Source organism: Bombina bombina, chromosome 1 (genome assembly GCF_027579735.1).
Source record: "Bombina bombina isolate aBomBom1 chromosome 1, aBomBom1.pri, whole genome shotgun sequence".
Lineage (NCBI taxonomy): Eukaryota > Metazoa > Chordata > Amphibia > Anura > Bombinatoridae > Bombina > Bombina bombina.
Window position 1 is genome coordinate 1,443,286,873 of NC_069499.1, and position 72,089 is coordinate 1,443,358,961.

Sequence of the window (72,089 nt, forward strand, 5' to 3'; positions counted from 1 at the left end):
ATTGTGTCACAGTCTTTGAGACATATATGAAAGGTGTGTTGAAGTAGTATAGAGTCCCAACCCGATTGGCAGCGATGTACCCGTCCTCCACCAGAGAGTGCTGGAGACAGTGTAATTGTGAGGGCTCCAACCTTCATGTGTGGTGGAGCTGTCCGAAGGTTGCCCCCCCTATGGAGAGAGGTTGAATCCATGGACCTGGATGTCCACTTGACACCTGTGATGGCTTTGCTCCACATTCTTCCGAGATCTTTCTCCCTGAGCATCAAGAAGTTCTTAATTTATGTCCTGGCAGCGACTAAACTGTGCATAGCTCGGGCATGGAAACAGACAGAGCCCCCAAATCTAAATGAGATCTGTGATGTGATAAATCACTTCGCTACCATGGAGAGATATGTCGCCTGAACTCTTACTGGGAGACGTGGTCTGACTGATTTGAACTCTGATAAATGAGACCTACCAGCAGTGCGATCTACTCCTGAAACGCGAGGAGAGAGTTCATGTAGTCCCTTCCCCACTCCACCTCCTCCCCTCACTTCCCCCTCCCCCCCCCCTTTTTTTTCTCTCTCTCTCTTTTCCTCCTCTTCCCCTCTTTTCTCTTTATCTCCTTCTTTACCCTCTATATGAGGGAGATGTGTATAACCCCTATTTATCAAGCCGTCTGGAAAATTAGTATGTGGGCCCTGTTGGCTCACATTCTATTCGCTCCCTTCCTAGGAACAAATAATGCCCGGTATCTGATTTTTCTTTTTCTTTCTACATTAGCTATTATGTGAATATACACTGTTAACACACAAGTTCTAATGTTTCTGATTATTTCAGCAAGTGAAATGTATATTTCGGTTAACCATACATATTGCTATCATTTTATTTTAGATATGCTTTGCTGTAATTTTACTTTAATATTACTGTACGGTGAATTTCTATTTAATAAAGAAAAATATTTAGAAAAAAAAAAAAAAAAAAGAGTTTTACACTACAACGCATAAAACTCATAACTAAAGTGCTAAAAAGTACACTAACACCCATAAACTACCTATTAACCCCTAAACCGAGGAACTCCCGCATCGCAAACACTATAAAAAAATTGGTAACCCCTAATCTGCCGCTCCCGACATCGCCGCCACTATAATAAACATATTAACCCCTAAACCACCGCACTCCCGCCTCGCAAACACTAGTTAAATATTATTAACCCCTAATCTGATGCCCCTAACATCGCCGTCACCTACATTATACTTATTAACCCCTAATCTTCCGCTCCGGACATCGCCGCAACCAACATTATATTTATTAACCCCTAATCTGCTACCCCAACATCGCCACCACCTACCTACATTTATTAACCCCTAATCTGCCTTCCCCAACGTCACCACCACTATTCTAAATTTATTAACCCCTAAACCTAAGTCTAACCCTAACACCCCCTAACTTAAATATAATTTAAATAATTCTAAATACAATTCCTATCATTAACTAAATTATTCCTATTTAAAACCAAATACTTACTTATAAAATAAACCCTAAGCTAGCTACAATATAACTAATAGTTACATTGTAGCTAGCTTAGGGTTTATTTCTATTTTACAGGCAAGTTTGTATTTATTTTAACTAGGTAGAATAGTTATTAAATAGTTATTAACTATTTAATAACTACCTAGCTAAAATAAATACAAATTGACCTGTAAAATAAAACCTAACCTAAGTTACACTAACACCTAACCTTACACTAAAATGAAATAAATTACCTACATTAAATACAATTAAATAAATTGAAATAAATTAGCTAAATCACAAAAACAAACACTAAATTATAGAAAATAAAAAACAAATTACAGATCTTTAAACTAATTACACCTAATCTAAGAGCCCTATCAAAATAAAAAAGCCCCCCCTCCCAAATAAAAAAAAACTAGCCTATACTAAACTACCAATAGCCCTTAAAAGGGCCTTTTACAGGGTATTGTCCCAAAGAAATCAGCTCTTTTACCTGTAAAAGGGTGTATTGGGTGGGTTTATTTTTTAGGTTAGGGCTTTGGGCAGCAATAGAGCTAAATGCCCTTTTAAGGGCAATGCCCATCCAAATACCCTTTTCAGGGCAATGGGGAGCTTAGGTTTTTTAGTTAGGGTTTTATTTGGGGGGTTGGTTGTGTGGGTGGGGGGTTTACTGTTGGGGGATTGTTTGTATTTTTTACAGGTAAAAGAGCTGATTTATTTGGGGCAATGCCCTGCAAAAGGCCCCTTTAAGGGCTATTGGTATTTTGGTTTAGGCTAGAGGGGGGTTTATTTATTTTTTTGGGGGGGGGCTTTTTTTCATTTGATAAGGCTCTTAGATTAGGTGTAATTAAATTAAAGATCTGTATTTTTTTATTTTCTGTAATTTATTGTTTGTTTGTTTTTTTGTGATTTAGCTAATTTAATATAATTTATTTAATTGTATTTAATGTAGGTAATTTATTTCATTGTAGTGTAGTGTTAGGTGTTAGTGTAACTTAGGTTAGGTTTTATTTTACAGGTCAATTTGTATTTATGTTAGCTAGGTAGTTATTAAATAGTTAATAACTATTTAGCAACTATTCTACCTAGCTAAAATAAATACAAACTTGCTTGTAAAATAGAAATAAACCCTAAGCTAGCTACAATGTAACTATTAGTTATATTGTAGCTATCTTATGGTTTATTTTATATGTAAGTATTTAGTTTTAAATAGGAATAAATTAGTTAATGATAGGAACTTTATTTAGATTTATTTCAATTATATTTAAGTTAGGGAGTTAGGGTTAGACTTATATTTAATACATTTAATATAGTGGCGGCGACGTTGGGGCGGCAGATTATGGGTTAATAAATGTAGGTAGGTTGCAGCGACATTGGGAGAGGGATGTTTCTACATGGAAACATGTAAGTATTTAGTTTTAAATAGGAATAAATTAGTTAATGATAGGAACTTTATTTAGATTTATTTCAATTATATTTAAGTTAGGGAGTTAGGGTTAGACTTATATTTAATACATTTAATATAGTGGCGGCGACGTTGGGGCGGCAGATTATGGGTTAATAAATGTAGGTAGGTTGCAGCGACATTGGGAGAGGGAGATTAGGGGTTAATAAATATAATGTAGGTAGGTGTCGGCGATGGGGGCAGCAGATTAGGGGTTAATAAGTATAATATAGGTGTCGGCGATGTCCAGAGCGGCAGATTAGGGGTTAATAAATATAATATAGGTGTCTGCGATGTCGTGGGCAGCAGATTAAGGGTTAATAACTGTAAGATTAGGGGTGTTTAGACTCAGGGTTCATGTTAGGGTGTTAGGTGTAAACATAAAATTTGTTTCCCCATAGGAATTAATGGGGCTGCGTTAAAGAGCTTTATGCTGCTTTATTGCAAGTTTTAGACTTTTTCTCAGCCGTCTCTCCCCACTGATGTCTATGGGAAAATCGTGAACGAGCACATACGACCAGCTCACCGCTGACTTAAGCAGAGCTGATATTGGAGTGCGGTACGGAGCACAACTTTGCTCTACACTCACTTCTTGCCTGTTAACGCCGGGTTTGTAAAAACTCGTAATACCAACGCTGCAGGTAAGTGAGCGCTGAGAAAAAACTGCTTGTTAGCACCGCACAGCTCATAACGAAAAACTTGTAATCTGGCCGTATGTTTCCTGTAATTATTTGTAATGTTACGTTGATTTTCCGACCATCTAATGCTAAATCCTCTTGATAAAGGCCTCTCTTGTGGGCCGAAACGCGTTGACAGAGCTATGGTGAGCTATTTATTCCTTGATTGTTGAATTATAATACAGTATTACACTATTGTTATTATCTTTTATTTTCAGGGTTTGAAGATTCCCTAGGATTATTTTTATTTATATTTTTTTTATTTATATTTTTGTATTTTTGCTTATTTTTATTTTTATTATTACTTTTTATACAGCAAATAATTTTTCTACATGGAAACATAACCCCTCCACATAAGCCCCCTTTTTGGGATCACTCTCACTAGTTTGTGCACATACTAATCATTTATTTTTTGTTTTTTATCTTTTGGATATTTTACATCTTTTTTGGACTTATCTTTATCACTATTTTGGATTGACTTCACGGATTATTCTTTGTCACCATATTTCGATAGAACTTTTTTTCATCTACCTTCATTTTGATGTTTTTTAAATGTTTCTTTGAAATGTTTTTTGCAAAGCTTTTTTAATAGAACTTTTGAATCTGCTGGATTTGCACTATTCATTTATACCACGTTTTTGGACAACACTTAAATTTGGACAGTTTATTTTTTGGATACACATGTGAAAATCTATTTATATCTCTTAACTTTGAGAAGGGATTTTTGGACACTACTTACCCTTTTTTTATATATCTCTTAACTTTGAGAAGGGATTATTGGACATTATTTACTTTTCATTGTTTTTTATTATTTTTTATTGTTTATCATTTTCTGATTTATGCCAACACAACTATATATGAGACGAACTTTATGAGACATTATACATACAGCTAACAAGCAAAACACGCATGTTTTTATAGATATTTATGTGTTTATGTGTTTTTACACATTATTTCTTGCCGTTCTGCTAAAATATATTTTAAACGACACCCTTGTTTTATATGTTTAATATGTATTAAATGCTTTTATGTATCAACTGTGCCACTCTTAGATCTTATATCTAGATATCAAAACCTACACATCTATACAGCACAACTACCATAATTGTAGCTGAGCTATAGCGCTATACATTTTTTCAGACAGAATACCATATTTTCACACCTATACCGCACCAGACCTCGCCAAGATTTGGCGCTCCTTTCTAAACCACGTTTAAAGACATCACAAAGGTTTCTGATTTGTATCACTCGGGTACTCTTACAATGGCCTTACAATTAGCAGGACCTGGAGGGGAAAACCCGTTATGGTTCCGCTTCGAGAGCTTCAGAGTGCTCAGTATTGTCAAGGCAAGGAGATTCCCCACGACATCCCTCAGAGGGAAAACAGGATGGGAATCTAGGTGGTGTATAGGGTGACTGAGATCCCGTCCCATTTCGTTCCACTATACCACGCTTCTTAATGACTGTACACCGGGTGTGCCGTGGCAGATACGAGCCTGGTGTCGTGAGCTCAACATTTCCATTTCTGAGGGCGACCTTGCTTATGCAATTACTCTCACTAAAAAGACGCTTCATTGTGTCACAGTCTTTGAGACATATATGAAAGGTGTGTTGAAGTAGTATAGAGTCCCAACCCGATTGGCAGCGATGTACCCGTCCTCCACCAGAGAGTGCTGGAGACAGTGTAATTGTGAGGGCTCCAACCTTCATGTGTGGTGGAGCTGTCCGAAGGTTGCCCCCCCTATGGAGAGAGGTTGAATCCATGGACCTGGATGTCCACTTGACACCTGTGATGGCTTTGCTCCACATTCTTCCGAGATCTTTCTCCCTGAGCATCAAGAAGTTCTTAATTTATGTCCTGGCAGCGACTAAACTGTGCATAGCTCGGGCATGGAAACAGACAGAGCCCCCAAATCTAAATGAGATCTGTGATGTGATAAATCACTTCGCTACCATGGAGAGATATGTCGCCTGAACTCTTACTGGGAGACGTGGTCTGACTGATTTGAACTCTGATAAATGAGACCTACCAGCAGTGCGATCTACTCCTGAAACGCGAGGAGAGAGTTCATGTAGTCCCTTCCCCACTCCACCTCCTCCCCTCACTTCCCCCTCCCCCCCCTTTTTTTTCTCTCTCTCTCTTTTCCTCCTCTTCCCCTCTTTTCTCTTTATCTCCTTCTTTACCCTCTATATGAGGGAGATGTGTATAACCCCTATTTATCAAGCCGTCTGGAAAATTAGTATGTGGGCCCTGTTGGCTCACATTCTATTCGCTCCCTTCCTAGGAACAAATAATGCCCGGTATCTGATTTTTCTTTTTCTTTCTACATTAGCTATTATGTGAATATACACTGTTAACACACAAGTTCTAATGTTTCTGATTATTTCAGCAAGTGAAATGTATATTTCGGTTAACCATACATATTGCTATCATTTTATTTTAGATATGCTTTGCTGTAATTTTACTTTAATATTACTGTACGGTGAATTTCTATTTAATAAAGAAAAATATTTAGAAAAAAAAAAAAAAAAAAGAGTTTTACACTACAACGCATAAAACTCATAACTAAAGTGCTAAAAAGTACACTAACACCCATAAACTACCTATTAACCCCTAAACCGAGGAACTCCCGCATCGCAAACACTATAAAAAAATTGGTAACCCCTAATCTGCCGCTCCCGACATCGCCGCCACTATAATAAACATATTAACCCCTAAACCACCGCACTCCCGCCTCGCAAACACTAGTTAAATATTATTAACCCCTAATCTGATGCCCCTAACATCGCCGTCACCTACATTATACTTATTAACCCCTAATCTTCCGCTCCGGACATCGCCGCAACCAACATTATATTTATTAACCCCTAATCTGCTACCCCAACATCGCCACCACCTACCTACATTTATTAACCCCTAATCTGCCTTCCCCAACGTCACCACCACTATTCTAAATTTATTAACCCCTAAACCTAAGTCTAACCCTAACACCCCCTAACTTAAATATAATTTAAATAATTCTAAATACAATTCCTATCATTAACTAAATTATTCCTATTTAAAACCAAATACTTACTTATAAAATAAACCCTAAGCTAGCTACAATATAACTAATAGTTACATTGTAGCTAGCTTAGGGTTTATTTCTATTTTACAGGCAAGTTTGTATTTATTTTAACTAGGTAGAATAGTTATTAAATAGTTATTAACTATTTAATAACTACCTAGCTAAAATAAATACAAATTGACCTGTAAAATAAAACCTAACCTAAGTTACACTAACACCTAACCTTACACTAAAATGAAATAAATTACCTACATTAAATACAATTAAATAAATTGAAATAAATTAGCTAAATCACAAAAACAAACACTAAATTATAGAAAATAAAAAACAAATTACAGATCTTTAAACTAATTACACCTAATCTAAGAGCCCTATCAAAATAAAAAAGCCCCCCCTCCCAAATAAAAAAAAACTAGCCTATACTAAACTACCAATAGCCCTTAAAAGGGCCTTTTACAGGGTATTGTCCCAAAGAAATCAGCTCTTTTACCTGTAAAAGGGTGTATTGGGTGGGTTTATTTTTTAGGTTAGGGCTTTGGGCAGCAATAGAGCTAAATGCCCTTTTAAGGGCAATGCCCATCCAAATACCCTTTTCAGGGCAATGGGGAGCTTAGGTTTTTTAGTTAGGGTTTTATTTGGGGGGTTGGTTGTGTGGGTGGGGGGTTTACTGTTGGGGGATTGTTTGTATTTTTTACAGGTAAAAGAGCTGATTTATTTGGGGCAATGCCCTGCAAAAGGCCCCTTTAAGGGCTATTGGTATTTTGGTTTAGGCTAGAGGGGGGTTTATTTTTTTTTTTTGGGGGGGGCTTTTTTTCATTTGATAAGGCTCTTAGATTAGGTGTAATTAAATTAAAGATCTGTATTTTTTTATTTTCTGTAATTTATTGTTTGTTTGTTTTTTTGTGATTTAGCTAATTTAATATAATTTATTTAATTGTATTTAATGTAGGTAATTTATTTCATTGTAGTGTAGTGTTAGGTGTTAGTGTAACTTAGGTTAGGTTTTATTTTACAGGTCAATTTGTATTTATGTTAGCTAGGTAGTTATTAAATAGTTAATAACTATTTAGCAACTATTCTACCTAGCTAAAATAAATACAAACTTGCTTGTAAAATAGAAATAAACCCTAAGCTAGCTACAATGTAACTATTAGTTATATTGTAGCTATCTTATGGTTTATTTTATATGTAAGTATTTAGTTTTAAATAGGAATAAATTAGTTAATGATAGGAACTTTATTTAGATTTATTTCAATTATATTTAAGTTAGGGAGTTAGGGTTAGACTTATATTTAATACATTTAATATAGTGGCGGCGACGTTGGGGCGGCAGATTATGGGTTAATAAATGTAGGTAGGTTGCAGCGACATTGGGAGAGGGAGATTAGGGGTTAATAAATATAATGTAGGTAGGTGTCGGCGATGGGGGCAGCAGATTAGGGGTTAATAAGTATAATATAGGTGTCGGCGATGTCCAGAGCGGCAGATTAGGGGTTAATAAATATAATATAGGTGTCTGCGATGTCGTGGGCAGCAGATTAAGGGTTAATAACTGTAAGATTAGGGGTGTTTAGACTCAGGGTTCATGTTAGGGTGTTAGGTGTAAACATAAAATTTGTTTCCCCATAGGAATTAATGGGGCTGCGTTAAAGAGCTTTATGCTGCTTTATTGCAAGTTTTAGACTTTTTCTCAGCCGTCTCTCCCCACTGATGTCTATGGGAAAATCGTGAACGAGCACATACGACCAGCTCACCGCTGACTTAAGCAGCGCTGATATTGGAGTGCGGTACGGAGCACAACTTTGCTCTACACTCACTTCTTGCCTGTTAACGCCGGGTTTGTAAAAACCCGTAATACCAACGCTGCAGGTAAGTGAGCGCTGAGAAAAAACTGCTTGTTAGCACCGCACAGCTCATAACGAAAAACTTGTAATCTGGCCGTATGTTTCCTGTAATTATTTGTAATGTTACGTTGATTTTCCGACCATCTAATGCTAAATCTTCTGCAGGTGCGCGCAACGTATTGTAGCCCACATATGCAAGATAGAAGATACTACATACTGGGAAGCACATGAAACATGACCTATTATAGAATAAATATGGCCGGTCACATTAGATTTGAAAGTCTTATTCTTATGTGTGATATAATCACACAACTTACATATCTTGCTCTACATTTAAAAGAGCCATGAGATTGTGATCTTAGCCTATTATCTGTAGGGACACTTATCTTTTGTTGTTTAATGACTTTACTAGGTGCCAGGATAGTTCTCAGGTTAGGGGCCTTTTTATAGACAATCTTAAGTTTAGATCCAATCATTCCACCCAAAATAGGATCCTTTTTAAGAATACTCCAATATTTGGTAATAATATTTCTTATTTGATGATTGTTACAATTGTATTGAGTAATGAAGAGCGGGCACTTATCGGTCATATTTGACTTTATTTTTCCTTTTTTAGATGAATTCTGAAAATAACCCTCCCTATTATCCAATCTTGCTCTCATGTAACCACTATTAATAATGTGTGTAGGGTATTTCTTTCCAATAAACCTCTCCTTAAGGATTTGACTTTGAGTTCAATAATCAGCAAGTGTGCTGAAATTGCGGCGCACCCGCTTGAATTGACCATACGGGACATTCCCCTTCAATGGGAGGGAATGGTTGCTAGTAAAATCAAGGTAACTATTACAGTCCACTGTCTTAAAGTGAGTAGTACTAGCAACCCTACCATTAACAAACTCAAGCTTCAGATCAAGAAAGACCACGGTTTTGGGGTCTATTGTGCTTGTAAAAATGAGGCCTCTATCATTCATGTTTAGGTGTTCAACAAAAAGGTTGTCAGAAATAATGTCATGCCTCAAAACAAAAATCAGATCATCAATATAACGGCCATACAGCATCAGGTTCACCCCATACATAGGGTCATAAACAAAATATTGTTCAAATGACCCCATATATAAATTGGCATAACTGGGGGTGAACCTGGTGCCCATGGCCATCCCCCTGGTCTGCAAATAAAATCTTGAAATAAAAAATAATTGTATCTCAAAATAAAAGAAATTAGTGAAAACAGAAAGTCACGTTGATTGATAGGTAGATATTGGTCCGGTTCAAGGTAATATGAGATAGCTCGAAGGCCCAAATGATGAGGTATATTTGAATAAAGGGCCTGTACAAGTGATCCATAATATGTCCGAAGTGATGTCCAGACCCTCTAATTTCTTTTTTTTATATTTTATTTTTTTATTTGAAATATTGACAAACATATAGCAAAACATCAGTGTCTGTTCCAATTCATAACAACTTCACAAGAGAAGAAAGGTTGTATAGTACAATAATCTGAATGTACAACATATAAGGATAACTTCAATCAACAATTTTTTTTCAAGATTCTCTTATATAGAAGAATACAAGTCTGATTCCTACTGACCATGTGAGCGAATGTCCAGCAAAGTTCTAAGAATGCAGACCAGAAGAATATATTGGTTGTCGGCAGACACTTGTTAAGTAACAATAAAATGCTAAATTTACCATATTGTCAGAAAATTAAACAATAAAACAGTTCCAAACCTGAGACAAATATCTAACCAAAAACCCCAAGGTGTGCCCACTGCCTTGAATCTATACAAAATCTGACATACTATATACAAATATTATTTGTGGTATAATCTCCAAATTACAAAAAGTATACCAAACATCTTTACGTTATGCCTAATTGACTCAGATGTAAACCTCATCTTTACCCATTCCCTGCATACTTATATTGTTCCCACAGAAACACTATATCATAATAGAAATGTAATCGCCCCTTAGATAGGTAAAAATATCTTTCCATAGCAATGACACGAGCAACCTGTTGTCTCCACCTACTCATGGTGGGAACCAATACTGATTTCCAGAATGTGGGGACCAACTTCTTTGCTGCATTAAACATAATCTGAGTAATACAGCGCCTTATCTTACATGGAATGCTAGATAAATCATTAAACAGGGGGAGTGTTGGGGAAAATTTCAAATCCAGCCCTGTAGCAAGTCTAACTGTGTCAAATATATCCCTCCAAAAAGGGGTGAGTTGTGGACACTCCCACCATATATGAGTTAATGTCCCTACCTGCCCACATCCCCTCCAGCATTTATTGCTTGCATTCTGGAATATAAATTTTAATTTATGGGGTGTGAGATACCACCTTGTAAGTACCTTCATATTCGTCTCGAAATAAAGAGACGAACATGCGGATCTGGCTGTATACATAGCCCACTTTTTCCATTGTTGGGGAGTGATCTGTACATTCAACTCCTCCTCTCACTTCTGTACATAACCTGGTTTACCCGGTAGGTATAACATCAAAAGTTGCTTGTATATAGAGAAAATGCTGCTCCTTTTTGCTGTTTCACCCTTTAAACATAAGTTTTTAAAAACTGTAAGGTTACATAAAAATTACCCCTGTGTCTATGGGTTGAAATATAACTTGGTGATGAGCAAACCAATTGGAAAAGCCATCATACCCCTGTTCTAACATTTTCTGTCTATCACTAATCTTTCCACCTTCCACCAAGGCACAAATAGGGATCAATTCATGAAACTCACTAATTTTTCCAGATATGGGTCTAGCATGAAGCCAGTTTGCACCAATCTCTTTGTTATCTGTCAATGTAGTCAGTGGCGAGTAAGCAGTAGACAGTTTAGGAAACTTGTCCCTGAGAGACTTCAAAGTATTCCAGGTTTCACTAAATATACTATAGGGTAGACTTGTGCAGCTTCGAAAAATTTGTTTTGGTTCGGATCGATTCGGATCGATTCGAATTTCAGTTCGGTTCTATTCGAATTCTGAAAAATTTGAATGAATTTGTTTCGGATTCATTCGGATTCGGAAAAAATTTGGTTCGGTTTGATTCGGTTTGATTCGATTCGAATCGATTCGGAAATTCGGAATTTTGGTAAGTGTTAGGTGGGATGTGCTGTGTATTACACTAGTAATATGTACTGTATATTAGGTTTAACCCATAGCAGAGTGATAAAACCTAATATACTGTACAATACTAGTGTAATACACGGCCATCCAAATCTACTGAATACATCTGAATCGATTTGGATGTATTCAAATCGATTCGGATGTATTCGATTCGATTCGGATGTATTCGATTCGATTTAGATGTATTCTGTAGGTTCGGCAGTATTTTAATTTGTAAATTCGAATCGATCCGAATCTCCGAATTTTCTGAATTTCCGAATCGATCCGAAACGAATTGCACATGTCTAGTATAGGGTTTGCCTTCTCTAATTTTAACCAACTCTGTGGGCGTCCAACACAAACCCCTCATATGTACAACCTTTAAAAGTTGTGATTCCAAAAATGGTACTTTTTTGAATGCATGCTTACCCTCACCACACCAATCTAATACTCTACCCAGGAAGATGGCCGATTTGTACCAATTCAAATTAGTAACTCCCAAACCCTCGCCTTCTCTAGGAGTATATATAGTATACTGTGACATTCTGGATTTTCTCTCTTGCCAAATGTACAAATTTAGCACGTTTTGTAATCTTTGAATATATTTGGATACTCCAGATATTGGAAGGGCCTGCATTATATAAAGTGCCTTAGGTAAGAGAGTAATTTTTGCTGCTGCAATCCTCCCTAGCCATGATATATTCTGTTTAGGCATCCATCTGGATGCTAAAAGTTAAAACTTATCTAATAGTTTCCCGTAATTTAAGCTACGCAATTGTTCATCATCTGAGGTCAAATATACCCCAAGGTATTTCAAGGCTTTAAGGTTAATTTTAAAGGGACACTGCTCCTTTATCACATCTAGTGTATCAGTGGCAATGTTTATTGGATATAGTTCTGATTTAGAAGGGTTAACTAAAAAATTTGATACTTCACCATAAGCTCAAAGTTCTTTCTGGACATAATGTAGGGATTCTACGGGGGACGATAATGTTAATAATACGTCGTCCGCGAACATAGCCAATTTATATGAGTGATCTAGGACTTCTATCCCTTTTATATTGGGGTTACATCGCAGCCTAGCTGCTAGAGGTTCCAGGGACAAAATAAACAATAGGGGCGACAATGGGCAGCCCTGCCTTGAACCATTGCAAATCTCAAAACCCTTCAGATAAATGTCCATTCACTCTAATCTGAGCTGAGGGACCAGAATAAAGGGCAAAAACCTGAGAAATAAATTTGGAAGGTAGGCCGAATGTGGTCAAAGTGGAATGTAGAAAGGTCCAATCTAATCTGTTGAATGCTTTCTCGGCATCCATCAACAGAAAGACTAACGGCACCCCTACAGATTTAATATAGTCTATGAGAGTAATAACTTTACTTATAATGTCTCTGGCTTCTTGATTTTGTACAAAACCCACCTGATCTCCATCCAGTAGACTAGGTAATAACATATTCACTCTACCAGCTAGAATTTTAGCATACATTTTGATATCTACATTTAGTAGAGATATTGGCCTAAAATTCGCCGGCATAGAGGCTGGCTTTCCAGGTTTCGGAAATATCGTTATATGTGCCTGAAGCATAGTATCAGGAAATACATGACCACTAGCTATGTGAGAAAATAGAGCCGCTAGGTTTGGGCTTAACAGGGATTTAACGGTTTTGTAGTACAGAGTTGTAAAGCCATCTGGGGCAGGTACTTTGTTTGGTTTAATGTCTACTATAGCTGCCATAACTTCTTCTACATGTATAGGTGATTCTAATAAGGTCACTTCCTCATCTGAAATGTGATGGAGGTCTATGTTTTGCAAGTAATTGTCACATGCAGCTTTATGCGAATTAGATGGTCTATCATGGTAGATATTATAGAGTCTGTGATAAAAGTCGTGAAAAAACTTAGATATACCCACCGTATCTTCCACCCGTTTACCTGAAGGGGATTCTAGTGAGTGTATATAGGACTTCAACTGTTGTTTCTTCAAGGTTTTCGCTAAAAATGTCCCCGTCTTGTTACCCTCCCCATAAAACCTCTGTTTTAAAAACAATTGCTTTCTTTGGGTTTCAATGTGTAGTAGCTCATTTAATTTACTTCTTTTTTCAGAAAGCAATTGCTGTTGGTGGCTGTTCTCCGGGTTCAATTTTACCAAATAGTCTAATTGTGAGATTTCTTTAGCCAAAGTCGAGTAAGCTTATCTACTTTCCCTTTGTCTAACCGCCCTAGTTTTTATAAATTCTCCTCTTATGCACGCCTTATGCGCTTCCCATAGCATATCTGGATTAGTGTCCTTTGTATTATATATTTTAAAATATGTATTTAAGTGTTCAGTATAATTCTCTAGATTTTTGGGGTCTAATAATAAAGTGTCTTCCAATCTCCAGCAGAATGGTCTAACAGGCATAGATGGCAACCTCAATAGGCATTCCAACATAGAATGGTCAGACCAAGTAGTATGTTTTATATGACACTGTGTAATATAAAAGAGGGCACTATGGTCTACCAATATGTAATCTAACCTAGAATAGGTATTATGCGGATCAGAAAAAAAAGAAAAGTTCTTTTTATCTGGATGGAGATATCTCCACGTATCATGCAAGGCTAATGACTTAAAATACCTCCACAACGATTGGAGGGCTTTCTGTGGAATAAAAGTTTTAGCGCTTGAGCAATGTACTCTAGGGTCAAGTGGGGTGTTTAAACCCCCCCTACTATTAGAGGGCCCTTCAGGATTTCTAAATTGTTTGTAGTTACGTTGTTAACAAAGACACCTTGGTGTCTATTAGGTGCATAAAGTTTATAATAGTAACAGGTTTACCATATAACAAACCCATATAACAAACCCATTATCCCCAAATATCTAATCTCTTTGTCCTCTTTGTCCTTATTGCTTTAAAGGGAATGGACTTGTGTATAAGAATATTCACACCATTATTTTTTTTGAGAGTTAGTGCTATGAAAATATTGTGTATATTGCGAAGATAAATACTTTGGGATTCTATCTGCTTTGAAATGGGTTTCCTGCAAAAGGATAATCTGCCCTCCTCTCCTGTATATATCCCCTAATGCCATCGATATTTTATTCGGGCAGTTAAAACCTTGAACATTCTGAGTGACTATACGTAATTGCTGAACACTACTATAATTCGGCATCAGATGGCATATGTTAACTTACCCTCTCGGTATAATAGGTATAACATGTCTGAAAGGCTTTTGTGGACACACCCTAGGCAAAATAAAAACGAAAAACACATAACAATAACATTACAACAGCATAGAAGCATAAAGCTTCGAATTGTTGGGGGTGAACATAATTTAGGAGCTATATATATTAATAAAACTTAAACTGAATTACATCCCATTGTATTTTCCTACGGCAGAAAAATACATAGTCACAAACCTCTTACCCACATTGAATATTGAGAGCGGTGTCTCTCCATCTAATCAACTTGAAATGAGATAGGGAGTCACCTTCCCCAGTTATATCAAGGTAGAGATGTGGCCCTCTATAGCACACTCACATGGCCACAACTTTAAAAATACCAGAGAAAAAGGGAGAAACAGAAATTACACTCAAGTCCATTTCAAGTAGCTTCTCTTGTGGCTGTCTCTCTCACAAAAGGCTTAGAAGGATTATCGGTATTTTTTGATGAAACTCTTTGCCATTCTGGCCTTTGAGGTAGAGGTCCTATTGCAGGGGTCTGTTCATTCATGGCCTGATGGTATCTGACAATGAAGGTGGTTCTAAGTGAAGCTCCTTACACACTGATTGGATGTCATCTGGATTATCACATAGAATACGTCTGCCATTCCACTGTATCTGTAAGTTAAAAGGATGGCCCCATCTGTAGGGAATATTCTGTTGGTGCAGCATATTTGTTAGAGGTCTCATATTCCTTCTTTTTTGAAGTGTTCTTGTAGACAGATCTTCAAAAAGTTGCAGCTCCGTTCCTTTAAACTTTATTGGGTGTTTTAATCTAGCCTTTTTCATCAGTGTTTCCTTAATTGGATAGCTTGTAACTTTTACAATTACGTCCCGTGGAGGTTGGTTCTCTGAGGGCCTTGTTCTCAATGACCTATGTACTCTGTCCAGGGCATAAGAGGAATCATCGCCCTCATCTGATAAGAAGGCAAATAGGCTGCTGTAAACTCCTCCAATTTGACTACCCTTTCCCCCACCCCAGTGAGGTCTTTCTTAATATCTGCAATTTTTTGAGGGCAGCGAATCCAAAAGTGCTTTGGGGACTGTCACAGCTTGATTTATGCTTTCAGGCTCTGAATCTAATTTCTTAATCAGATCAGAAGAGTCACAAATATATGATTCGAGCCCTAACACGTATTTTTGCAAAAAACTATTGACATAAGAGGACACATTGTCAGTGAGACTACCTATGCCGGCTATAATTGGGCAACCCGGAGGACAAAAAGCGTTCTTATGAACCTTTGGAAAATTATAATAAAATGCCAAATTAGGTTTATCTGGGATCAAAAATTATTTTTCTTTTTTAAGGATAATTCCTTCATCAAAGGCATCAGCCACAAGACTTTTTAAAATAGCCTTATATTGGGTGGTAGGATCGTGCCCCAAATTAATGTAATAGGATGTATCATGAAGTATTTTTTTTGCTTCTATTAGATAATCCTCTAAATTCTGAATCACTATCTCACTGCCCTTATCGGCTTGTCTGATGACAATGGACTTATCTCCTCTGAGACTCTTTAAGGCTCTCTTCTCATTGGGATATAATTTATCTCTAACAAGCCTGTTATTTTTAGGAATCCGATCAAACTCCTCGCCAAATAACTGTTTAAAAATTTCAATATGTGCATTGTTAGTTAGCCTAGGTACAAAGTTGGATTTATTTCTAAAGTTAATATGGATATAACCCTCACAAAGCTGTTCGGCAAGAGAATCGGGTTAAAAAACGGGAACCTCATTTTGATTTAATCTAATATCCATACTGTCAGTCAAAATTGGAAATGTGGTTTTATCCTTTGGTTGTTTTTCCACAAAATGCTTTTGCATTGATACTTTTTGAGAGAAACGTTTCAGATCTACAAATAAGGAAAACATACTATGGTTATTAGTGGGGCTGAAAGAAAGTCCTTTGCCCAAAATCCTTACCTCATCATCTGTTAAAATGTGTGAGAATAAATTGATAATCCCCTTATTTAGTGTCTGTAGTCTATCCTTTTTGATGACTGTTCGCCATCCTCTACACCCTTGTGGCCGTAAGGCCTTTTTCCTTTTTGAGGGGTTGTCAGAGAGACTACAGGCTCCAGATAATTGGATATAGTTATCTGTTTCCACAATTGTTGGCATGGACCTAGCTCTAAAAAAGGATGTGCATGAATCCCATTGGAATTTGATGGCCCCAAACCAGGATTAGATGGTATATTATTTTCAGAATACCGTTCGCCACTAATAGTTGCTGGTGCCGGCCTATTAAAGGTCTTGTGGTTAGTATTGAAGTCATGATTTGATTCATGTGCTACAGGTATTTTATTAGGATACAAAGAGAGAAGCGCTCTACCAGGAACGAACAACAGCTCAGTGACTTGTTCTATGGCGATTTACCACCCGTAAGCAGACTCTTTTAGACCAGTGTGTTTTTCACAGAAGAAAACTTTCCTGAAGTATATCAGTCTGATCCTGCCAAGTAAGGTCAGTCCAGCCCCGAAATACCAGGCAATTCTCCTCTGAACAAGGAACATGACAACCCCAGACGATCGTTTCGGCCTCCTAAGGGCCTCGTCAGTGAGGTGCAGCCACATTCCTCTAAGCACACTGGGCAAGGAGTCCACATCTGGTTTCCCCCATCACCCATAGGGAGACTTCCCCAGGGTCATAATAATTTGCATACAAAGAGAGAAGCGCTCTACCAGGAACGAACAACAGCTCAGTGACTTGTTCTATGGCGATTTACCACCCGGAAGCAGCCTCTTTTAGACCAGTGTGCTTTTCACAGAAGAAAACTTTCCTGAAGTATATCAGTCTGATCCTGCCAAGTAAGGTCAGTCCAGCCCCGAAATACCAGGCAATTCTCCTCTGAACAAGGAACATGACAACCCCAGACAATCGTTTCGGCCTCTTAAGGGCCTCGTCAGTGAGGTGCAGCCACATTCCTCTAAGCACACTGGGCAAGGAGTCCACGTCTGGTTTCCCCCATCACCCATAGGGAGACTTCCCCAGGGTCATAATAATTTGCATACAAAGAGAGAAGCGCTCTACCAGGAACGAACAACAGCTCAGTGACTTGTTCTATGGCGATTTACCACCCGGAAGCAGCCTCTTTTAGACCAGTGTGCTTTTCACAGAATAAAAACTTTCCTGAAGTATATCAGTCTGATCCTGCCAAGTAAGGTCAGTCCAGCCCCGAAATACCAGGCAATTCTCCTCTGAACAAGGAACATGACAACCCCAGACGATCGTTTCGGCCTCCTATAGGCCTCGTCAGTGAGGTGCAGCCACATTCCTCTAAGCACACTGGGCAAGGAGTCCATGTCTGGTTTCCCCCATCACCCATAGGGAGACTTCCCCTGGGTCATAATAATTTGCATACAAAGAGAGAAGCGTTCTACCAGGAACGAACAACAGCTCAGTGACTTTTTCTATGGCGATTTACCACCCGGAAGCAGCCTATTTTAGACCAGTGTGCTTTTCACAGAAGAAAACTTTCCTGAAGTATATCAGTCTGATCCTGCCAAGTAAGGTCAGTCCAGCCCCGAAATACCAGGCAATTCTCCTCTGAACAAGGAACATGAAAACCCCAGACGATCGTTTCGGCCTCCTATGGGCCTCGTCAGTGAGGTGCAGCCACATTCCTCTAAGCACACTGGGCAAGGAGTCCATGTCTGGTTTCCCCCATCACCCATAGAGAGACTTCCCCTGGGTCATAATAATTTGCATACAAAGAGAGAAGCGTTCTACCAGGAACGAACAACAGCTCAGTGACTTTTTCTATGGCGATTTACCACCCGGAAGCAGCCTATTTTAGACCAGTGTGCTTTTCACAGAAGAAAACTTTCCTGAAGTATATCAGTCTGATCCTGCCAAGTAAGGTCAGTCCAGCCCCGAAATACCAGGCAATTCTCCTCTGAACAAGGAACATGACAACCCCAGACAATCGTTTCGGCCTCCTAAGGGCCTCGTCAGTGAGGTGCAGCCACATTCCTCTAAGCACACTGGGCAAGGAGTCCACGTCTGGTTTCCCCCATCACCCATAGGGAGACTTCCCCAGGGTCATAATAATTTGCATACAAAGAGAGAAGCGCTCTACCAGGAACGAACAACAGCTCAGTGACTTGTTCTATGGCGATTTACCACCCGGAAGCAGCCTCTTTTAGACCAGTGTCCTTTTCACAGAAGAAAACTTTCCTGAAGTATATCAGTCTGATCCTGCCAAGTAAGGTCAGTCCAGCCCCGAAATACCAGGCAATTCTCCTCTGAACAAGGAACATGAAAACCCCAGACGATCGTTTCGGCCTCCTATGGGCCTCGTCAGTGAGGTGCAGCCACATTCCTCTAAGCACACTGGGCAAGGAGTCCATGTCTGGTTTCCCCCATCACCCATAGAGAGACTTCCCCTGGGTCATAATAATTTGCATACAAAGAGAGAAGCGTTCTACCAGGAACGAACAACAGCTCAGTTACTTTTTATATGGCGATTTACCACCCGGAAGCAGCCTATTTTAGACCAGTGTGCTTTTCACAGAAGAAAACTTTCCTGAAGTATATCAGTCTGATCCTGCCAAGTAAGGTCAGTCCAGCCCCGAAATACCAGGCAATTCTCCTCTGAACAAGGAACATGAAAACCCCAGACGATCGTTTCGGCCTCCTATGGGCCTCGTCAGTGAGGTGCAGCCACATTCCTCTAAGCACACTGGGCAAGGAGTCCATGTCTGGTTTCCCCCATCACCCATAGAGAGACTTCCCCTGGGTCATAATAATTTGCATACAAAGAGAGAAGCGTTCTACCAGGAACGAACAACAGCTCAGTGACTTTTTCTATGGCGATTTACCACCCGGAAGCAGCCTATTTTAGACCAGTGTGCTTTTCACAGAAGAAAACTTTCCTGAAGTATATCAGTCTGATCCTGCCAAGTAAGGTCAGTCCAGCCCCGAAATACCAGGCAATTCTCCTCTGAACAAGGAACATGAAAACCCCAGACGATCGTTTCGGCCTCCTATGGGCCTCGTCAGTGAGGTGCAGCCACATTCCTCTAAGCACACTGGGCAAGGAGTCCTCGTCTGGTTTCCCCCATCACCCATAGGGAGACTTCCCCAGGATCATAATTATTTGCATACAAAGAGAGAAGCGCTCTACCAGGAACGAACAACAGCTCAGTGACTTGTTCTATGGCGATTTACCACCCGGAAGCAGCCTCTTTTAGACCAGTGTGCTTTTCACAGAAGAAAACTTTCCTGAAGTATATCAGTCTGATCCTGCCAAGTAAGGTCAGTCCAGCCCCGAAATACCAGGCAATTCTCCTCTGAACAAGGAACATGAAAACCCCAGACGATCGTTTCGGCCTCCTATGGGCCTCGTCAGTGAGGTGCAGCCACATTCCTCTAAGCACACTGGGCAAGGAGTCCTCGTCTGGTTTCCCCCATCACCCATAGGGAGACTTCCCCAGGGTCATAATAATTTGCATACAAAGAGAGAAGCGCTCTACCAGGGTTATGTGGGCCTCTAGGTTGGAAATAATCACCTGAAGTTCTATCTCTGTATCCTGTCCCATAATTAATCCTATTAAATGAGTGGTATTGTTTGTTCCTATGGGCAGGATTAAATTGTCTAGGGGTATTATTTCTCTGGTGATAGTAATAACCTGCCTCCGACTCACGTCTTGATGGATAATTTTGACCTACATCAGACTTGCATCTTTCAAATTGGGGAGGGAATTATAAGGATATTCCTAATACCTATCATTAGTGCCCTCATACTGCTTAGGGTAAGGCTGGTATTTCCTTTCTTGATATAAAGGATTGTGATTAGTAATATAGGAGTTTTTATGGTTTTTCCTAAAAAAAATATTTTTATTTTTATTTCTATGATGGTTAACTACGATCCATTCATTATTCATCGGACCCTCTATGGTGGGAGTAAATCAACTATTATGATTGATATTTTCCTGTGCCACCGGACATATAAGCTGGGTAGTTTTCTTTTTATTAAATGTGTAAACCTCTCCTTTCACATAATCCTCCTCATCCCTGGCAATTTTATAGTTTTTAATCTCCATCGGTTCACCCTGATAAGAGTCTGTCTTTTGAAGGACCATTTTATTCAAATCGTCATAAAGTTGTAAAGTTCTAAATTTGTCTAAACTAGTTTGGATTAAATCAATCTCCTTAGCTGTGATCGGTCATTAAGTGCATTTTCCCATTAAGAAATGAGATTCAAATCATCCTTAAAGTAACAGCTCTTAAAGATCCTCAGGTGTCGTAGAACCTGTTTTCTATCTATATATCTTTGTAAAATTTCTGGCAAATAAAGCATGGATGGAGAGATTCTCAATAGAATATTCCTCATTAGGTGTTACAGTTATAGGTGTAATATAGGAGACCAATAATAGTCATTTATTGTTTCTTTCATTCATAGATAACATGTTAAAAAAAAAAAAAAAAAGAATTAAAGTATGATGACAACCAGTGTTAATTAAAATAATATTATTATGATGATCATGATAAGATTAGTCTCGTAATTAGACTAAATATTTATAATATGTAATCAAAACGTAATATATCTACCCTAAGGTATGCTAATTAGTGAGAATGGGTGGTACAGTATTAAAATAAATTGCAATTATACCTAAAAGGTCGAGGCCAGACCTGGGTAATGAAGATACCAACGTGGAAAAAAACAACGTGAAAATACTAGGTTTCTAAAAAATGTAAAAGTGTATAACTACAAAAGTTGTTAAAGAACAAACAGATCATGTTGATATTGTTACTTCATATTAATGTTGATATTGATATTATTACTTCATATTAATAGTGCAACATAATAAAAAATAGACACTAATTGATTGTGCTAATAATATAGACATGCATAAAAAGGCTGACAATGAAAATAGAATTAACCAATAATAGATAAATGCATCAGACCATTACCAGAGTCCCATTACAGTATATGCCATACATTTGTTGGAGTGTGTAGATGCCAGATCGAATAGGAGTCAACAAAGCAGCAATCCTCAAGGCCAAAACAACAGCAAGAAAATCAAATGAAATTAGAACCTGTCGATTCTTAGGAGGTGCGCTAGTGTGTAGAAGGAGAAGAAGAGGAACAAGATCCGGCAGCACTCTTAGAAGTAAACGTGGAGAATGGATCCTGTAGGAACAAGGAAATAGAAGTGGCGCCACATAGGGTGATAATGTAGGAGACAATAATGCCTGTAGCAAGTAGCCCCCTCCAGATGGCTACTCACATACGCAGCGGCACAGTCGGAGTGCCTCACAGAACGGTACGGGACCAAAGAGTCGCCCGAAAGACTAAGGCGGAACGCCCACATGCCAACGTCAGAGTACGTGGATAGGAGCACCAGCCGCCACAGCGGGGCTCCCTCGGGTCTTTACAGATAAAACTCTAAATCTAGGCGATAGATTGCTGACACTGTGTCCTGCTGCCATAAAGTGTCTTGCTACAGGCTGGTCACTCTTCTTTTTCTTGATTGCAGCCCTAATGGATGATCTATGGTTTGCCAGATGTGCTCGTGCATTGTCTTTTTTTTTTTTAATTTTTATTTATAACCAGTAATGAATAACAAAATATTATACATATCTTTTGCCATGCAGGGCCACGGTGGAAATGTTCTGAAACAACACAATTTTACAGTGTGGTATAAACCTACAATGTTAACCTAAATATGTACAGTTGACATAGCATATATATTCCAAGACCGCAATTTAAGATACACCATAAGATAGATACATCATTTTATATATCCTATGTATTCACATTATTGTTTTTTTTTTGTTTAAAACATAACATAAAAAAGGAAAGAAAAGAGAAAAAAAAGGAGAAGGTGAGAAAGCTCTTTTTTTCCCTTCTCTTCTCCCTCTTTTCTCTTTCTTTTCTTTTTTCACCGGTCGACTTCACTCTCTTCTGTCCAATATTGGCAGGGTGCCAGGAATCAGACTGAGACGAAAAGTGCAAAAATAATCACACCTTTATTAATAGCAAAAAATAATAAAAAGTCCACAAGTCAAATAACAAGTCAGGAGTCAAAACCAGAGATGGTAGTCAGACGAGCCAAGTCAGGAGCCAAAGCAAATAGTCAGACGAGCCAGAATCAGGAACAAGGAAAACAGCAGAGTCAGTAACAAGCCAGGGATCAGGGACCAGGAAGGATGTCAGGCAGCCAGGAAATACTCATGAGCTTTCACAAACAGGTCTGAGACAATGCAAAGCATACTGAAAAGAGGCCCTTTAAATAATAAGTGATGACATCACAATTCTGAGACTGCATCCTGTCTCACATGGATGATGCACACCAGTCTGGCCATAAAAGGAAGTGCAGGAAATGAGCAGCATCCCCCACAGTGCACCATAGTCAGGAAGAGAGGTAAGTAAAATGGCTGCCAGCAGCACATGGCAAACACAACAGGGAAAAAACCCTCACAAATATTTGGGGAAGTGGACAGCATATATATTTGTTTGTACAAATACAGAATTGAGTAACGGTTTAATCAATTTTTTTGGGGATGATTTTGGTAGAGACAGAATAAAAGATTCCCATTTCCTGAAAAAGGAGACTAGATGCTCTTCATAAGGTTATGGTAAGTTGAATTACTCTGCCGTATATTGTGTAATCAGAGCATATTTGAAATGAGAAAATTTCAGGTTACGTCCAATCAATATAATTCCACTAGATTTAGAGTTTTGCGGCCAAAGGGGTGCGTTAGCTATGCATGTTTTTTCCCCCCGCACCTTTTAAACAACGCTGGTATTTAGAGTTCTCTGAAGGGCTGCGTTAGGCTCGAAAAAGGGAGCATAGAGCATAATTTACCGCCACTTCAACTCTAAATACCAGCATTGCTACGGACGTGGCCAGCTTCAAAAACGTGCTTGTGCACGATTCCCCCATAGGAAACAATGGGGCAGTTTGAGCTGAAAAAAAACACCTGCAAAAAAAGCAGCGTTCAGCTCCTAACGCAACCCCATTGTTTCCTATGGGGCAACACTTCCTAAGTCTGAACCTAAAACCCTAACATGTACCCCAAGTCTAAACACCCCTAACCTTACACTTATTAACCCCTAATCTGCCGCCCCCTCTATCGCTGACCCCTGCATTCTATTATTAACCCCTAATCTGCCGCTCCGTATACCGCCGCAAACTACATTATAGGTATGTACCCTTAATCTGCTGCCCCTAACATCGCCGACACCTATATTATATTTATTAATCCCTAATCTGCCGCCCCCAATGTCGCTGCTACCTACCTACACTTATTAACCCCTAATCTGCCGAACGGACCTCGCCGCCACTATAATAAATGTATTAACCCCTAAACCGCCTCACTCCCGCCTCAAAAACCCTATAATAAATAGTATTAACATCTAATCTGCTCTCCCTAACATCGTCGACACCTAACTTCAAGTATTAACCCCTAATCTGCTGACCGGAACTCGCCGCTACTCTAATAAATGTATTAACCCCTAAAGCTAAGTCTAACCCTAACCCTAACACCCCCCTAAGTTAAATATAATTTAAATCTAATGAAATAAAATATATCTTATTAAATAAATTAATCCTATTTAAAGCTAAATACTTACCTGTAAAATAAACCCTATTATATAGCTACAATATAGCGAATAATTATATTGTAGCTATTTTAGGATTTATATTTATTTTACAGGCAACTTTGTTTTTATTTAAACTAGGTACAATAGCTATTAAATAGTTATTTACTATTTAATAGCTACCTAGTTAAAATAATTACAAAATTTCCTGTAAAATAAATCATAACCTAAGTTACAATTAAACCTAACACTACACTATCAATAAATTAATAAACTAAACTACCTACAATTATCTACAATTAAATCAACTAAACTAAATTACAAAAAAACAAACACTAAATAAAAAATAAATAAAAAAGATTACAAGAATTTTAAGCTAATTATACCTACTCTAAGCCCCCTAAGAAAATAACATAGCCCCCCAAAATAAAAAAATGCCCTACCCTATTCTAAAATAAAAAGTTACCAGCTCTTTTACCTTACCAGCTGTTAAATGGGCCTTTTGCGGGGCATGCCCCAAAGTCATCAGCTCTTTTGCATTTAAAAAAAACATACAATCCCCCCCAACATTACAACCCACCACCCACATACCCCTAATCTAACCTAAACCCCCCTTAAAAAAAACTAACACTAAGCCCCTGAAGATCTCCCTACCTTATCTTCACCACGCCGGGTATCACTGATCCATCCAAAAATGGGTCCGAAGTCTTCATCCTATCTGGCAAGAAGAGGACATCCGGACCGGTAGACATGTTCATCCAGGTGGCGTCTTCTATCGTCATCCATCCGGCGTGGAGCGGGACCATCTTGAAGCAGCCGACGCGGATCCATCCTCTTCTTCCGGTGACTCCCGATGAATGAAGGTTCCTTTAAGTGATGTCATCCAAGATGGCGTCCCTCGAATTCCGATTGGCTGATAGGATTCTATCAGCCAATCGGAATTAAGGTAGGAAAAATCTGATTGGCTGATTGAATCAGCCAATCAGATTCAAGTTCAATCCGATTGGCTGATCCAATCAGCCAATCAGATTGAGCTTGCATTCTATTGGCTGATTGGAACAGCATAAAATAAGTTAAAATTAAGCATAAAATTTACGTGGTGAAAGATCAAATTTGTTAGCTAATTCTGCATAGGTGATTGGATATCCATCTATTCCCAGTATTTGACTCATCCCTTTTAGTCCTCTTAAATCCTAATCTTTAAAGATCCTATTTGAAAACCCAGGACTGAAATTAGGATTGCCACAAATAGGCAAAAATTGTGAGATATACGGGAAACATTCTAACTCAACACAAAGTTTCTGCCATGCTACTATAACATTTTTAAACATACTTAAATAGAAAGTATTTGAGGGAAGAGAAGTTAATGGGCAATGTAATAAAGCCTTCAGATGGAAAGGTGCCACCAGTTTGGATTCCCAAATAAATGTGGTAATTTGTTCTTTCTCGGTTATCCAATCTAGGGCAATTCTTGCCAAGGCAACAAAATTATAATCTTGAATGTTAGGAAGCGCTAGACCAGCTGCCATTTTAGAGTTCATGAGCCGATAGGTGGCAATCCGTGGTTTGGCCTCTTTCCATAGAAATCTGGAACAAGCTATATTGTACTTAAGAATATCCAACTTGTGGATAGGAATCAGAATATTTTGAAAAATATATAATAGTTTGGGGAAAAGAATTGTTTTGATCAAAACAATGCGGGCTGTTAGAGAGATAGGCAGAGAGGTCCAATTCTCTAGCTTTTTTATGCAGTGCTCCAGGCAGTGTACATAGTTTAAATGGTACCATTCATCGGGATTTTTAGATAGTCTAAGACCCAAATATGTAATTTGGAATACTTCAGAGAATGGATGCTTAATTCTAGTTGTAGGATTCTTGTGCAGCCATAAGAGTTCTGTTTTGTTGTGTTAATCTTATAGCCTGAAATTGCTCCAAACTGAAGAATGATATTCTGTAGTATTGGGAGAGTATTCTTAAGATTAGTTAGGAATAATAAGAGGTCATCTGCATATAGTAGCATGACCAAATTGTCGCCTGCCAGTGGAATACCTTCCAATTCCTGCCGAAGGAGTATGGCTAGAGGTTCTAAACAAATATTAAATAATAAAGGAGAAAGCAGGCAACCCTGTCTAGTCCCTCTATGCAGAACAAACCGTTGGGAGATCATGTTGTTAATAATGATCGCTGATGAATGGGTACTATAAATTAATCGGATATAGTTGTTAAAATATCCTATCAGCCCAAATTGTTCCAGAGAGAAAAACAAATGATCCCAGCTAATCTGGTCAAAGGCCTTCTCTGCATTGACCGTTAAGATGGCCTTATCCGAAGACCCAAGAGATCTAGAAGCCCTATATTTATTCCAAAAAAAATCTAAAAGCACTAAGACCTTCCTCGTATTTCTTACAAGATTCCGCCCTGGCATAAACCCCGATTGATTTTCATGTATTAAGTCCCCAATATGGGGCTTAAGTCGATTCACTAGAATAGCGGCTAAAAGCTTATAATTGGCATTAAGAACTGAAATAGACCTGTATGAACTAGGTAGCTTGGGGTCTTTGCCCTTCTTTAAAATTAAAGAAATGTTGGCAGCGACGAAATATGATGAGCATTCCGTATTTTCAGAAAAATAAAAATTAAATAACAAAGTGGGGGTAATGTGGGTTTGTAAAATTCTATAGCATTCTATGTGGAGAGCATCCGGCCCAGGAGCTTTGTTTAATTTGGCCTTCTTAATAGCGAGTAAAATATCATCTTCTGAAATAGGAGTATTAATACACATCAAATACTCTACCGATAATTTGGGTACTTTGATCTTATCCCAAAATTATTTTTTAGTAGCTATACTATGGGATTCTGCTTTATACAAGACATTAAACAGTCAAAAAACACTCTTTCAATATCTGAATGATTAGTAAATCTATTCAGACCCTTTTTAATGGCAGGAATAGTATTCCTAGAGCTAGATTTAGTGATTCTAGCTAGGAACTTAGCAGATCTTCCACTATATCCACCGTATAAAGCTTTTAATCTTAGTTCTTCTAGGGCACTATTCTGCTTAAGGTAAATATCTCGAGCTGCTTTTGCTCTCACATATATATCCCAGTGGAGTTTAATAGGGTTATATATATAGGTTCTATAAGCGTTTTTTAACTTGATTGGCTAACTGCATTTCAATACGACTGAATTTTTTCTTCTGGTGAGACATAAAGCATTTGATCTCACCACGCAAAACAGCTTTGGCCGTCTCCCAGAACACTTCTATTTTCCCGAGATAATTTGCATTATAATTGTAGAATTCTAAGCACTTTTACTCAACCAACTTTGGAAGCTAATATTATTACTTAAATGTTTAGGGAAATAGATGTGATTATTAACTGAACCTTTCCTATCAGAATTACAATTTAACGCTATGGTAGCATGATTCGAGATTATGATATCCTCAATTTTGGCCACCCACCTCCACTTAAGTAAAGAGTCTGAAATAAAAAAATAGTCAATTCTGGATAATGATTGATGTACTTTGGACATGCATGTATATGCACGCACATCTGGGTTCTGAACACACCATACATCAATGAGATCCAATTGCGAACAACATTTTTGAAGAATCTGTACTTTCCAATCCCTGGAGTTTACAGATTTTTTTGAGCTATCTAAAGTTGAATCAGCTAATAAATTAAAGGCCCCGGCTATTATTAGATTTTGTCCTATATATCTATGTAATTTCACTGTTAGATTAGTCCAAAAATCACGATCAATCTGATTAGGGCCATAGATGTTACACAATATAAATTTGATCTTATTAATAATTATTTCCACAATTAAAAACCGGCCATCGGGGTCAACTTCTGTATCTACAATATGGTATTCTAGTTTTTCATTCAAGAGTATAGCTACCCCCTTTTCCTAGAGTCGTGTTTGGCGGCTCGTGCATTGTCTAAGGTTTTTCCAACATAAAATCTTCCACAACTACAGCTTAGTAGATATATTACATATTTTGTTGTACACATTTATAAATTGCCTGATGGTGTATCTCTTATTTTTATGTGGATGACTGAATGTAGGTCCAGGTATCATAGAGCTCCAGGTAGTGCATCATGTACACCAAAATGAGCCAGTTTTCTTAATTTGATGTAGCCTAGTATCTTTTTTGTAATAGTCTGTAGGATATGTAAGCAGAATAGTGTGTAGGATCTGTAAGCAGATATATAGACAGACAGATAGATACAATACTGCATATATGATTATGATATATGATATGAAGTCAGTGTTGCATGTCATCCAATGGATACCAATGTCTCCCACAATTGTGATGGGAGCTAATTGGTCTCTATATTTGTAAATCATAAGCAATAATTAATAAATAGGAAACTTTAGAACAGATGTTTTACACAAAAAGCTCCCTTTAGCATAAACATTCAACACCTTAGAATCCAAAACGTATTTAGTTCAAATAAACAGTATTAATAAAGAGATTGAGGCCCCTTGTTTCTGGCGAGCCTGTTGCCATTTATCGATGTGCGGCGGACTTGAAACGCTACATTGTATTATGTCCACTCGTACTTACATAAATATACCCCAATGTATATTCATATTTAACATGCTGGCCAATGCTTAAAAAATATTGGATACAATGCATGTGGAATCTCATACAAGCTGCAATTACTGTAATTTATTACATTATACACTCATTTTTTCTTTGCATACATGTTTTGAAGATGATCTCTTTATATAGCCTATAAAGGTTGTTTTTTTTTTTTTTTTTAAATGTATAGTTTTGCTTATTTTTAAATAACATTGCTCTGATTTTTAGACTCCTAAACAAGCCCCACAATTTTAGGAGAATACTGATGTATACCTACTCCAGCTTGCTCCTGTTTGTCTAAAGGGTCTTTTCATATGCAAATTAAGGGGGAGGTGGGAGTGTCTTATTTCCCACTTGCAGTGGGCTTTCCAGTTACCTTTTCAACAGAACTAAACTGAGAGCTTCTAAGTACGTTTTTAAACAGTTTTATACTGGATTTTTATATCAGTATCTGTGCATCTTATGTTTTTTTTGTTTGTTTGTTTTTTATTAAATATCTTTATTAAACATCCATTTTCATTTACAGAAAAAAGGGGTAGCAGGACCAAAAATAAAAATCATATCATTCATGTATACAAAGCCTACAACTATTACCAAACAACAAGTTGTATAACATAAATTTTGATCATATTATGTGATCAGTCAAATTCCACAACCTTAGCAAACGAATAATGGATACTTTTCTGGCTAATAAATAAAAATAGAAGAGAGAAAAGAACGGGGAGAAAAAAAAGGGGGGAAAACAACTTACTCTCCAACCTCTAACCCGCCTCTCTAAAGTTCGCAACCCACATAGTAGGAAATTCATTTAATAGTACCAAATCAGCAAAACATTTAGAACTGAGGAAGGGGGTAAGGATCACAGAAAGATGATAGGATTTAATTACTAGCAGCCAGCTGTATATATATTTAGAGATTTTTTTTTCTGTAGCTAAACGTTTATAAAAAGATTCAAATATTATAGGTAGTTGAATAGGGACCTATCAGTTAAAATAGCAATCTTAAGAGAGTATTGGTATTGCGGTGCTATAGCACTGGCTGTCTTTAAAAATATTATCTGGTCTGGCGAAAATTGTAAAGATACTTTAAACACTTGACTAAACCAATACTGAATTTTCTGCCAGAACTGAAATACTTTAGGACATAACCAGAAGAATATTTTAGCAATACGATATCGACATTGATTACAAACAAAAAGCTGCTTAGGAAAAAAGTGCGACATCTTAAGCGGTGACAAGTAATAATTATTAATAAGTTTAAAATGTGATTCTTTCCAGCTTGTGGGAATAAAACATTTATCTAAGGAAGCAAAACATTGCTTAATGGTGTCCGCCTCAATCCCCAAGAACATACTGGTCCAAACATTACATAGATTATCAAGGAGTGGCAAGCTTTGTTTAGCTACCATAAGATCATACACTAGGGAGATTGAAGTGTTGCCTCTCATATATCTATTAATACAAATATTAATCTCTGCCCAAATACTAAGAGCCGTCTATGCTTTATAATAGTGTCTATTGCATGCAGTTATTTTAAAATTGGTGTGTACTGTCCGTTTAAAACCCAAGAAGGCAATACAATTTGAGAAGTTAAACTTAATTGGTATTCCATTATGCATCAGACTCAGAGAAGGATAATGCAAATAATACTAATAGAGAATATCACAGGGTATTTCTTTGCATAGCTACATTTCCTTTATGGATTTTGCTAAAAAAAAATAAAAAAAAAATACTCTCTTGACAAAGAAAGACACAAATGAATTATTTTTTTCTTGTGGCACAATAACAACTCACTCCTATTTCATTGAAATGTCTCTCTCAACCATACCTCCCAATATTTTTTGCTGGAGATCTGGGAGTCTGGAGATTGAGGAGGCCTGTCACTGTTTTGTGGGCGGGTTAGGAGAGGGTCACAGATGGATAGTGGGTGGGACCATGGGTGTGTCTTGATAACTGGGGGCGCATGTCTTAGAGGTTTATAGGTGTTTCTGGGCTGTCTATGGGTGGAGTTAAGGGAATTTCAGCAAATTGAGACATATGGTATCTCAGCAGGAGCTCATAATCTGGGAATCTTGCTCACAAATAGTGACATTTGGAAAATCTGGTCAAGTAACAATTGTTTCCTTCTTCTACGTCTGTGAATCTAAGTGCGCACATAGACAAATAAATATTTACAGAAGATGATATATCTGCATTAATTTCTAATATAATTGATTATCCGATAATTATGTCTATCAAGAAATGACTGAGATTACAGTAACATTGAAGGATAAACTGATTTTATTAAAAGTGGGAATCTTGATCATTTTTTTATATGGGGATATTGGGGTCGAATTATCAAGCTCCATAACTTGTCCGCTTCTGAGGCTGCGGACATCAATCCACCCGATCCTATCAGATCAGGCTGATTGACACCCCCTGCTAGTAGCCGATTGGTTGCAAATCTGCAGGGGGTGGCATTGCACAAGTAGTTCACAAGAACTGCTTGTGCAATTATAAATTTGAACAGCATATGCTTTTGGTATTTCTCAATGTGCCGGGGACATGATAAGCTACATCTTCTCATGTCCGCTCGCACTTTCATAAATCAACCCCATTGACTGGTTTATATATTATATATCAGGGTTGTTAAATCCCATTCCTCATGACCCACTATCAGTCTTAATATTAAGGATCACCTTGGATCAGTACTGGTAAATTAAGCACAGTTAGTGAGCAAATGATTATTGTAACTGAGTGCAAATATAGAAGCAGTATTGATTGCACTTCTCTTGTAATCTATGCCTAAATGTATTTTTACATTGTTTTATAGTTTTATAGTTTTCATGAACATAAAAAATAAAATTTGAGCTGTTTGATTCAATGCCTATAAATGTTTTTGTTTTTATATCTATTCAAGACCCCTCGCTCTGTATGTAGCGAGATCTGTCCTACCGGATCTCGGAAATCACTACAGAATGGTAACCTCTCGTGTTGCTTCGAATGTGCTCTTTGTTCAGACGGAGAAATATCAAACATTACAGGTCTGTGGAGCAACGTAACAAATCAGCTTATAACGTATGTAATGAAAATAGTTTCATAGTGATTATTGTTAATATTATTGTGATTATTGTTAATAACGATAATTAATCGTTATAAATAATAGCAGATTTTTCATAGTCTTCCTCTATAGGCAAACCTTATAGTGTGGTAGCTGTAAAGCATATTGTTATTTTAAAATAAGAACCTAGAAAAGTACAATAAATATTTGAAGTGCATTTGGATTCGGACAAACGTAGAAAAATAAAGTTGTCTTTCTATATTAATGATGGTTTGTATCAGTGGTACTAGAACATGATTTAATGTATTTAAGTTGCTTTTGAGATAATTCTCTGCTGCACTGAAGACATTACCCATATGCAATAGATGAAACATAGACTTTCACTAACAAACAAAAAAATCAAAAATGTGTATTTGAGACATAAATGTGTCTAAAAGAAATTATTTGTCTGTTTTACATCTATTCAAAATCCCTCACAAATGTATAAAGCCTATGCTATTTTAATAACATATGAACCAGCTGATCCCAATTAGAACAAAAAGGGCTAAATTACAAGTGGAGCACTATTTAAAGGGACACTGAACCCAATTTTTTTCTTTAGTGATTCAGATAGAGCATGCAATTTTAAGCAACTTTCTAATTTACTCCTATTATCATTTTTTCTTCGTTCTCTTGCTATCTTTATTTGAAATGAAAGTTCAGGACCCTATCCACCAATCAGCAAAAACAACCCAGGTTGTTCATCAAAAATGGGCCGGCATCTAAAATTACATTCTTGCTTTTCAAATAAAAATACCAAGAGAATGAAGAACATTTGATAATATGAGTAAATTAGGAAGTTGCTTAAAATTGCATGCTCTATCGGAATCACAAAATAAAAAAATTGGGTTCAGTGTCCTTTTAACATTCCCACTCGAGTGCTAACATTGGGTAGCGCTAGTATTACAAGTTGAATGTAAAATGTTTTTGCTTGAGCTCTATAATCAGAGTCCTATAACACAAAATGAGAGGCACCTCATGGTCTATACATATAAAAATATTTATAAAAGAAGTTGCACCCAGGTGGTAAATCGCCATTGAACAGACTAACAATGGTATTGAGCTGGTTGTTCGTTCCTGTGAAGGCACTTCTTTCTGTGTGTATATATATATATATATATATATATATATATATATATATATATATATATATATATTATATTTACAGTAAATACACTTACTTTATTAAATTTGAATATTGCATAAATATGTTTTTACATGTTTTGATTTAAGTACTGCAAAGGGTTCCCATGCACTTATATATCTGTACATATGTTTTTAGGTTTTTATATGTGTATTCATGTCCGTAAATACATAAATATACAAATAAATACATAAATACATATGTACACACATAGAGACACGCATATATATATATATATATATATATATACTGTATATATGCATACATCTTTAGACATGTATATTTATGTATCTCAATGTTAAAGCACTTTGCTTTTAGGACTTTTATGTGCAATATTTTTTTGAATATTTTTTTATTAGATGGTGTTATTATGAGTGTAAGTATACTTTGTAATTTATTTTTGATATGTTATGTGACACTTTTTTTATTTAGTAAAAGAGTTAACCACAGCTCTGAATATGCTGTAATCATTCTAGCGTAAATTGCGATTGTGCTGAAGCGATCACGTTTACTTTCAACTTGTAATATGAGCAGAAAACTTGACATGTGCAAAACAGCTGCCATAATTGCTCCTGTGTAACTGTTAATGCTACACTCATAATCTGACTCAAAAATATTACGGGAAGAACACCATTCTGTGTTTAATAATAAAGTGAGAATTTTTCCTTGAAAAGAAAACATTGATCCCAAAAAAATACAAATAATAAAAATAAATAAATAAGTATTGCTTGCGGTAAGTGCAGTCTCTATAGCTATTATAATTTTTTACTTTATATTGGTCTATCATATTCCACATAATATTTAAATCATTTATCTTAAAGGAATCAACAATGGTATACGCTTTGAAAAAAACAAAAACAAAGTATAACATATAAAGGGTCAGATTACAAGTGAAGCGCTTAATATCACTTTGATGAAAGCGATATTTGCGCTCCAATGTGTAATACCAATGCACGATAATGTGGGCCGGTATTACAAGTTTTCCGCAATGCAAACGCAGGCGCGTTATAATTTAGCGCTCCACTTGTAGTCTTGCCCTATATAAGAAATAAGTAGAGGGTCTTACGTTTACAAGCCCTTTATATAAAATGTATCTTGATATATTTTTCGTTTTCTTTGTACCACTTCTTTCAAGCAGCAGAATATCTACAATTTGAAATAACTTTTTTTTTGCCAGAGTACTTTAAACAAATATATGCTGAGAAATTCATTAAAAAGTCTATATTTTCAATAGTGAATGCTATAGTGAATACATTATGTGCAAATACATTTTATATTTACTATTTTCTGTTTATTTTTTTTAGATATGGACAATTGTGTGAAATGCCCTGATGGCCACTGGCCAAATCTAAATAAAGATATGTGCATCAGAAACACTATAGACTTCCTCTCTCTTGAGGATCCCTTAGGATCAGCATTCGCAGCTATTGCTATATTGTTCTCTTTAATTACTAATATAGTCTTTCTGGTGTTTGTGAGAAACAGAACCACTCCAATAGTGAAAGCCAATAATCTTAACCTCAGCTACATCCTTCTTGTTTCACTGGAGATGTCCTTCCTGTGCTCTTTATTTTTCATTGGTCATCCAGAAAATGTTACCTGTATTATAAGACAAGCAGCATTTGGTTTCACCTTCACTGTTGCAATTGCATCTGTTCTTGCCAAAACATTGACAGTTGTATTAGCCTTTAATGCAACAAAACCTGGCAACAAGTTAAACAAGTGGATGGGATGTAGAATGTCACTTGGACTGATTATTGCATGTTCTCTTGGGGAACTTGTGATAGATGTCACTTGGGTGGTATATTCCCCACCATTCATGGAATTTGAAACAAAGACAATACCTGGAAAAACAATTGTGCAGTGTAATGAGGGATCAATGTTGGCATTTTACCTTGTTATTTCATACATTGGCGTGTTAGCCTTAATAACCCTAATTGTTGCTTTTATAGCCAGGAAACTACCAGATAGCTTCAATGAGTCTCAGTATATTTCCTTTAGTATGCTTGTAGTCTGCAGTGTCTGGGTCTCATTTATCCCAACCTATTTGAGCACCAAAGGCAAGTACATGGTGGCTATGGAAATATTTACAATCCTGGCTTCCACAGGAGGCTTATTGGGCTGCATATATTTTCCAAAATACTACATTATAATATTAAAGCCTGAACTTAACATAAAAATACATCTGACAGCTAAAACATCATAAGATAGTAGAACATACAGTTTATCTATGAATACTAGTTTTATAACTGTGTGATAATGTTAAGAAACATATTACCTATTAAAGGGACATTGTATCATCTAAAGGGCATCTGTTTATTCAAAGATAGGAGGGTCAATTACTTGCTACACTGTTTTAAAGGGACACTGAACCCAATTTTTTTTTCTTTTGTGATTCAGATAGAGCATGACATTTTAAGCAATTTTCTAATTTTCTTCATTCTCTTGGTATCTTTATTTGAGATCCAAGAATGTAAGTTTAGATGCCGGTCCATTTTTGGTGAACAACCTGGGTTGTTCTTGCTGATTGGTGGATAAATTCATCCACCAATAAAAAAGTGCTGTCCAGATGTCTGAACCAATAAAAAAAGCTTAGATGCCTTCTTTTTCAAATAAAGATAGCAAGAGAATGAAGAAAAAAATGATAATAGGAGTAGATTAGAAAGTTGCTTAAAATTGCATGCTCTATCTGAATCACAAAATAAAAAAACTGGGTTCAGTGTCCCTTTAAGTGATTTTCCTATAAAATGTAATTTTGAGACTTTCAGATAGCTTTAAGGTATTAAATGCAATGTTTCTTCTGAAGTACACAAGACTGTTCAAGATTGCAAAAACAGTTCAAATACATGAAATGCTTGAAACATTGGCCTCACCCACTGGCTTCCATTCAAAGGCAGTCGAGGCAAAAAACACTGTATGACAGTTTATTTGTACGCCAATCCAATATATCAAAAGTTTGAATAAATAAATCTCTCAAATTAGTAAACAACATAACAACAACAATAATAATAATAATAAATAAATACGTAGAAATTGAAGAAAAAGAAACAGGTGTTATAACACATATATCTGGGAAGCAAAAGATATTCATCCACGGTCAGTGTAAAATATAGTATAGTACTGATTGACTTTTATTTTTGAATGTAGGTTTTTCCATTAACCTTTAATACCAATTCATAAGCAAAGCTTAATTTGATATATTTTTTTATATATATAATTAACATGTTTAAATACCCAAATTCTACAACTATGATAACAGTATCTACAGTATCTAGGTGAAAAGTAGTATTACATTTAAGCACACACACACACACATATATATATATATATATATATATATATATATATATATATATATATGAAGAAAGGGGGTGGTAGGTAGTTGCGCCAAAATATGAGTAGAAGTTGTTGTGTAATAAAATGCTCTATGAAAATGTCCAATGCCTGCTGCTATTAGTGGTGTCTCATTCCTCCTTGGCGAGACTGGAATTGGGAAAAAAGTTGAATAGGGTATGTTCTAATAGCGCTTGCAGAAGATGTTCCTCATGAGCAAGTGGAGGGGAGAGAAACAAAAATGGGAATGTCCCCAGATGAGTGTTGAATGATTAGAGATCAAAATAAGTGATATTAAATGCTCACCTGTTAGATCACAGGGATCAGCGATCAGCGACGAATAGATGCTAGTGGTGTGTGTAAACAACAGACACAAATACCACATATGATGGAAAATATATATGAGAAGGAGTGTATAGAGGTAATGTTAATGTAATTATAGATATTTAGAACCGGAAGGCAAACAATTAGTTACCGTGGAACCGGAGTGTACTTGTGGGAATCTCCTGTTCTTACCACACTGTAATTTTGGACAGAGGGTAAAAGTGAAGGAAGTTCCTATTTAATATGAGCTGATATCCAGAAATAAAATATATAAAAAATATACATGAGCCAAAAAATAAATATATTAAAAACAAATTTTATTTTTATTGATAAACAATAGAAATATAAAAATGTGTTAAAAAGTAATACTGGTGTAGTGGATATGATACGAGAGACTGTTTGCAAAACGGGTACAACCGTAAACGGTAAAGAAACAAAAATAGCTGAGAGGAATATCGCTGCACAGAGCAGCTACTGAACAACCTCAGCGGGTAATCGGAATTCCGGATGTGACGTCACGAACGTGCGTCACGTGCCTTACGCGTTTCGTGAGCATATCAGCTCACTTCATCAGAGGCTAATGGCTGAGGTTGTTCACTAGCTGCTCCGTGCAGCGATATTCCTCTCAGCTATTTTTGTTTCTTTGGAAACCAGCAGCGCTACTACTGCACACCACTACTCAAAAGTAAGTAAATTGCCATCTGCACGCTCCCAATATATATTTTGTCATGTCTTTTGGCTACTTACACTTTTATTATATTTTTACACTTTTACACCTTTACCGTTTACGGTTGTACCCGTTTTGCAAACAGTCTCTCGTATCATATCCACTACACCAGTATTACTTTTTAACACATTTTTATATTTCTATTGTTTATCAATAAAAATAAAATTTGTTTTCAATATATTTATTTTTTGGCTCATGTATATTTTTTATATATTTTATTTCTGGATATCAGCTCATATTAAATAGGAACTTCCTTCACTTTTACCCTCTGTCCAAAATTACAGTGTGGTAAGAACAGGAGATTCCCACAAGTACACTCCGGTTCCACGGTAACTAATTGTTTGCCTCCCGGTTCTAAATATCTATAATTACATTAACATTACCTCTATACACTCCTTCTCATATATATTTTCCATCATATGTGGTATTTGTGTCTGTTGTTTACACAAACCACTAGCATCTATTCGTCGCTGATCGCTGATCCCTGTGATCTAACAGGTGAGCATTTAATATCACTTATTTTGATCTCTAATCATTCAACACTCATCTGGGGACATTCCCATTTTTGTTTCTCTCCCCTCCACTTGCTCATGAGGAACATCTTCTGCAAGCGCTATTAGAACATACCCTATTCATATATATATATAAACCCCAGAACTGGAGCTTATACACAATGGCACCGTACAATACAACAAATCCCACTGCAAATTTTGCGAACATATATATGAAAATAACACAGCTAGATGTAAAAGCAAAACATACAATGCCATCAAGGGATCCTATACATGCAGATCTGCAACACCCGGTGTACAAAATACAGTGTACAGTACAGTCTGTAACCAAGGTTGCTACATTAGAGAAACTGGCCTTAAAGGGATATGAAACCCAAACATTTTCTTTTGTGATTCAGATAGATCATACCATTTTAAAAACAGTTTACAGGTTACTTCTATTATCAAATTTTCTTCATCGTTCCAATGATAGTCTGTGTTGAAGAGATACCTAGATAGGCCTCTGGAGAACTACATGGCAGGAAATAGTGCTGCCCTCTAGTACACTTGCAAATAAAAAACATTAGTGCAAAACTGCTGCTATATAGTGCTCCAGAAATGGGCCCGCTCCTAAGCATATGTCACTGCTTTTCAACAAAAGATACCAAGAGAACAAAACATGAAAATAGAATTAAAATAGAAAATTGTTTAAAATTGCATGCTCTATCTGAATCATGAAAGAACAATTTTGGGTTTTATATAACATTAAGCTGCATCTCAAGATGAACCAGCACAGACACTCATTCAAAAACCAGGAGGAAGACAAATACTGTACCCCAGTCAACATCATTTCAGTCAGACCAATCAATCCATCAAAAACCTCAAAATGAAAGTACTTAAAGGGAATTTTTAGGACTCTCATAAACAGAAAACATTTGAGATGAAAATGATTTCAATGTCATAAAGTAGGGACTCTGGTTTTCTGATACTTTATATGAATATACTTCATATCTAACATACTGTATGTCTAGTTTTTGTCACTACTCCCTACAACACTTTTATTTGAGCTAATTGCTATATACACATAGTATGCAGAGGTGTATGCTTTTTATAATTACAGGGAGTGCAGAATTATTAGGCAAGTTGTATTTTTGAGGATTAATTTTATTATTGAACAACAACCATGTTCTCAATGAACCCAAAAAACTCATTAATATCAAAGCTGAATAGTTTTGGAAGTAGTTTTTAGTTTGTTTTTAGTTTTAGCTATTTTAGGGGGATATCTGTGTGTGCAGGTGACTATTACTGTGCATAATTATTAGGCAACTTAACAAAAAACAAATATATACCCATTTCAATTATTTATTTTTACCAGTGAAACCAATATAACATCTCAACATTCACAAATATACATTTCTGACATTCAAAAACAAAACAAAAACAAATCAGTGACCAATATAGCCACCTTTCTTTGCAAGGACACTCAAAAGCCTGCCATCCATGGATTCTGTCAGTGTTTTGATCTGTTCACCATCAACATTGCGTGCAGCAGCAACCACAGCCTCCCAGACACTGTTCAGAGAGGTGTACTGTTTTCCCTCCTTGTAAATCTCACATTTGAGGATGGACCACAGGTTCTCAATGGGGTTCAGATCAGGTGAACAAGGAGGCCATGTCATTAGATTTTCTTCTTTTATACCCTTTCTTGCCAGCCACGCTGTGGAGTACTTGGACGCGTGTGATGGAGCATTGTCCTGCATGAAAATCATGTTTTTCTTGAAGGATGCAGACTTCTTCCTGTACCACTGCTTGAAGAAGGTGTCTTCCAGAAACTGGCAGTAGGACTGGGAGTTGAGCTTGACTCCATCCTCAACCCGAAAAGGCCCCACAAGCTCATCTTTGATGATACCAGCCCAAACCAGTACTCCACCTCCACCTTGCTGGCGTCTGAGTCGGACTGGAGCTCTCTGCCCTTTACCAATCCAGCCACAGGCCCATCCATCTGGCCCATCAAGACTCACTCTCATTTCATCAGTCCATAAAACCTTAGAAAAATCAGTCTTGAGATATTTCTTGGCCCAGTCTTGACGTTTCAGCTTGTGTGTCTTTTCAGTGGTGGTCGTCTTTCAGCCTTTCTTACCTCGGCCATGTCTCTGAGTATTGCACACCTTGTGCTTTTGGGCACTCCAGTGATGTTGCAGCTCTGAAATATGGCCAAACTGGTGGCAAGTGGCATCTTGGCAGCTGCACGCTTGACTTTTCTCAGTTCATGGGCAGTTATTTTGCGCCTTGGTTTTTCCACACGCTTCTTGCGACCCTGTTGACTATTTTGAATGAAACGCTTGATTGTTCGATGATCACGCTTCAGAAGCTTTGCAATTTTAAGAGTGCTGCATCCCTCTGCAAGATATCTCACTATTTTTGACTTTTCTGAGCCTGTTAAGTCCTTCTTTTGACCCATTTTGCCAAAGGAAAGGAAGTTGCCTAATAATTATGCACACCTGATATAGGGTGTTGATGTCATTAGACCACACCCCTTCTCATTACATAGATGCACATCACCTAATATGCTTAATTGGTAGTAGGCTTTCGAGCCTATACAGCTTGGAGTAAGACAACATGCATAAAGAGGATGATGTGGTCAAAATACTAATTTGCCTAATAATTCTGCACTCCCTGTATATCTGCTGTTTAATGTGTTTATTGTTTTTCCTAAGTTCATTTTTTCTAACCTCTCAAACAATCTTCCCCTTTTGCTTCCATGCCGATGGTACTATGTACAACACCCCACTCACTCACCCCCCTCCATTTCTCTAACTACTTCTTGTTTTAAGTGGTAAATTCTGTTATATTGATTAGTATTGCTTCAGATCTAGGGATGAGAGGAAAGTTCTTGAAAGACTTTTAAATAACGTTAGTACAATAAAAAGGTATAATTGCATACTGCAAAAACTATGGTTATTTCAAATGATGATAGATAGATAGATAGATAGATAGATGGATAGATAGATGGATAGATGGATAGATAGATAGATAGATAAATAGATAGATAGATAGATAGATAGATAGATAGATAGATGATAGATAGATGAATGAACAAGAAAGTCTTTTCTATTTTGTGCTGTATGTGAAGTACACAGTGGTTAAGGCTGCGGCTCCTGGAAATTCACTACCACCAGTGGCAAAATCTAAAATCCAAGAAGGAGGGAAAGTGCAGCGCAGAGCCACATGGTAGAGGAGAGAGAGAAACAACTCTTGATGGTGTAATATGTTAAATAACAAATGTGAGCAATGCTTAAAGGACCAGTCAACACAGTAGATTTGCATAATCAACAAATGCAAGATAACAGGACAATGCAATAGCACTTAGTCGGAAATTCAAATAAGTAGTAGATTTTGTTTCCGAAAATTTTAAAAGGTATGTCTTTTTCCACTCCCCCTGTACCATGTGACAGCCATCAACCAATCACCAATGCATGCACGTACCATGTGACAGCCATCAGCCAATCACAAATGCATACACGTACCATGTGACAACTATCAGCCATTCACAAATGCATACACACTTATTCTTGCACATGCTCAGTAGAAGCTGGTGTCTCAAAAAGTTTAAATATAAAAGTACTGTGCACATTTTGTTAATGGAAGTAAATTGGAAAGTTGTTTAAAATGGCATGCTCTATCTGAATAATGAAATTTTTATTTTGATTGAGTGTCCCTTTAAAGGGATCAGGGGGTTTTATTAGAGCAAATGGGGGCTCATTTTACTTACGGAATTAAGTGTATCTATGTTAAATTAATACGGAAGTAAAGGAGCATTGGTACTATTATACTAACTAATCGCATATAATAGCCACTCTTTTCAACATGACTTTAACAAACCGATTATTCTAATAGCATGTTGGCAACTATACTGATAACTTATGAGCTATAGTATATATTTCAGCTAACGCTATTTTATATGCCCTAAATATGTGGCGCTAATGAAAGTATCAGCTAACTCAGTTCAGCGCCTGTTATCTAAGAACTTTGTAACGTTTATTCAACGCCAATGGCAACAATTGTATCTATACTGATAGAATCAAAGTGACATTTCACAAACTAAGTGATATTGACAGAATAACTATACCTTATAGTTTGGTATTTACCTATACAAGCACAACATTTATCCACTTGTTTAAGAATCACATATTAGGATATTTCGCCGTTGATAACAGAAAGTGATCCAACTGATGTTAGGATGATCGATTGTAATAGTGAATCTAGACTTTTTCATTACATTTCATCACAATCACATACTTTACGATTAGAATAGATTAATTATTCCCAGACTCCTTGTGTAACATTAGTACATCCTTGCAGTACATACTATTTAGCAGTATTATTATATAAACTCTTTACAATTAAACTGCATGGATAATATACCATTAAGTCTCTTTGGGATAATACCTGGTTAGAGGAATATTTGACCTTGAGTATAACAATATTATCTATGCCTCTAGCCTATCCCTTGTTCCCAGACTTATAATCATAACCCTGGATGAAATATTTTTGGTTATTTAACCACAAAGGCCAATTATTTATATTGACTTCCACGGCTTTTCACCTATACACTTACTTTTCCTATTTTAAATTCAGTTTCTTACCCGTTTTTTAATTGGATTAATGAAAGTTATGTTTTATTTATTCTTCTTACAGTTCCTTACTTAGTAGTCAAGGCACAGAGTACTGAAGTGCATTTTCCAGTGGAAATTTATCTTTCTTTTTCCACAATACCAATATAAAGGATTATAAGAATGTTCACGAGCACAGTGTCTTGAGTCACAGTGCTTTAAGAAACCTTTCTTGACATTGTGGTCATTTTCACTTCACTTGGAGAGCAAGGGACAATTTGTCCGTCCTGCATATTAAACCACAATTTGACACTCTATTAAATATACAACAAATGTTTATCCACAAAAGTATTGCAATTTTTCTAGGCCCATTTGTATACTCCTTGGATATTTCAATAATTATTTTTAAATTTGTTAATTTTTCCAATTCCAATTTTTACTATAATTGGGCTAGATTAAGAGTGGAGCAGTATTTTGCATTCCTTTTACATTCTAATATATATATAAATATATGTATTCAGGGTGCTGAATACAGGGTAGGATATAGTAGACCAGCACTCACTGGTCTTAAATAAAATGCAAATAAATGCTTTTAATAAGTGACGTTTCGGGGAATGCTCCCCTTCATCCGACCAACGTTGGTCTGATGAAGGGGAGCATTCCCCGAAACGTCACTTATAAAAAAGAATTTATTTGAACTGTATTTAAGACCAGTGAGTGTTGTCTTCTATATACATATATATAAATACAGTAATAATAAATGTAGCCAGCACAATCTTCTTAGACATGTATATGTATGCATCTCTATATTAAAGCCCTTCTAAGTTTTTAGCTTGTTGTAGTTTCTTATTAACAAGCTTGTAGAATATAACATTTTATCTAAAAATCTTTTAAACACAACTTGACTTTGTTGTTCAAATGTATTAAGGTCTGAACAATTTCTGCGGGTCCGCGTAAATTCACTAGTATCTAACTTGGACAATGGTGGCTAGTGAACTTCAGATAGCTATTGCTATCAACTTTTTTGAAGTGTCCATAAGGAGACTTTTCCCTTTATAACCCAGCTAAATATAAGATTCAATAACTCTACATGTTTTGAATGGATGCTGGAAGTGAATGACAACCCCATATCATTAGCATTAGAATGTGAGACACATTTGTTGATAGTAGGGAGGTGCATTCGGATCCTTTATTAGGATCTGAATGCAGAAATAGGAGGAGCTTCATAGGGTTCGGCTCTTTTCAGAGTCAAATTGGTTCTTGTGAAGGATCACCACACTAAGACCTGTGTAAATTCAGATCCTACTTGTGGGAGCAAAGGACAATCCTTATCTTAAAATATTTTCCTCATCCTTATTACATTACTCAAATTGCAGACCTTTATTTATATACCTCATTCTTTTGTTATGTCTTTCATTTTCTTCCTCCTCTAGTCTCTCTCCTGTTCTTTTCTGTGGCTTTAAAATGTATTTTCTATTCTTCATTCTCACTTTCCAATTATCCCTTTCTGTATTCATTCTTGTATTAAATTGTTTTTTACAGAATTTCCATTTTTTCTGATCTATAAATGTCAGTATTTTCATACGAATCTTGTCTAGAACCTCTTATTCCTTTTTTATTACTATACTCATTCCTTATATAAGTAACACTGTGTCTTTCATATTTATCATTATAATGATATCACCTCCAATATGTGTCTCCCTTTTCAAAACAGTTAATTATTCATAAAAGGTGAACTATATTAGGTAGCAGGGGTGATACCAATTTTATTTTTTTACCATAAAACCCATCAGGCCAGTCTGAAAACATGTGAATCATATGAAGGGGCTTACACACTGTATGGAAATCAGTGGAAGAAAGGATTTTAAGCTTTTCTAAAAGCCAGTTACTTATTCATAGAAGGTGAAATATATGAGGTAGCAAGTTTTAGTTTTTTTACCATAAAACCCATTGGGTCAGGCTGAAAACATGTGGATTGTAGGAAAGGGATTTTACCCTGTATATATCAACACATAAATCAGTGGGCCAAAGGATTTTTTTATTGAGAAAATACAGTAAAGTGAGACAAACACAACTGAATATTTAAAGATGTAATATAACAGTCTCTTCCAACTAGGGGCAAGAATATAAGTGGAACAATATCATTAGCATGTTTACAATCAAATCCATATTACAAGTTGTGTGCTTACACAAATTTGTGGTAATTTACGCTCCCCATATTTTCTATGGGCAGCATTGACTGGCAATGTCCACTTGTATTACAAATTGAAAGTAAATTTGATAGCTCAAACCCAATAAATTTAAAGGGACAGTCTACACCAGAATTTTAATTGTTTTAAAAGATAGATAATCCCTTTATTAACAATTCTTGAGTTTTGCATAACCAACACAGTTATATTAATATACTTTTAACCTCTGTGATTATCTTGTATCTAAGCCTCTGCAAACTGCCCCTTTATTTCAGTTCTTTTGACAGACTTGCAGTTTAGCCAATCAGTGCCTGCTCCCAGATAACGTCATGTGCACGAGCACAGTGTTATCTATATGAAATACATGAACTTACACCCTCTAGTGGTGAAAAACTCTTAAAATGCATTCTGAAAAGAGGTGCCCTTCAAGGTCTAAGAAATTAGCATATGAACCTCCTAGGTTAAGCTTTCAACTAAGAATACCAAGAGAACAAAGCAAAATTGGTGATAAAAGTAAATTGGAAAATTGTTAAAAATGACATGTTCTATACCCCCCCCAAAAAAAAATAAACCTACTCAAAAAAAATTCCCTGAAAAGGGCATTTTTGGGGCATTGCCCTTAGAAGGGAATTTGGTATGGCTGTGCCCTAAAGCTCCTTTGCTGCCCAAAAATAAAAAAAGAAACCCTATTCTAAAAATTAAAAACACACACAAAAAAGCCTATCACTAAACCCCAAAGATGGTACTCACTAAACTTGAATCCTGCTCCTACGTGATTGCCAACTGCAGTGCTCCTTTTCTATCCCATCTATGGTGATCCATCTTCATCCAATGGCAGTGGTCAATCTTCATCTCGGCATCGGCGGTCTTCTATCTTCTTCCCGGTGGTAGTCTTCTATCTTCATCCATCTTCTTTTATTCTTATCTTTGATATTCTGCCCAATTTCCTCTTCATGCAGTCACCTCAGGCACACTGAATTTGAATTTGAGGTACCCACTTTATATAGGGGTACCATTGCATTCCTATCGGTTGATTTTCATTTTCAAATTCAAATCAGCTAATAGAAAAAAGCATTAATTATAGATAGATAGAAAAAGAGTAAAATGGTAATATGAGTGGACATTGCTGCTCTATGCCGCACATAGAAAATATGGGGAGCTTTAATGACTGTGAGTTTGTGTAAATTCATTTGCAGTAATTTAAACAGCATGCCACTTGTAATATATACAGTAACAGTTCATCCAGCTCCCGCCCTAGTTCTTCTCAATCTATATTGGCTACTTTTGTAAGGTAAGCAAAAAATCATGTAACTAGTAGGTTAGGACCGTAGGGCCTAAAATGCATTAAATAAAGACTACCTAGCACCAAATACCCCTACTTCTACCTCTGTTGACTTAAAATGGTCAATTATGCTGGAAAATTATGTGATCAATGGTTACAATATTGCCTATTTCTGGAGATTTAAAGTTTGGAAGCTAAAAAGAATATAATTCAAAAATGTTGCTTCTCTGGTGTTAGATGAGATAGGTCTACATGGTATAAAAAAGGACAGTGGAGTCCATAATAAAAATGCAATTGAAGGCTAGTAGATGTTGTACTAAGGTGAGGGGATTCCAACCAGATATTAAAGGGACACTGAACCCAAATTTTTTTCTTTCATGATTCAGATAGAGCATGACATTTTAAGCAACTTTCTAATTTACTCCTATTATCAATTGTTCTTTGTTCTCTTGCTATCTTTATTTTAAAAGCAGGAATGTAAATTTTAGCAGCCAGCCCATTTTAGGTTCAGCACCATGGATAGCACTTGCTTATTGGAGGTTTACATTTACCAGCCAATAAAGCAAAAATGGGCCGGCTCCTATGCATCACATTCCTGCTTTTTAAATAAAGATAACAAGAGAACGAAGAAAAAATGATAATGGGAGTACATAAGAAAATTGCTTAAAATTGCATGCTCTATCTGAATCATGAAAGAAAAAATTGGGTTTAGTGTCCCTTTAAGGGAAGTGCCAGCAGATTCCTGTGTGTTGGGAAAATATTTAAGATACATGTTGTGGTGTACAGTGCCAGTGGAGTGGGGATTTGAGGTGTAATTCAAACATAGTAATACAAATAAGGGCTTTCTTTGTAGCCAGGATTGCTTTATGCCATGCTGCCAGAGGATCATTGCACCAGTATTGAGGAGAAGCTGTGAATTAAGGAATACATGTCAGTATTTCATCAAAGGGTTGATGTGCAATTGCTTGGATAAATGTTTTTTTCTCCTATTTAGTTAAGGGATGTGAGATTTTTTCAAGGAAGCCCCACAAAATAAGAAGACTTTAAAGTTGAAGGTATTCAAACCACAAGGAGTCTGGAAGTTGGAAAGTCTGCTGGAGTTAATGTAATGACATTAGTTCTTCTACACACAAAAAAAAATAATTACTAAATGTACACTTTCAGCCTTCCATTGATTAGTATGTGTATTTGGCACAAACACTAAAATACCCTCCATGTATTGGTGAAGGATATGGGGCAATCTGTGGTTGTTGCCACAGTTAGTCCCAAGAGGAAATGCAGAACTTGATAATGGGATATCAAACACAATTGGGAGGTCTAGAATGTGAAAGAGCAAAAATAAGTTGATGAAGTGCAAGATTCATGGAGAGAAGGGTAGATTCAAGCAATTTACAATTGGAGGGGAATTATTCTAGGCCTTAACATGAGAGAGTATTGCTGATTTGTAATAGGCGAGTATATTAGGCATAGATGAAACTCCAGAGTGGAGAGGGATTTTTAGAAAATGAATGACAAGCCTGGACCTTTTACAGCATCATACATATGATGAGCACAAAGACTGGAATTTGTATAGTAGGGGATTTGGAACTCACAGGCATTAAAATAGATATTTACGTTAAAGCAGTATGATAATTTTGAATGCAGCAATTCTACCCAACCAGGAGATATATTGGAGATCCTATTTGGCTAGTGAGTCTTTTCATTCTTTAGTAATGTGACATAGTTAAAGGGACATTTTACTCAAAAATGTTCTCCCTTTTAATTTGATCCCAATGATCCACTTTACCTGCTGGAGTGTTTCAAATTGTTTACAATTATTTCCATTAAACTTGACTTGGCATTTGAATTAGTTTATGTAGCCTGCGGTATCCCAACCCATCCTGAAAGTTTTTGTCCATGAGGACAAGCTGTATTAACACAGCCAGTAGAAGAAATTACACTCCCAATGAGTTATAGAAGAGGTAAGGTAATAAAATGTTAATTTTCCATTGTTCTCTCCAAGTATTGGTGATTGATTTATGGACAGATATAAGATAAAGAAGCAGATATATTTACACAATGTGATAAAGTAATGAGATCTGATTATACCTACAAGCTCAACCCATTTTTATTAGATTGTGGCTTCAAAACAAAAGATCAGCTAATTCATATACACAAATAAGGCTTAAAAAAGCAAATGTCATACATTTATACTCTGCAGCTGGTAAAAAAAAGTAATTGGAAACACATTAAGGGAAAAACATTTAGTATGCTGTCCCTTTAAGTAAAGATGATAAATTGTGGGTCTGAGGAAAGATGAATACCTAGATGTTTTAAGGAAGTAGTAGACCAGGATAAAGGGTAATGACTCTGAAGAGATATAATCTCGGAACTCAGAAAATTCAATGCCAGAGCTTCTCTTTTATGAAGGTCTAATATATAAAGTTCCAAAATATTTAAGGAGATTAGAAAAAAGTGGGAAGGAGTGCACTGCTTCCGAGAGTATGACCATGAGGTCATCTGCAAAAAAGGCGACCTTATGGTTGGCTGAGCTGAGTGAGACACCCTGGATGTTTTGAGCTGTACGGATTGCTGTAGCTAATGGTTCAATGATGAGTGGTCAAGACTGGGACATCCTTCATACATCCCATTGGTAATGGGGTTGGAACAAGAAGCAAAACCTAGACCACAGACAGATGCCAACAGACATGAATAGAGGGCTCTTTTTGATTAGATTCAAAGAGGATGCCCACCATTTGCTTGGTATTATGTGGTCCTTGACAGCCCAGAGTAAATCCTAGTTGATCTAAATTAATTAGAGTAGGGAGGACAACATTGTCTTGTTGCTAGAGTTTTGGTGTAGAGTTTGACATCCACATTGATGAGTGAGGTGAGTCTATAATTTTCACATTTTGAGTTGTCTTTATTTGGTTTAGGGATAGTGATAATGGTAGCATTTAAGAATTCTGGGAGAAAGGAGCTCCCTTGAGTAGCCATTTGTGCCAGGGGACTTGTCATTTTGTAAGGATTTCATAGCAGTCATTACTTCTTGTGAGGATATAGGAGCTGATAAATGTTCTGTTTGGGATTCCGTAATTGAGGGCAAATTGAGAGAGGAGAGAAATTATCATATATCTGCAGTACAGGGGTAAGTTACAAAGGAAAGGTTTTCTAAAATATAAAGTTTAGCAAAATATTGTGAAAATGCTTCTCCAATATCTGCAGGTTTTGTTAAGGTTTTTCCATTATGAGTTATGGTGGAAATTCTGGCTTAGGCTGCCCATTGTCTAAGGGTGTGAGGTAGTAGACAGTCAGCCTTCTTACCCTTGTGGTAATATTTCTGCTTACGTCTTAGGAGGGCGTTGTGAATTGTATATATTTTAATGTCTTTTATATTTGAGCTGTTGGTCAGGTGCGGTTTTGTGACTTGATTGTAAGGCACGCAGCTCCATTTGTATGATTGCAAGGGAGGCTCCTCCTTTACGCCTCCTTTATTTTTAATAAAAAGGCTTCTCATGGAGGACTTTAAAGTTGCCCATAAGGTGAACATATATACATAACTGTACAGTTAATATAATTGATTTTGAAGAAATCAGAAAGATCTGATTTTAAGGAAACTAGAAAGGATTCATCATTGAGAAGGGGTTCAGGATGCCTCCAAGGAGGTCTAGGAAAATCTGAACCTGATTGAGAGATCACAACGAGTACCGGATCATGGTCTGACCAAATTGAGTCAATTATCAAAATAATATTTATCAGATTAAGGGTTAAAGGGGAGCAAAGATAACAGTCAATATGTTATGTGTATTTCCAAACATCTAAATTAAGTGCACACCATACATCAAATATATTGTGGTGTTCCATTAGTTGTCGGAAATGTATGGAGAGTGAATCTGAGGATGGGTCCTGCTTATGGGAGAGAGAAAGAGGAGTGTTTATCAACAGAAGGGTTCCAGACCACAGTAAGGTCCCCTGGTATAAGTAAAGTGCCTTGATTTTCAAGCAAGAGTTTGCATAAAAAAGGAACCTGTCCTGTGTTTGAAGCATAAGCAGACACTAGTAAAAGTGAAAATGAAGTGAATAAGTTTGCAGATTTTAACTAGATATCTTCTCTAAAAATCAGATTCTAAACAGATTTTCTCAAATAGGATGTTCCTGTGAATCAGGATGGCTACCCCCTTGCCTTTTGAGACCAAGTAGAAGTTAAAGGGATAGAGTATTTGGAGTATTGGAGTAGCATGGGGTACCCTACGTGGCAGTGAGTTACCTGTAAAAGTGCTATGTCTGCCCACTGATGGTTTAGTGAACAAAGATGAAGACTTCTTTTTGTTGGCGAGTTTAAGCCACTGACAAAGTGGGAATAGAAGGTTAATGGCTGCGTTGTAGTATATTTCTATCAAAGTGGGGAGTCTGGGTAAGAAATAAAAAAAGATAAAATGGTGACTAGTAAGCGGGTTCGCGGTGTGATATAAGTCCCGAGAGTGTACTCCACCAAAAAAAAAGGAATCAGTGTGGAGAGCCACTAAGGACGGAAGGAAAAGTAAGGGAAAAGAAACATGAGGGAGTGGGAAGACAAGGATGAAGGAGAGTATAATGAGTATTGAGAGGGAGAAAATAATAATTCAGCAATCCAGAGGTAGAAAGAAGATCTAAAGTGTTAGCAGTAGAAGAATAAGATAAGAGATAGAAGGTTGTAGTAGAGAAAAGCAGGTGGTATTTAACTCCAAATAAATTAAAACATATGTTTCTTAATGCCAGAAGTAAACGTTGGAGGGGTTGTAACCAAGAAGGCAACATGAGACATATCTGGTGGAATTGTGAGATTCTCAGCCCCTTTAAGAACCAGATAAATGCCCAAATTTTTAAAGTCATAGGTATTAAAACAAAATATTCAGCAGAAGTCTTTTTGTTCAATGTGCTTTTCAATATACCTTGCAAAATTAGATGTAGCCTATTCCAAATTTTGATAAATGCTGCTAAACAGTTAATTCCCAGACTTTGGAAATCGTATCATGTACCTTCCCTCACAGACTGGGTAACCATAGTAGAAAGGACATTCATTTTAGAGAGGTTTTACTATTTTAAAATTTGGAAATTCAATTTTTACAATGACATAAGATGTTCTTCTGGGAACAATATAAACACTTCCAACTTACCTAATCAGAGAAATTAGGGGTGATATTATCCTTTAACCTCTTGAAGATATTACCAATTCATTGGAATGACATGATAGACCTATTCGTAACTCATGCAAATACATTGTGCCAGATTACAAGTGGAGTGTAAATATTTACGCTCAAGAGATAAGGAATTTATTGTGAGTGTTTGTGCTCATGGGGCTTTTTAGCTGATATTATGAGTTGAAAGTAAACGCATATGCTTGAGTGCAATTGCAATTTATGATAGAATAATTACTGTGACTTCAGAGCTCTGGTTAACTTTTGCTCAAACAAAACACATCAAAAATATATTCAAATTATAGTTACATTCATAATAACACTATCTAATCAAAATAAAACACATATTGAACACAAAAGTTATAAGGGCTCAACGATATGAGATCTCAGGTGTTAGAAAAAAAAAGACAGGCAAAGGCTTTAACATTTAGAAACATACATATGCATGTCTAAAGATATATAGGTTTATATATTTATGTATTTATATGTGTATATACTGTATGTATTTACAGACATATATACACATATAAACACATAAATACATATGTATACATATATAGACATATATAAGTGCATTGGACAGCTTACTGCCGAAACGCTTAAGTCAGTTTCCACTTCACCACCTTTGTCCTGCATATGTATTGTGTGTGAACTTTTGCTGTAATTTATTTTAATAGATACAATAAACAGTTTTGATTTTATGGATTGAGAGCATTCTCTTCCAGTGGATGTTATAATCATCTTCAGCACAGCGGCTCAATCCACTTTCTATACCCTGCTTACTGACATGCACGGAGTCTATCAGATTGCAGTGTTAAGGGTGACGTCATCATCCATCACCGGTGGAGCATGCTGTGAGCCAAGTTTCATGTGGAGCAAGGATCCAGCAGTGAGTTGAGCTGGTATTGCTCCTCACGAAGATATCCAGATTTACTTTGGCTCATGTACCGGTAAGCTGTTAAACTGCTAAGTTTGGACTGTATTTGTCAGTGATATATAAGCACAACAATATTGTGTATGGGAAACTGAGTTACTCTTCTGTGAATGTGCTCTATATGTATTTACAGATAGTGATGTCGCGAACCTTAAAATTTCGGTTCGCGAACGGCGGACTCGAACTTCCGCAACTGTTCGCGAACCGGCGAACCCCGCAAACTGCCATTGACTTCAATAGACAGGCGAACTTTAAAACCCACAAGGACTCTTTCTGGCCACAATAGTGATGGAAAAGTTGTTTCAAGGGGACTAACACCTGGACTGTGGCATGCCGGATGGGGATCCATTGCAAAACTCCCACGGAAAATTACATAGTTGATGCAGAGTGTGGTTTTAAGCAATAAAGTGCCTTAATCACCTAACATTCCTAAATTTTTTTTGAATAACGTGCTTTAAAACATCAGGTATGATGTAGTATCGATCAGGTAGTGTAAGGGTTATGCCCGCTTCACAGTGACAGACCAAACTCCAAACAACTGCAAACAGTCGATTTGCACAACCACAAGTTAGATAGATTTGATAGTTAGATACATACATTACATAGATCAATAGATGCAATATACATATGATAGATACCAACTTATATATTCTTATATATATCCCTGATTCAGGCCAACCCTAATTAGGTACCATCATCACTATTATATGAGTAACATCTAAAGGGACAATTTTGTCATTTCTCACTTGAGACCTCACATTAACCTAACCAGGGTGTTTGTCTCTAAAAGCCAGCAGTGATATTTTCTGGCCTTTTGGTAGTAGACCCAAATTTGATTTTAAAATGTATGTTAATCCCCTGTTTTTAACATGATCTAGTAAAAGTTATATTTTAACACATATATTTCTATCCTGTTATATTGGAACATTCTTAGAGTGCTATATTTGTACCCTTTTGCCAGTTTCTTACTGATTCTTTGTGAAGTTTGCCAGTAGGTACAAGCACCAACCCCTATCAGATTATAAATACTGGAGTACACTGATACTTAGTGTACTCATTACTTTGGAAATCCATAAGGGGAACGTCCAATATATACTATTAATTTGAGTAGTGCCATTGTCTTCTCTTTCTTCATATAGATCAAAAGATGCAATATACATTTGACAGATACGAATTACATCGATCAATAGATGCAATTTATATTTGATAGATTGATAGTTAGATAGATTTGATAGATAAATAAATAGATTTGATAGATATATGATTTCCCTGACAGAGTATAACAATAAGACATGCGGTCTGGGACCCGTGGTGTGTTAAGTAGTATTATTCTTAGCAGTTTACTACCTGTTACTCCCCCTATCGGGGGAGGTCTATATGGGCTGCATTTTTGGAACAGGGAGATGGAAGAAGATGATAGGTCTGTCTTTCTACTTCAAATTTGGCCTAAACACAAGTGACTGTCTCAAATCAGTCCGGCCACGAGATAGATAGATTTGATAGATATACATAGATTGATAGTTAGATAGAATTGATAGAAGATAAATAGATCGATTTGATAGATATATAATTACCCTTACAAAGTATAATAATAAAACATGCGGTCTGGGAGCCATGGTAACTAGGTTGTGTTAAGTAGTACTATTATTAGCACTTTAATACCTGTTACTCCCCCTATCTGTGGAGGTCTATATGGCCTGCATGATTACCCTGACAAAATATAACAATAAGACATGCGGTCTGAGACCCATGGTAAGGTTGTGTTAAGTAGTACTATTCTTAGCACTTTAATCCCTGTAACTCCCCCTATCTGGGGAGGTCTATATGGCCTGCATGATTACCCTGACAAAATATAACAATAAGACATGCGGTCTGTGACCCATGTAAAGGTTGTGTTAAGTAGTACTATTCTTAGCACTTTAATCCCTGTAACTCCCCCTATCGTGGGAGGTCTATACTGCCTGCCTGATTACCCTGATCAAATATAACAACAAGACATGCAGTCTGGGACCCATGTTAACTAGGTTGTGTTAAGTAATACTATTCTTAGCACTTTAATCCATGTAACTCCCCCTATTGGGGGAGGTCTATACAGCCTGGCTGATTACCCTGACCAAATATAACAACAAGACATGCGGTCTGGGACCCATGGTAACTAGGTTGTGTTTATATTAGTACTATTCTTAGCACTTTAATCCCTTTTACTCCCCCTATCGGGGGAGGTCTATACGGCCTGCCTGATTACCCTGACCAAATATAACAACAAGACATGCTGTCTGGGACCCATGGTAACTAGGTTGTGTTAAGTAGTAATATTCTTAGCACTTTAATCCCTGTAACTTCCCCTATCGGGGGAGGTCTATACGGCCTGCCTGATTACCCTGACCAAATATAACAACAAGACATGCGGTCTGGGACCCATGGTAACTTGGTTGTGTTAAGTAGTAATATTCTTAGCACTTTAATCCCTTTTACTCCCCCTATCGGGGGAGGTCTATACGGCCTGGCTGATTACCCTGACCAAATATAACAACAAGACATGCGGTCTGTGACCAATGGTAAGGTTAGTTCCTTTTGCACAATAGAGAACAGGTATGTCATCGATTTTAGGAACCCGGAGATAATTTTTAGGAACCGGGAGATGGAAAAAGATGCTTGGACACCCAGTACAGGTCGTTCTCCTTCAGCCTTTTTATATGAGGGTCCCCGACCCTCAACAGGCACAACAGCATGAAATACCACATATGCCATCCTTTTGCACAATCGAGTACAGGTATGACATCGATTTTAGGAACCCGGAGATACTTTTTGGGAACCGGGAGATGGAAAAAGATGCTTGGACACCCAGTACAGGTCGTTCTCCTTCAGCCTTTTTATACGAGGGTCCCTGACCCTCAACAGGCACAACAGCATGAAATACCACATATGCCATCCTTTTGCACAATAGAGTACAGGTATGGCATCGATTTTAGGAACCCGGAGATAATTTTTAGGAACCGGGAGATGGAAAAAGATGCTTGGACACCCAGTACAGGTCGTTCTCCTTCAGCCTTTTTATACGAGGGTTCCCGACCCTCAACAGAATAAACAGCATGAAACACCACATATGCCATCCTTTTGCACAATAGAGTACAGGTATGGCATCGATTTTAGGAACCCGGGGATAATTTTTAGGAACCGGGAGATGGAAAAAGATGCTTGGACACCCAGTACAGGTCGTTCTCCTTCAGCATTTTTATACGAGGGTCCCCGACCCTCAACAGAAACAACAGCATGAAACACCACATATGCCATCCTTTTGCACAATCAAGTACAGGTATGGCATCGATTTTAGGAACCCAGAGATAATTTTTAGGAACCGGGAGATGGAAAAAGATGCTTGGACACCCAGTACAGGTCGTTCTCCTTCAGCCTTTTTATACGAGGGTCCCCAACCTTCAACAGAATAAACAGCATGAAACAACACATATGCCATCTTTTGAACAATCCAGTAGAGGTATGGCATAGGTTTTAGGAACCCGGAAATAATTTTTAGGAACCTGGGAGATGGAAAAAGATGCTTGGACACCCAGTACAGGTCATTCTCCTTCAGCCTTTTTATACGAGGGTCCCCGACCCTCAACAGGCACAACAGCATGAAACACCACATATACCATCCTTTTGCACAATTGAGTACAGGTATGGCATCGATTTTAGGAATCCGGAGATAATTTTTAGGAACCGGGAGATGGAAAAAGATGCTTGGACACCCAGTACAGGTTGTTCTCCTTCAGCCTTTTCATACGAGGGTCCCCAACCCTCAACAGAATAAACAGCATGAAACACCACATATGCCATCCTTTTGAACAATCCAGTACAGGTATGGCATTGATTTTAGAAACCCAGAGATAATTTTTAGGAACCTGGGAGATGGAAAAAGATGCTTGGACACCCAGTACAGGTCGTTCTCCTTCAGCCTTTTTATACGAGGGTCCCCGACCCTCAACAGGCACAACAGCATGAAACACCACATATGCCATCCTTTTGCACAATAGAGTACAGGTATGGCATCGATTTTAGGAATCCGGAGATAATTTTTAGAAACCGGGAGATGGAAAAAGATGCTTGGACACCCAATACAGGTTGTTCTCCTTCAGCCTTTTTATACGAGGGTCCCCAACCCTCAACAGAATAAACAGCATGAAACACCACATATGCCATCCTTTTGAACAATCCAGTACAGGTATGGCATTGATTTTAGGAACCCAGAGATAATTTTTAGGAACCTGGGAGATGGAAAAAGATGCTTGGACACCCAGTACAGGTCGTTCTCCTTCAGCCTTTTTATACGAGGGTTCCCAACCTTCAACAGAATAAACAGCATGAAACAACACATATGCCATCCTTTTGAACAATCCAGTAGAGGTACGGCATAGGTTTTAGGAACCCGGAAATAATTTTTAGGAACCTGGGAGATGGAAAAAGATGCTTGGACACCCAGTACAGGTCATTCTCCTTCAGCCTTTTTATACGAGGGTCCCCGACCCTCAACAGGCACAACAGCATGAAACACCACATATACCATCCTTTTGCACAATTGAGTACAGGTATGGCATCGATTTTAGGAATCCAGAGATAATTTTTAGGAACCGGGAGATGGAAAAAGATGATTGGACACCCAGTACAGGTTGTTCTCCTTCAGCCTTTTTATACGAGGGTCCCCAACCCTCAACAGAATAAACAGCATGAAACACCACATATGCCATCCTTTTGAACAATCCAGTACAGGTATGGCATTGATTTTAGGAACCCAGAGATAATTTTTAGGAACCTGGGAGATGGAAAAAGATGCTTGGACACCCAGTACAGGTCGTTCTCCTTCAGCCTTTTTATACGAGGGTCCCCGACCCTCAACAGGCACAACAGCATGAAACACCACATATGCCATCCTTTTGCACAATAGAGTACAGGTATGGCATCGATTTTAGGAATCCGGAGATAATTTTTAGAAACCGGGAGATGGAAAAAGATGCTTGGACACCCAATACAGGTTGTTCTCCTTCAGCCTTTTTATACGAGGGTCCTCAACCCTCAACAGAATAAACAGCATGAAACACCACATATGCCATCCTTTTGAACAATCCAGTACAGGTATGGCATTGATTGTAGGAACCCAGAGATAATTTTTAGGAACCTGGGAGATGGAAAAAGATGCTTGGACACCCAGTACAGGTCGTTCTCCTTCAGCCTTTTTATACGAGGGTTCCCAACCTTCAACAGAATAAACAGCATGAAACAACACATATGCCATCCTTTTGAACAATCCAGTAGAGGTATGGCATAGGTTTTAGGAACCCAGAAATAATTTTTAGGAACCTGGGAGATGGAAAAAGATGCTTGGACACCCAGTACAGGTCATTCTCCTTCAGCCTTTTTATACGAGGGTCCCCGACCCTCAACAGGCACAACAGCATGAAACACCACATATACCATCCTTTTGCACAATTGAGTACAGGTATGGCATCGATTTTAGGAATCCAGAGATAATTTTTAGGAACCGGGAGATGGAAAAAGATGCTTGGACACCCAGTACAGGTTGTTCTCCTTCAGCCTTTTTATACGAGGGTCCCCAACCCTCAACAGAATAAACAGCATGAAACACCACATATGCCATCCTTTTGAACAATCCAGTACAGGTATGGCATTGATTTTAGGAACCCAGAGATAATTTTTAGGAACCTGGGAGATGGAAAAAGATGCTTGGACACCCAGTACAGGTCGTTCTCCTTCAGCCTTTTTATACGAGGGTCCCCGACCCTCAACAGGCACAACAGCATGAAACACCACATATGCCATCCTTTTGCACAATAGAGTACAGGTATGGCATCGATTTTAGGAACCCAGAGATAATTTTTTGGAACCGGAAGATGGAAAAAAATGCTTTGTCGGTCATCCTACTTCAAATTTGGGGCACTGCGCGTGCAATGTACTGTGCCACCAGATATGAGTGGTGTTTTAAGTAGTACTATTCTTAACAGTTTAATCACTTTCATGTGCCTTTTTTTGGTTTGGGTTTTGTAGCCACAGTGCAGCACCAGAGGCCAGAAAAATTAGGCATGTAAAACTGCCTGAAAAATTAGGTATTGTTGCAGCCGCTGCTGTAGCAGCGGCCAGAAAAATTGATGTTTGTTTGACAGTTAGAAAGTGCCCCAAAACATTGTGGCTTGAACCCAAGTTGTTGGCGGGTAAGTCACGCAAGTCATCCGCCATTCGAAGATAAAATAAAGCAGCCTGTGTGCCATTTGTATCCCAAGACAGCTCATCTCATCAAGCCTTTTTTACTCTAATGTATCGCACAATGTCAGTCCCTTCGGGATCCATCCCTCATTCATTTTAATAAAGGTGAGATAATCAAGACTTTTTTGACCTAGGCGACTTCTCTTCTCGGTGACAATACCTCCTGCTGCACTGAAGGTCCTTTCTGACAGGACACTTGAAGCGGGGCAGGCCAGAAGTTCGATTGCAAATTGGGATAGCTCAGGCCACAGGTCAAGCCTGCACACCCAGTAGTCAAGGGGTCCATCGCTCCTCAGAGTGTCGAGATCCGCAGTTAATGCTAGGTAGTCTGCTACCTGTCGGTTGAGTCTTTCTCTGAGGCTGGATCCCGAAGGGCTGTGATGAAGCATAGGAGTTAAAAAGGTCTGCATGTCCTCCATCAACAACACGTCTGGAAAGCATCCTGTCCTTGCCGGCGTGGTCGTGGGAGGAGGATTACTTTCATCTCTTCCCCGGTTAGATTCCCGTTGTGCTGTGACATCACCCTTATACGCTGTGTAAACCATACTTTTTAATTTATTTTGGAACTGCTCCATCCTTTCCGACTTGCGTGAATTCGGTAACATTTCAGTAACTTCATGCTTATACCGGGGGTCTAATAGCATGGACACCCAGTACAGGTCATTCTTCTTCAGCTTTTTTATACGAGGGTCCCTCAACAGGCACGACAGCATGAAAGACCCCATTTGCACAAGGTTGGATGCCAAGCTAATCATGTCTCATTCCTCATCATCACTGATCTCACTGAAGGTATCTTCTTCCCTCCAGCCACGTACAACACCATGGGTACCAGATAGGTGACAACAACGAGCACCCTGGGATGCCTGTTGTGGTTGGTCTTCCTCCTCCTCCTCAAAGCCACATTCCTCCTCTGACTCCTCTTCCTCACAATCCTCTTCCTGCGTTGCCGCTGGTCCAGCAAGCGATGCTGATAAGGCTGTTTCTGGTGGTGATGGAGACCACAACTCTTCCTCTTCACGCTCATCTACGGCCTGATCCAGCACTCTTCGCAGGGCACAGTCCAGGAAGAAAACAAATGGTATGATGTCGCTGATGGTGCCTTTGGTGCCACTGACTAGGTTTGTCACCTCCTCAAAAGGACGCATAAGCCTACAGGCATTGCGCATGAGCGTCCAGTAACGTGGCAAAAATATCCCCAGCTCCCCAGAGGCTGTCCTAGCACCCCGGTCATACAAATACTCGTTAACAGCTTTTTCTTGTTGTAGCAGGCGGTTGAACATTAGGAGTGTTGAATTCCACCGTGTTGGGCTGTCGCAAATCAAGCGCCTCACTGGCAGGTTGTTTCGCCACTGGATATCGGACAAGTGCGCCATGGCCGTGTAGGAACGCCTGAAATGGCCACACACCTTCCTGGCCTGCTTCAGGATGTCCTGTAAGCCTGGGTACTTATGCACAAAGCATTGTACAATCAGATTACTCACATGTGCCATGCACGGCACATGTGTCAACTTGCCCAATTTCAATGCCGCCACCAAATTACTTCCATTGTCAGAAACAACTTTGCCAATCTCCAGTTGGTGCAGAGTCAGCCACTGATCCACCTGTGCGTTCAGGGCGGACAGGAGTGCTGGTGCGGTGTGACTCTCAGCTTTCAGGCAAGTCAACCCCAAGATGGCGTGACACTGCCGTATCCGGGATGTTGAATAGTACCTGGGGAGCTGGGGGGGGTGCCGTTGATGTGGAGTAAGATGCAGCAGCAGAAGAGGACTCAGCCAAGGAAAAGGTTATAAAAGAGGATGGAGTAGGAGGAGTAGAGGAGGTAGCAGCAGGCCTGCCTGCAAGTCATGGCGGTGTCACCAACTCCTCTGCAGAGCCACGCATTCCATGCTTGTCAGCCATCAGCAGATTTACCCAATGCGCAGTGTAGGTGATATACCTGACCTGACCATGCTTTGCAGACCAGCTATAAGTGGTCAGATGGACCCTTGCCCCAACGCTGTGTGCCAGACATACCATTACTTCCTTTTGCACAATCGAGTACAGGTTGGGGATTGCCTTTTGTGAAAAAAAATTTCGACCGGGTACCTTCCACTGCGGTGTCCCAATAAATACAAATTTTTTGAATGCCTCAGATTCCACCAGCTTGTATGGTAAAAGCTGGCTGGCTAAGAGTTCAGACAAGCCAGCTGTCAGACGCCGGGCAAGGGGGTGACTTTGGGAAATTGGCTTCTTACACTCAAACATGTCCTTGACAGACACCTGACTGTGGGTAGATGACCAGGAACTGCTACGTAAGAGAGACTGAGTGGCGGATGGATGAGAGGGGGCAAGGAGGACAGCAGTGGTTGATGTGGCTGAAGATGCTGGACCAGGGGGAGGATGGTGGCTTTGAGGTTGTGTGCTGCTTCTACTCATGTGTTCATCCCATCGGCGTTTGTGATGTGAGACCATGTGCCTTCACAAAGCAGTTGTACCTAGGTGGGTGTTGGACTTCCCATGACTCAGTTTCTTTTGGCACAGGTTGCAAATGGCATCACTGTTGTCAAAGGCTGACACACAAAAAAAATGCCACACTACTGAGCTCTGCGATGACGGCATTCTGGTGGTGGCAACAGCATGCGTCGATTGGCGTGCTGTCTGGCTGACCGCGGGTGCCGATGCATGCTGTCTGACTGTGCCACTAGCTCCTTGCGACAACCTCCCCCTGCTTCCAACTCGTCTCCTCCTCCTCCTCTCTGTCTCCCCATCTGAACTTTCCCCCTCTTCTTCTTCTTTTCTAGCGGGCACCCACGTGACATCCACGGACGCATCATCATCAACCGCTTCACTTGTATCTGACAAATCAGCAAAGGAAGCAGCAGCGGGTACAACATCACCATCATCATCAAACCATACGTCCATTTCTGTAATGCTGCCTGACTGAGACATATCACTGTTATCTACATCCTCTGTCAATGATGGTTGCGCATCACTCATTTCTTCCAACTGATGTGTCAATAACTCCTCTGACAGATCAAGTGAAGCAGCTGTGGTGCTAGTGTTGGTGGTAGCGGCAGGCGGGCGAGCGGCACTGGTCACTTGAGAGGTGCCCACAGCTAAGCTGTAGGTGGATGGTGCGTCAAGGTTAGGAGCGGAAGCTGTAGAAGATTGGGTGTCCTGTGTTAGCCATTCAACTAGGTCCTCCTCAGAACTTTTCGCGTTCATGGCACGTGGCCTCTGAACACTGTGCATAGTTGTAGGGTCTAAGGGAATCACAGCACCACGACCACAACGGCACCTGCGGGGTGGCCTGCCTCTGCCTGTCATTTTTTTTAAAATGTAAACTTACACTACTATTAAACAAAATATGAGTGGTGCCACTGGGCAAATGGGCACAGTATATGCTGTGAGCCTGACACAAAAAGCAGACTGATGTTTCACAATCCAAAAAGTTTTTTTTTTTAAATGTACACTTACACTAATATTAAACAAGATATGAGTGGTGGCACTGGGCAAGTGGGCACAGTATACACTGTGAGTCTGACACAAAAAAGCAGACTGATGTTTCACAGTCAAAAATGTTTATTTTTTAAATATTTAAACTACTGTTACAACAAATATGAGTGGTGCCACTAACTTGGCAAGTGGTCCTGGCACACACGCTGGCAGGCAGGCAAATGCAATAAGATTACAATAGCAGACTGATGTTTCACAGTCCAAAAATTTTTTAATTTAAATATTTTCACTACTGTTACAACAAATCTGATTGGTGGCACTAGTTGGCAAGTGGGCCTGGCACACACGCTGGCAGGCAGGCAGGCAACTTCAATTAGATTACAATAGCAGACTGATGTTTCACAGTCAAAAACGTTTTTTTATTAAATATTTACACTACTGTTATAACAAATATGATTGGTGGCACTAGTTGGCAAGTGGGCCTAGCAAACACGCTGGCAGGCAGGCAACTGCAATTAGATTGCACTAGCTGACTGATGTTTCACAGTCAAATTTTTTTTTTTAAATATTTACACTACTGTTACAACAAATATGAGTGGTGCCACTAACTTGGCAAGTGGGCCTGGTACACACGCTGGCAAGCAGGCAACTTCAATTAGATTACACTAGCAGACTGATGTTTCACAGTCATTTTTTTTTTTTTTTAATATTTACACTACTGTTATAACAAATATGATTGGTGGCACTAGTTGGCAAGTGGGCCTGGCACACACGCTGGCAGGCAGGCAACTGCAATTAGATTACACTAGCTGACTGATGTTTCACATTCAAATAATTTTTTTTAAAAAAATATTTACAATACTGTTATCACAAATATGATTGGTGGCACTAGTTGGCAAGTAGGCCTGGCACACACGCTGGCAGGCAGGCAACTGCAATTCAATTGCACTAGCAGACTGATGATTCACAGTCAAAAAAGTTTTTATTTTAAATATTTACACTACTGTTGTAGCAAATATGAGTGGTGCCACTAACTTGGCAAGTGGGCCTGGCACACAAAGCTGGCAGGCAGGCAACTACAATTAGATTACACTAACAGACTGGTGTTTCACAGTCAAAAAAGTTTTTATTTAAAATATTTACACTACTGTTATAACAAATATGATTGGTGGCACTAATTGGAATGTGGGCCTGGCACACACACTGGCAGACAGGCAACTGCAATTAAATAACACTAGCAGACTGATGTAAAAGTTTTTTTTAAAAAGTTACACTAATGTTACACCAGATATGAGTAGTGGCACTGAGGATGGAAGTAGGCACAGTATATGCTGGGAGCCTGACACACAGGCTGGTACTAGTGGCAGGCTGGCCTGGCAACTAAAATTAAATAACACTAGAAGACTGATGTAAAAGTTTTTTTTTTTTTAAAAAGATACACTAATGTTACACCAGATAGGAGTGGTGGCACTGAGGATGGAAGTAGGCACAGTATATGCTGGGAGCCTGACACACAGGCTGGCACTAGTGGCAGGCTGGCCTGGCAACTGCAATTAAATAACACTAGCAGACTGATGTAAAAGTTTTTTTTTTTACAAAATTTAAACTAATGTTACACCAGATAGGAGTGGTGGCACTGTGGATGGAAATAGGCACAGTATATGCTGGGAGCCTGACACACAGGCTGGCACTAGTGGCACGCTGGCCTGGCAACTAAAATTAAATAACAATAGCAGACTGATGTAAAAGTATTTTTTAAAAAAAATTACACTAATGTTACACCAGATATAAGTGGTGGAAAACAGAGCAATTAGGCACAGTATATGCTGTGGGTCTGACACACAGGCCTGATTGAAAATGAAATTAGATTACACTAGCAAAATGATGTAAAAGTTTTTTTTTTAAATTTACAATAATGTTCCCTTAAGCCCTTAAACAGGCTGGCACTAGTGGCACGCTGGCCTGGCAACTAAAATTAAATAACAATAGCAGACTGATGTAAAAGTTTTTTTTTTTTAATTTACACTAATGTTCCCTTAGGCCCTTACACAGGCTGGCACTAGTGGCACGCTGGCCTGGCAACTAATATTTATTTAACTGGTGTAACATTAGTGTATCTTTTTTTACTACTGTTACAACAAATCTGATTGGTGCCACTAACTTGGCAAGTGGGCCTGGCACACATGCTGGCAGGCAGGCAACTTCAATTAGATTACACTAGCAGACTGATGTTTCACAGTCAATTTTTTTTTTTTATATTTACACTACTGTTATAACAAATATGATTGGTGGCACTAGTTGGCAAGTGGGCCTGGCACACACGCTGGCAGGCAGGCAACTGCAATTAGATTACACTAGCTGACTGATGTTTCACATTCAAATATTTGTTTTTTAAAAAAATATTTACAATACTGTTATCACAAATATGATTGGTGGCACTAGTTGGCAAGTAGGCCTGGCACACACGCTGGCAGGCAGGCAACTGCAATTCAATTGCACTAGCAGACTGATGATTCACAATCAAAAAAGTTTTTATTTTAAATATTTACACTACTGTTGTAGCAAATATGAGTGGTGCCACTAACTTGGCAAGTGGGCCTGGCACACAAAGCTGGCAGGCAGGCAACTACAATTAGATTACACTAACAGACTGGTGTTTCACAGTCAAAAAAGTTTTTATTTAAAATATTTACACTACTGTTATAACAAATATGATTGGTGGCACTAATTGGAAAGTGGGCCTGGCACACACACTGGCAGACAGGCAACTGCAATTAAATAACACTAGCAGACTGATGTAAAAGTTTTTTTTTAAAAGTTACACTAATGTTACACCAGATATGAGTAGTGGCACTAAGGATGGAAGTAGGCACAGTATATGCTGGGAGCCTGACACACAGGCTGGCACTAGTGGCTGGCTGGCCTGGCAACTAAAATTAAATAACACTAGAAGACTGATGTAGAAGTTTTTTTTTTAAAAAGATACACTAATGTTACACCAGATAGGAGTGGTGGCACTGAGGATGGAAGTAGGCACAGTATATGCTGGGAGCCTGACACACAGGCTGGCACTAGTGGCAGGCTGGCCTGGCAACTGCAATTAAATAACACTAGCAGACTGATGTAAAAGTTTTTTTTTTTACAAAATTTAAACTAATGTTACACCAGATAGGAGTGGTGGCACTGTGGATGGAAATAGGCACAGTATATGCTGGGAGCCTGACACACAGGCTGGCACTAGTGGCATGCTGGCCTGGCAACTAAAATTAAATAACAATAGCAGACTGATGTAAAAGTATTTTTTTTAAAAAATTACACTAATGTTACACCAGATATAAGTGGTGGAAAACAGAGCAATTAGGCACAGTATATGCTGTGGGTCTGACACACAGGCCTGATTGAAAATGAAATTAGATTACACTAGCAAAATGATGTAAAAGTTTTTTTTTTTAATTTACAATAATGTTCCCTTAAGCCCTTAAACAGGCTGGCACTAGTGGCACGCTGGCCTGGCAACTAAAATTAAATAACAATAGCAGACTGATGTAAAAGTTTTTTTTTTTTTTTATTTACACTAATGTTCCCTTAGGCCCTTACACAGGCTGGCATTAGTGGCACGCTGGCCTGGCAACTAATATTTATTTAACTGGTGTAACATTAGTGTATCTTTTTTTACTACTGTTACAACAAATCTGATTGGTGCCACTAACTTGGCAAGTGGGCCTGGCACACATGCTGGCAGGCAGGCAACTTCAATTAGATTACACTAGCAGACTGATGTTTCACAGTCAATTTTTTTTTTTATATTTACACTACTGTTATAACAAATATGATTGGTGGCACTAGTTGGCAAGTGGGCCTGGCATACACGCTGGCAGGCAGGCAACTGCAATTAGATTACACTAGCTGACTGATGTTTCACAGTCAAATAATTTAAAAAAAAAATATTTACAATACTGTTATCACAAATATGATTGGTGGCACTAGTTGGCAAGTAGGCCTGGCACACACACTGGCAGGCAGGCAGGCAACTGCAATTCAATTGCACTAGCAGACTGATGATTCACAGTCAAAAAAGTTTTTATTTTAAATATTTACACTTCTGTTGTAGCAAATGTGAGTGGTGCCACTAACTTGGCAAGTGGGCCTGGCACACAAAGCTGGCAGGCAGGAAACTACAATTAGATTACAATAACAGACTGGTGTTTCACAGTCAAAAAAGGTTTTATTTAAAATATTTACACTACTGTTGTAGTGTAGTAAATAACACTAGCAGACTGATGTAAAAGTTTTTTTTAAAAAGTTACACTAATGTTACACCAGATATGAGTAGTGGCACTAAGGATGGAAGTAGGCACAGTATATGCTGGGAGCCTGACACACAGGCTGGCACTAGTGGCAGGCTGGCCTGGCAACTAAAATTAAATAACACTAGAAGACTGATGTAAAAGTTTTTTTTTTTTTTTTTAAAAAAAAGATACACTAATGTTACACCAGATAGGAGTGGTGGCACTGAGGATGGAAGTAGACACAGTATATGCTGGGAGCCTGACACACAGGCTGGCACTAGTGGCAGGCTGGCCTGGCAACTGCAATTAAATAACACTAGCAGACTGATGTAAACGTTTTTTTTTACAAAATTGAAACTAATGTTACACCAGATAGGAGTGGTGGCACTGTGGATGGAAGTAGGCACAGTATATGCTGGGAGCCTGACACACAGGCTGGCACTAGTGGCACGCTGGCCTGGCAATTTTTTTTTAAAAATTACACTAATGTTACACCAGATATAAGTGGTGGAAAACAGAGCAATTAGGCACAGTATATGCTGTGGGCCTGACACACAGGCCTGATGGAAAATGAAATTAGATTACACTAGCAAAATGATGTAAAAGTTTTTTTTTTTAAATTTACACTAATGTTCCCTTAGGCCCTTACACAGGCTGGCATAAGTGGCACGCTGGCCTGGCAACTAAAATTAAATAACAATAGCAGACTGATGTAAAAGTTTTTTTTTTTTTAATTTACACTAATGTTCCCTTAGGCCCTTACACAGGCTGGCACTAGTGGCACGCTGGCCTGGCAACTAATATTTATTTAACTGGTGTAACATTAGTGTATCTTTTTTTACTACTGTTACAACAAATCTGATTGGTGGCACTAGTTGGCAAGTGGGCCTGGCACACATGCTGGCAGGCAGGCAACTTCAATTAGATTACACTAGCAGACTGATGTTTCACAGTCAATTTTTTTTTTAAATATTTACACTACTGTTATAACAAATATTATTGGTGGCACTATTTGGCAAGTGGGCCTGGAACACACGCTGGCAGGCAGGCAACTGCAATTAGATTACACTAGCTGAATGATGTTTCACAGTCAAAAAAGTTTTTTTTAAAATATTTACACTACTGTTACAACAAATATGAGTGGTGCCAGTAACTTGGCAAGTGGGCCTGGCACACGCTGGCAGGCAGGCAGGCAGGCAACTTCAATTAGATTACAATAGCAGACTGATGTTTCACAGTCAAAAAAGTTTTTTTATTAAATATTTACACTACTGTTATAACAAATATGATTGGTGGCACTAGTTGGCAAGTGGGCCTGGCAAACACGCTGGCAGGCAGGCAACTGCAATTAGATTGCACTAGCTGACTGATGTTTCACAGTCAAAAAATTTTTTTTAAAATATTTACACTACTGTTACAACAAATATGAGTGGTGCCACTAACTTGGCAAGTGGGCCTGGCACACACACTGGCAGGCAGGCAACTTCAATTAGATTACACTAGCAGACTGATGTTTCACAGTCAATTTTTTTTTTTTTATATATTTACACTACTGTTATAACAAATATGATTGGTGGCACTAGTTGGCAAGTGGGCCTGGCAAACACGCCTGCAGGCAGGCAACTGCAATTAGATTACACAAGCTGACTGATGTTTCACAGTCAAATAATTTTTTAAAAAAAATATTTACAATACTGTTATAACAGATATGATTGGTGGCACTAGTTGGCAAGTAGGTCTGGCACACACGCTGGCAGGCAGGCAACTGCAATTTAATTGCACTAGCAGACTGATGATTCACAGTCAAAAAAGTTTTTATTTTAAATATTTACACTACTGTTACAACAAATATGAGTGGTGCCACTAACTTGGCAAGTGGGCCTGGCACACACACTGGCATGCAGGCAACTACAATTAGATTACACTAACAGACTGGTGTTTCACAGTCAAAAAAGTTTTTATTTAAAATATTTACACTACTGTTATAACAAATATGATTGGTGGCACCAATTGGAAAGTGGGTCTGGCACACACACTGGCAGACAGGCAATTAGACAAAGTATATTCTGGGAGCCTGACACACAGGCTGGCACTAGTGGCAGGCTGGCCTGGCAACTGCAATTAAATAACACTAGCAGACTGAAGTAAAAGGTTTTTTTTTTACAAAATTTTAACTTATGTTACACCAGATAGGAGTGATGGCACTGTGGATGGAAGTAGGCACAGTATATGCTGGGAGCCTGACACACAGGCTGGCACTAGTGGCACGCTGGCCTGGCAACTAAAATTAAATAACAATAGCAGACTGATGTAAAAGTATTTTTTAAAAAAATTACACTAATGTTACACCAGATATAAGTGGTGGAAAACAGAGCAATTAGGCACAGTATATGCTGTGGGCCTGACACACAGGCCTGATGGAAAATGAAATTAGATTACACTAGCAAAATGACGTAAAAGGTTTTTTTTTTTTTAATTTACACTAATGTTCCCTTAGGCCCTTACACAGGCTGGCACTAGTGGCACGCTGGCCTGGCAACTAAAATTAAATAACAATAGCAGACTAATGTAAAAAAATTTTTTTAAATTTCAACTAATGTTCCCTTAGGCCCTTACACAGGCTGGCACTAGTGGCACGCTGGCCTGGCAACTAAAATTAAATAACAATAGCAGACTGATGTAAAAGTTTTTTTTTAAAATTTACACTAATGTTCCCTTAGGCCCTTACACAGGCTGGCACTAGTGGCACGCTGGCCTGGCAACTAAAATTAAATAACAATAGCAGACTGATGTAAAAGTTTTTTTTTTTTTAATTTACACTAATGTTCCCTTAGGCCCTTACACAGGCTGGCACTAGTGACACACTGGCCTGGTAAATAAAATTAAATAACAATAGCAGACTGATGTAAAAGTGTTTGTAAAAAATTTTTTCAGAAAAAGAGATGATATCTTTAGGGCAATGCCCTACAAAAGGCCCTTTTAAGGGCCATTTGTAGTTTATTCTAGATTATTATTTATACTAGTGCACTGTTTGTATTTTTTTTTTTTCAGAAAAAGAGCTGATATCTTTAGAGAAATGCCCTACAAAAGGCCCTTTTAAGGGCCATTGGAAGTTTATTCTAGATTAGGATTTTTATTTTGGGGTGCTTTTTTTTAAATGGGTATTAGAATAGGACTCATTTTTATTATATTTTATAATTTGGTTGCTATTTTGTGTAATGTATTTTTTTCATTTTGGGGTGGGTTTTTATTTTTAGATTAAGGCTTGGGCAGCAAAAGAGCTAAATGCCCTTTTAAGGACAATGCCCATACAAATGCACTTTTCAGGGCAATGGGTAGATTAAGTTATTTTTATTTTGTGGGCTTGGGGTGGGGGTTGTAGCAAAAGAGCTGTTAACCTTAGGGCAATGCCCTACAAAAGGCCCTTTTAAGGGCCCCCAAAAGACCATTTTAAGGGCCCTTGGTAGTTTGGGGGGTGGGGGTTTGTATACTGTTAAGAGGTGTTTGTTTTGTAGCAAAAGAGCTGTTAACTTTAGGGAAATGCCCTACAAAAGGCCCTTTTAATGGCCCTTGGTAGTTTATTCTAGATTAGGCTTTTTATTTTGGGGTGGTTTTTCTTTTTTTTTTCTTTTTTATTTGTTATTTTTCTCATTTACATTGTAAGTTACAAGGAATGTCGACTACATGAGAAGGTCGGTACAACTGGGTTCAACAAAAAACAAACAAACAACAAAACAAGCTAACATTAAGTAAGTTTAAGTACTCAGTACTTAACTAATAATTGCAATCTAAACAATACACAGTCTTCAAAATGAAATTAGATCGTACGTGTTCCTAAATAAAATCTAAACAAATGTATTCGGTCTAGCAGATAATTACTTCTCCCAGAGCTGAGGTAGCCATTCATTCATTAAGGTGCCAGCTTTATTCTACTCTAGCATATCTGAGTTGGTGCCAACTGCTGCGGGGCTGAGTGAAGGGAGCTCTCCCAAAGGAACTTATCATTTAGAACAAAATCCAAGTTGTTACGTTTGAGGTAGCCATATTCCTCGAGAGTTAAAAGCTCAGACATTCTATTTAACCACTCAGTCATTGAGGGAGTTTCCAGTGTTTTCCATGCCCGTGCAATTATTGATCTAACACTATCCAACCAATCTGGAGAAGGAGGGAATGAAATTTACAAGAGACCTTGGGGAGATCATTTAGGAGGGCACCTCTAGGTGATAGTACAAATTTATTATCTATAACTGACTGATAATGTCATTCAACCTCTTTCCATAAGGGTTTTATTTTGGGGCAATGCCACCACATATGCAGCAGGCTACCTGGTTCCCCACACCCCCTCCAACATGATTTGGAGTATTCTGGATATATTTTATTTAATCTGGTAGGAGTTAGGTACCATTGCGATAGTATCTTAAAATTCATTTCCAGAATCTGTGGGGATGTTGAGGATTTCTTGGTTAATTTAAAAATTCTATCCCAATCTTCCTGTTCCATCCTATTGTTTAATTCTATAGACCACTTAGTGGTATATGGTAGTAGGTGTGTCCTGCGAGGGGCCATTAGCAATTTTCTAGATAGGGTTAATGGATGTCTAATTGTGTTACCACCATTACAGATGTTTTCAAACGGAGTGAGTGAAGGTAATAGGTCCTTTTTGTGTGGTGAGGTCTGTATAAAATGGAGCAACTGTGCATATTTTAGCCACTGGAAAATTTCCCACCCGCTATGCTACCCCATTTGTTCCTCTCTCGCAGTTTCACCTCTTCCGTAAAATGGCACAGAGGGATAGTGTATCCCCATTCGGTCAATCTTTTAAATCCCCTGTATAGCCCCCCCTATCATTTCAGCATTCAATACTATAGGAAACAAAGGTGACCTTTCAGATGTTATGTGTGGGTAGGCTCTAATAATTCTATCCCAACTCTTAAAAAGGTGCTTATGGGACTCTAGGTGCTGAGTCTGTGGAGGTCTTAGGCCATTTGGTACCCAACACAAGGCATACACCTGAGGTGCCTGGAGTATATGTGAGTCTATTGAAATCCATGCCTTGTGATCTTGTGCTCCATGCCAGTCCATTATCCTCTGCAGTGTTACCGCCTCATAATAGTCTTCCACTTTAGGAAGGCCCAGTCCCCCATGTAGTGTTGACCTATATAAAGTATTACGGCTTATTCTAGGTTTGCTTTTCCCCAAATATATGAGTTTATGGTACATTATAAACGGTGTAAAAACCACTTGGGTAGGTGAATCGGAAGAGCCTGTAGAATATATAAAATTTTCGGGAGAGTAGTCATTTTTATTGATTGTATTCTCCCCCACCAAGAGAGGGGCTTAGAGGCCAAGTTAGCAAGGTCTTTGTGTATGTTAAGTAGTAGGGAATTATAATTTTTATTAAAGAGAGTCATGGAGTGGGGGGCAAGTGAATACCAAGGTACTTGATGGAGTCTGTTTGTAATCGTAGTGAGCAAACAGCAGTTAGTCTATGAAATTCGGCGGGAGGAAGGGACACATTTAGTATTTCCGATTTTGACTTATTGACTGAAAAGTTAGAGTAACTGCCAAATCTATCCAATTCCTCCATAATTGCAGGAATAGAGGTGAGAGGTGACAAAACTGTGAACAGTACGTCATCAGTATACATAGTGATTTTGAAAGCATGGGGGCCTATTTGAATACCTTTAATATCTATATTGTTTCGGACATATGAGGCCAGTACTTGCATGGAAAGGATAAATAATATAGGGGATAGAGGACAACCTTGGCGTGTCCCATTAGAAATTGAGAAGGGTTCAGAAAGCATACCGTTTGCCTTTACCCTAGCACTTGGGTATGCATATAGA

The 72,089-nt window shown here is 38.1% G+C and overlaps 1 protein-coding gene across 1 annotated transcript; it reads left to right on the forward strand.

Annotated features, from left to right (window-relative positions):
• Nucleotides 1–22,030: 22,030 nt before the first annotated feature.
• On the forward strand, nucleotides 22,031–41,686 carry LOC128666081 (vomeronasal type-2 receptor 26-like; the record flags this gene model as incomplete). The annotated part of the gene is made up of 4 exons (XM_053720471.1): nucleotides 22,031–22,165; nucleotides 31,871–31,994; nucleotides 34,499–35,367; nucleotides 41,666–41,686. Coding segments are annotated over exons 1-4 (1,149 nt in total), but the record flags the coding sequence as incomplete, so codon positions are not given.
• Nucleotides 41,687–72,089: the final 30,403 nt, after the last annotated feature.